General features: G+C 34.3%; 1 protein-coding gene across 1 annotated transcript; it reads right to left on the reverse strand.

Annotated features, from left to right (window-relative positions):
• Positions 1-752: 752 nt before the first annotated feature.
• LOC116507237 (ephrin type-A receptor 7) lies at positions 753-43,812 on the reverse strand. The gene is made up of 13 exons (XM_032215248.1): positions 43,782-43,812; positions 42,452-42,576; positions 38,420-38,588; positions 35,483-35,591; positions 34,102-34,157; positions 27,475-27,600; positions 24,157-24,342; positions 23,520-23,581; positions 21,559-21,768; positions 19,762-19,911; positions 9,487-9,680; positions 4,265-4,420; positions 753-3,360 (listed from the first exon to the last, which is right to left on the reverse strand). Exons 1-13 carry the CDS (start codon positions 43,810-43,812, stop codon positions 3,246-3,248), a joined length of 1,689 nt encoding a protein of 562 aa, XP_032071139.1. The 3' UTR covers positions 753-3,245.
• Positions 43,813-72,089: the final 28,277 nt, after the last annotated feature.

The raw sequence follows: 72,089 nt of genomic DNA on the forward strand, positions 1-72,089 counted from the left end.
CGATCCACGGGCAGAGCAATAAACCAATTAGAATAGTTCCTCTTGTGGAAATGCTACTCATGATAGGCCAAGCTGTTAACACCAGTATAATTTGTCTTTTGGGGATTTATAGAGAGAATGGAAGGCTACCTTTGAATCCGCACATATGCGCCATTCCTGCTCCGAAGCAAGCATCTGCCATGATGGTTGGCATCCTTTCCAATTGCTCCATGTTTAGCTGTTACTTAAATTCCCCCCTCCCCCTCCTGGTGACATATGAGAATATATTTGCATGTGGTCTGTGGGAATCAACACAGATCATGAATATAAACTTATTTCTGTATGTGCTTCGGGTTTACCTGTATCTAAGTATAGGCTGTTGAAATCAATTATGTAAGTAATATTTTAAATGAACCAATTTAACCAATCTACAAAATGCTCATATCTATACATTAAGAACACAACAGCTATTCTCAGTTTAATAGTAAATTATCAGTTTCCCTAATGAGGAATATACCTAATGAGGAATTATGACATCTAGAGAAAGCTATAAAATGCTGCAGTTGCTATATAGACAGACAATGACAAATAACCCTTATTCACAGTTATATTTCCAAAAATATATTTACAGTCTATTACAAAGATTACAAATGGAAGTGTCTATGTAATGGGGTTATGTTAATTCAAATATTTTTGTTTATCTTTTTTACAGATTTCTTTAACAAAGGGTGAAAGAAGAAAAAAATAGCACAATCAAAATTATTATTCTAACAAAATAAATAAATAAAACAACAAATAAAACATTGTACAGTGCTGTAAAAGGAAAAAGAAAATGGGAGGAAGGGCAAATTATCTATTTGAATTCTTTGTAACTATCTTTGGTCCTAAACGTGGGAAAACACATTATATAGCACTGAAAAACATGTTCCTTTTTGTGATGCTCTGTTAAGTAAAATAGAAAAATATAGTGCATTTTCAATGTATTCAGAGCTCACTGCACATAAATGTGTGTACAAAACAAGACAGTATAAATAAAATGTACAAGTTTTACAAAGGAACATTTACAGGGTTATTTTTTTTCCCATTTTTTTTTCTTTTTGTGGATGCCCACATTATCAAACAAGTCTTTAATTTATATGACTGATCCCTGGGATCTTTCTCCATGAAAACCAATAGAAGCATCCCAGTTCTCTTTGGAAGTACAGCTATTCACTGCTGGGTAGCTTACGATTTTCATATATTTGACAGCATTAGTCACCTGTTTCATATATAGTCCTGCGACACACTTTGTTATTGCTTATGGTAATTATATATTTCACTCAACTCAAGTACACATATATTAAATTAAAACTGGTATTTTTTTTAAAAAAACGGTTCTCTCACTCAACAATCGTCTTTCAGTCATAAGTTCTGAATGTGCCCTAGAGCAGCTCATTAAAACACACACGCGCACACACATACACACAATGAAATGTTGAAGTGCCACTTGCCTTATATTCCTACACCTGTAATAGAAAATCCAAAGGCACCATCTGACAGGAACATGTCCCATGCAAGCCCTGTTATCTGTTGTCCATCTGTCATTCATTTCATTAGAGCTTGCACAAGAGAATTGCAATCCAGAGAATGATGGGTAGACTTGGGGCCCATGAGATCCTAGGACTTTCAAAGCATGGTTACATTTTTGAAATCATTTCAATGTGTATGACTTCCTCGTTCTGAACTGGGCTTGTCTCTAAGTGTGTGAACCAGAGAAAGATATGTATACCTGGGTTCAACCCTGGTGTTTTGATTTCATATGGGTTGTTACTTGGAACCCTGACATCTGGCTTGTACATTATTAGTAGCAACACTGGTAAGGATTATGTGAATTGCTGCAGACTGGGTTCCTGTCATTGCTTGCCACTACAGACGAGATTGTCTATGACAAGGAAAGCAATCTAACAATGAGGTCATCTGCCTACCCACGTTTCAAACAGTATGATTGATAGAAGTATGGACAGAAAATAAGCCCTGGCTGATAAAAACAGAGTGTAATCCACCCACCTGAATGCAATTTTTTCTGGATTTATATGCAATGTAGGAAAGCCTACTCTTCTCTGGATTGCATCCTCACATTTTTACTTCTGCAAGAGGGACTACATTCATCTTAATCTCATATTAGCCATATGCTTATTATTTCTCCTAGATCTTCTAATGTACATTGTTGAAAAAATAAAAAGATACCCAATCCCCTGCAAGAACAAACACCCAATGTGCTCTGATTAAAAGGCTAAGCAACACTATAGTACTTGTACTTGTTCTGTTTATACACCTACTGTACCATCAATCATTCCGTGAAAGGGCTTCAACCCATTTAAAGTTGCAGTTGTACAGCTTCCTTTAACCCAGGCAACCTACTAAAACCATCTTTCAAACCATTTCTTAAAAAGTGCCTAGGCATTTTTAGGGAATATTATTGCTAGGTTCACCATTTTATTCATTTCCTGTTTAAAGAAGAGTGTGTGATTTACTTATACAAAATTATTTTAAAAAATATCAGAACTCTTGGCAATGATTTTTTCTTTCCTGATTTCCTGCCAATTAGCAAACCACATCAAGGTGGTATGGAATAAACAGACAAAAATAGATGCCAAAATTAGAAAAAGAAAAAAAAAAATCCTGGCCAACCCTGCTTCACCCACCCAGTAGCTAGCCTGATACACATTTCCCTGTTACACTTCTTGTGGCTATAGAAACTTGTACAATCTTTCAAAACTCCCCAGTGTAATAATGTGTCATATGCTTAGCACTAAGGAGGTCCAAAGATATAAATGCAACACTAAAAGAAGATCCATATGAAAAAGGAACACAACTGATTTCTTAAAACAAGTTTGAAATGAAAATTTTAAGGAAAATATTGGTTGACTTTTAACAATATCATGATTTTTATCTGACAAATATATTCTTTCTTTTTAAAATCCTTTATATACACTTTAAAAAGTCCATTAGATAAAAAGGAGGTTAGAGAGTTCAAGGTGTTCGTAGGTGTTTCAGGTAGTACTTTGTTTATTGTCACTTCTTTTGTTGCCGCCATTAGTAGATCTGTTTTCCCTTTTTTAAGTAACTTTCTGGTGGCACTTAGGAGTTCAAGTCTGTAGGTGCTTCTGGTGGGCCTTCTGTCACCTGCATGAAGGCTCGTGTCTTCCAGCAGCACTTCATGAAGACTGAAGGCTGGCACTGTTCTCTCAAGTCTGTCCCCTCCCTTGGAAGGGAGAAATGTCTCATCACACTTGGATGCCCGTGCCATGCAAATGTAACATTTGTGCTCTCATAGTCTGAATGCTGCTCATGATTTTCTTTTGATGGCCAACCAATGTGATTCCTAAGCTCATTATGTCACTATGGGGAGGGAGGAAAATTCAACATTAGTAATCTTTCAGTAGAGGGGAACAGAAAAGAAACAGCAATACTGATACAACCAAATGATATTCAGTGAGTTATCGGCATGCCTGGCTTTTTTCGCTGAAAAGCCAGGCATACATGCACAGTGCTTTCTAATGACATAGACTATGGAGAATACAAATAAAATCTTAAAAATTGCTATTATCTTCCATTAATTGGCAAGGGTATATGTTCCAAGGAGATAACATGACCCCTGCAGTAAAGGTCATATATCGCTTAGGATATTAATTATAGCTATTGCTTTTCTTTTTCAAAGGAAGAGAGAGAGAGAGAGAGGAAGCACCATGTTAACATTTTACAACTTTTATTTAGATTTAAAACTCTCCCTGACAATCCGTCATACAGAGTAGCACACTGAGATATTTAATGTCCTCAAGTCACATTGCTCTGAAGCGCAACTTTCTTTACTCCTTGTGTGGTTGTCAATATGAACACTGAAAATGCCTCAATATGAAGCACTTGTTTGGATAAAAAAAACCAAGAAACGATAATAAGAATCTGCTTTATGCTTAGAAGGGGCTACTTTTGGTCAATGCTGTCTTTAACCATATTGAAGTATTTAACTAGCAAAAAGCAAGCTCCCCAAATGACAATAGTTTCTAATACCCTGCAAAGTCAAATTCTCTTTTATAAAGGTTAAACAGATATTAGTAAGGGACCAGAATTTTCTGTGGTACTTCCGCCCCTTTTTAATAGAAGGCTGAGTAAGGTGTTAATTAGGTGACTAAATCTTGGGGATCTTCTTAATACATAAATTTTATATAACCTGGCCAAATATTTCTCCTCTGCCAATTAAAAGAGACAAAGATAAGCAGAAATAGGCAATATACAGTTCACTTACTCAATAGTCATCCTGGCTACTGTCTCAAGGTTATTGTAACCCGCAGCAGAAAAATTATCCTTGTATCGTTCCATCTTGATTGCTTGCAACCATTCTCCTACAGAGCAAAATGTTGTGAAATCAGGAGTGTTCTGGTCCAGGAGAGGGCTGATTGGTCTAGGTTGAATGAAAAATATTGTTTCAGATAAAAAGAAACATAATTCAGTATTTGTTACCAAGTAGAAATATAATCAATCTAAAATGTAATAATAAAAAGCAAAAGGCCAAGAAATGCTTGTTAAGCATGCACAAACCTATATTGCTGTGTAACATTCTAGTAGACTATTAATGCTTTAGAAATGGTCTGGTACTCCAGTGCTTACCTGCTGTTTTCTCCTTTCCTCTCCTTTTTCCTTGTTTTTGTGTAAATTGCCCAGCTATCTTTATCCTTCTCCCTTTTCATCCCCATAAAATTGTTAGCAAATTGTAGCTACATCTGGTCATCAACAGTAATAAAGGATTTTATCTGAATTTACCGCTGAGTTACAATCATAGAAGTCATCTAAAAGTTTTAGATGTTTCAATATTTATAACAAAATAAAATCATCTTTGTTTTAAATAATGAAAAATAGAATACTAAATGTAAAGTAAATATAGTTGCTTCTTATCCCTCAACACCCGAAATGGTAAAAGAGAAAGAGAAAGAGAAGGGGAAGAAGAAGAAGAAGAAGAAGAAGAAGAAGAAGAAGAAGAAGAAGAAGAAGAAGAAGAAGAAGAAGAAGCTTATTTTAAATCGTATACTACAGTATGTGTTCTCCTTGAAGACCACGCTTAATTTTGCACATGTCGATCCATATAAGATGAAACTTTTTATTTAAAATAGATGACTATATCTAATCTAATACAGTGATTGGGAAAATGCATGTTTCTGATATCTATTTAGGTAGAAAGTACAACTATAATTGCTTCACTAGTGGTAGAATCCTTTTCTTGCTGAGACTTTGAAAAAGGATGCAGAAGAGTTATTAAGCAATAATCAATTATCATCAATGAAAATAATATGTTCAATATATGTCTCTTTGTGTATATGTGTGTACTTGTGTGTATTATTGAAGAAAAGTCAAGCTTCAATAGTTCGGAAGCAAGAGAAAGTCATGATGGAGTTCGTACTGCAGGGAATTAAATTTTGTGTGTGAGAGAGAGAGCAATGTTCTATTTGGAACATGGTTCCTAAGAAACCATTATAGCCTTCTCTATCTCATCCTGGAGGACTGTGAAAACATAGAGATAGGAGATTTGTACCTTATGGATATGTTTTTTGATTTATGATCCTTGGACAAGATTTTTGTGGATATCAGTAGCTCTAGACTATCATTCTACAACAGGCCTGCTATTTTTTTTTTTACAGGTGAGAGATTCTCTTCAGATCATTATCTGCCTAATTTACAACTACGCTGTCCTAGCATCTGTTAGCTGATTTACAACCAAGCTAATAAAGCCATTGGAAATATGCTAATTGCTTCCTGCTTGTCTGGCATTCAGTCTAATGCAGGACTGATCAGCACAAGCCCCTCTGGCTCAATAGCATTAGTAATAGGCACCAATATAGCTTCACTGAGAGAAAGAAGTGCTTTTTTTTGACAAGACATGAGCTTGGCCTAGTGCTATGAAATGTCTAATAGAGCTTGGGAATGTGAAGACTGGTGCACAGCTGTTAGAGGAGAAAACCAGGGATGTTACAGGAAAGATTCCTGAGTTACGGGTAGTTAGGGAGAATTGTGAGAAAGGGACTGAAAGTAATACTGCTTTAATTATGCTAGGTATATGTTGAACTGGAGAACAGCCTTGGCAGGCTTTCAATATTCTGTTATACTACCTTACTAGCAATGAAGATATTTCCAGAAATCCAAATAGTTCTGGTTTTTCGCGCTTGCCAGTGTCACAGTCTTGATAGTGAATGTGCCTCGGAGGAATTTTATTTATTTATCTGTTTATTTCAAACTAAGACACTGTCTGACTCCAATTGACTCTGGGCTGACCACATAATTCTAACAGCCTTCTTGGAGGAAAGAAGACTCCTGAGGGTGAGAAAACAATATTTGCAAAAGGTTCCTGTCATATGGTCAGTCCTGCGCGTGATTAAGCAGCAGAATTAGAGAAAAGTGGAAGAACAATATATGTAACGGTCTACTGCACTATGTCTTAATCTTTGGTTGTTCATACAATGTATGGAACCAATGATTCAGAAATATTTTTTCTCTGTTTGGAGTTGGAAAGCTTTGAACCCTTAGTATTAAATTTAAGATTGATAAGAGCAATTCAGCAGAGACATGAGGAAACTGTGTGGGTGGTAGTATAATTGAGGAGTACTCGATCCCTGGGCCACAGCCCACTACCAGACCGCGGGCTGTTTGAAACCGGGCCATCAGAGAGATGGGCAAGTGTATGCACATGAAGCTCCCCTTGTGGGAGTGGAGGGCGCTTGTACGTGCATGCAAAGCTCCACTCACTTGAGTGAAGGATATTTGCGTCGATTTGTGTGAGTGGAGCTTCATGTGCAAGCACAAGCGCCCTCCACTCAAACATCCTCTACCTGAGTGCAAGTGATTGATGCTCACGAGTGGAGTTTCATGTGTGAATACAAACATCTTCCACTCACATGCAAAGCTCCATTTGTGCAAGTGGAGGGTACGTGCATGTGTGCCTGCCACTCAGATGCTCCCTTTTCCCATGCGCCAGGCTGAGAAGGTTGGTGACCATTGGTCTAGTTGATTGCTCTCTTGAAGAAGTAAGGAAGCCACAAGATAATTTGTGATGCTTTTATCAACTGTCTGTCCGTCCGTCCGTCCATCCATCCATCCATCCATCCATCCATCCATCCATCCATCCATCCATCCATCCATCCTTCCACCTTACTCTGGATGGTTTACAGAAGAAGTTAGAGACATTCTAATATGAATGTCTAAGCTGTTAGGCTTGCAAAAAGATGGTTACAATAGCTTCTGAATCTGCACCCTAAAGCTTGCATTCAGAGGGTGGATCACAAATTGAAAGGATGGGTTTACAGGGTTTACAGTGTGACACCAAGGCATATAGACACACAGTTCAAATCCATTTGAAGGGGACATTCCTAAAAAATGGAGCATATGAAATGGAGCCTCTTTAGAGTTGTTTAGCTAAAGGATGGGTGTCTTCAATGGGAAAACAAACTGTTGTCACCAACCACTCTTATGAATTTTGTAGAAAAGCCAAGAGAAGATGAAAAAAAATTGGGGGAGGAGGCGGAGAGATAAATAATTATAAAAGAGAAGATGATCAGTTCAAGATGCTCACTGGTCTTCCAGCAGATGGTCTTCAGAGGATGGCTAATAGCCAAAGATCCCCATGATTTCCAAGCCACCAGAATTACCTTGAGATAAGATGGGCAGTCTATACATTTTATAAATAAAATAAAACTGTTCTAAATATTTTCTGAAGCCAACCAACCTGGTGGCCAGCACAAAATTTCATTGCAGCAGATTTCAAAGTTCAATTGTGTGTTGTGTAAAAATAATAATAATAACTTTTGTCTGCCTGATTCTTCCAGGATTCAATTTCATTGGTTACCTAGATCCTAGAATGTTCTGAAAGCAGAAATGACTTTTCCTTTTCCACTTCTCCTTGTCCACATTATGAATTTATTTTGTACAATGACCATAAAGGCTATAGAATAATGATGCGTAATGCACCTCAAATAAACCTCCCCTCTCATTTGTTTGCTTTCTAGACTAAAAAGGCCCAAATGTTACAATCTTTCCTCATAAGGAAGTCACTGCAGCTCCCTTGATCATCTTAGTTGCTGTCTTCTGAGATTTCTCTAGTTCTATATATCATTTCTGATATACATAAACATGAAATTCACATAATATTTTAGCCACAGTTGCTCCACTGATTTATATAATGGCATTATATGACTGGCATCTGTATTTTTTTTTCTTATCCCCTTAACATACTGTTGGACTTTTTTTTTTTTTACAGTGGGAGCATATAGTGTTGACTTCACTGAACTATGTTCAACTATTACATTGTACTGTAGAGTTATACATAAAGGAAATAACAGAATAGCAAAAAATGCATCAATTAAAAATATCATTCAGCAAGCAAAAATGCCACTAAATTGTATAAAGATTGGCAGTGAAAGTCAATAAAAAAAGATAAAGGTAAAGGTTTCCTTGTCAGTTGTGTCTGACTCATCTCTCTTCCTTGGCCAAGAGAGATGTCAAAAGACAATTTCGGTGGTCATGTAGACCAGCTCCCAGAATGCTGTTATATTTTCTCATCAAAGTGGTACTTATTAATCTTGTGTTTGCATGCTTTCAAACTGCTAGGTGGGCAGAACTAGGGCAATTAATGGGAGCTAACATGTACTATTTCAAAAAATAATTTGGGTGCCACAATTGAGAAGGGCTTTCTGCTTCTACCCGGATATCACAAAAATGGTTCTCTATAGCAAAGCAAGATTAATTGGACAGATTAATTTCACATAAGACAATTTATAAGACATTCTGGCACCTTATAAAATCTCAACCTCTTTTTGCACAGAAAATTATATCCAATAGTGCTTTCTATCAGTTTTGAAAAAAAGAATTAAACACTCATCGAATACGTTTAATATAATTATTTTAAATAAAATTCCATAAATTTTGTTAAAATAATCAAAGTATCACTGTTATCACTGTTCCGTCCAATTATAGTGTTTCTGCAGACATACTCTTCTGTCCTTTTAGCATTTCAAATAGCAGTATTCTGATCTTCTAATTCTGCCCAGAAGGCAAATGGCCACAATTTTACATCAAGTATTTATACTGTTTCAACGGCGGTCTATAAAGATATCTTGACCTAATCCAGTATGAAGTTAATTAAGCAAATCAACAATTATTTGGAATGAGAAAGGCAAATTCTAAAAAAAAAAATAGTTCCAAATGGTTATCTTTTTGGAATCTGTACAGATAAAGCTGTCATTTTCTTTTGGCTTATGATAAGGAACATCAATATATTGTACCATCACTATAACCTAGATTTAATACCTAGTTTGCCCTTGTAAAAGCATCTGGAATATGGAATGATTGAACTTATCCCAATAATAATGGTGGTATAATTTTTTTTGAAACAAAATAAATAAATCATGGGCCAACAACAGTTGAAACAAAGAAAAGCTGTCTAGAATTTTATCCTACAATTTACGAATCTAATTCATAACTTACCTACTACAGGTTCCTAAAGGAGTCTTCAAGCTATTTGGGTTCCGAATCATTTTATCTAGAATGCCCACAATCTGTTCAAACTTTGGCCTTTCTGCACGTTCTTTCTGCCAGCAGTCTAGCATCAGCTGGTGAAGGCCTGCTGGGCAGTCCATGGGCGCTGGCAAACGATACCCTTCTTCAATTGCTTTTATAACCTAATAACAAAACCCGCCATGAGTTTAAATTTTTACAGCTCATGAAGAATACACCAAATTAAACAACATTTTATGAAACGTATCTTTCAAATAGAACTTACTGTTCTAATACAAGAATTTCTGTTGTTGTATAATACTCTAAACTTGTTTTTATTGTCCATGCCTATTAAACAGATTATAATGATAATCATGCATATAGTATACTGAGAACATAGCTGCATTACCTAGTCAAATCAGCAGGAGGGAATAGCAATTAAATTCACCATGGGTGCAACTGAGAAACTGATACATGAGATACTCTTTGAAAGCAATATTTATTTGTCCAAGAGGCTCTTTTTGGCAGGGAAACAAAGCATGATTAAACAGTCTGTGTATACATCTAGGTATCTATAATTAGATGAAAATGAAATGGATGGATGAATGAAAATTAGTGTATAATGGAAAAGAAAAGAAAATGCTTTCCCATGATGACCTTCTCAACAGCACTCCAAACTAGATGTGAATCTAATCAACGATTTGACTATAGGAAGTTTGAGTGAACTGTTTAGTATCAAAACATAGTGTGGGCCAACATAATTTCTCAAGGATCAGTTAAGCCACTATTATTTTTTGCAGCATTGATTTGTTGATGTTGAAGAAAGAAAAAGAAAATAACCAAAACAAAACCAGAGAAGAGGGTCAGAAGAAACTTTTGTTAAGTTCATACAGCACTGATAAGCCAAAGTGTGGTTTTATAAAAAAAATACCAACACAATGGGCAAAACAGCATTCCGTTGATAAGACAAAAACATCTTGTTCTATAAATTTTTGCAGACGTCTTTGGGCAAACCCATTAGTGGTTTCCTCTGGAATTGCAACACAAAGGTGGTGTGACAGGTAACAAATATAAGCCAAGCATAATTTTTAAGAAGAGTTTTAGACACTTCCTGAGCCAATAAGATCAATATTTTAAATGGGAAACTTTATGTAAATAAATTATCAGTAGTAATAAAGAGGGCCTTGTGGCACATTGGCTACATGACATAAACAATAACCAACAATCCACCTTTCTCCTTCACACTTGCTTCTTACTTTCATTTTGGAAATAATAACATTATTATATCAGTTGTGAAACATGTAAACTACCTATCTGTCTGTCTGTCTGTCTGTCTGTCTGTGTATGTATATATGTATGTATGTATGTGTATATGTGTGTATATGTATATATATATATATGTGTGTGTATGTATGTATATATATATGTGTGTGTGTGTATATATAACGTGTACACACACACACACACACACACACACACACACACACACACACACACACACACACACACACACATATATATATATATATATATATATATATATATATATATATATATATATATATGAAGTCACAACCCCTGGTATGCCCCAATTATGGGAGGAAGCTAACTGCTTCCATTCTCTGTCAATCAGCTCGTCACAAGAGTCCATCACGACAGAAACCCAATATTTTTACTGTTCCCTTTGTTATATTTGTGTTATATTTGTGTTTTATTTATTTATCAGCACAAATAAAACACACACACACACACACACACACACACACATATACATACATAAAATGAATGAGTGGCTTCTTATTGTAGAAGCGCACTGTATGGGAACAACAAAGTTTATAATAATAGCTGTATGCTATTCTAATTTGGCCACTTATCAGAAATATATGTAAAAATACACATAGGCAGAATTTAGCACAAATTTAACCAATTTCATTGTGTACATGATGTACAATGACAATAAAGGCTATACTATACTGTCAATGAATTTAAGGTCCATTCTCATTTTGTTTATTGCTTGGCTAAATAAAATAATCCTTTATTGAACCTTACTTGCACTTGGACAAAAGTTTTCAACTTTGTTATAACTGTGCAATATGCATCTGATAACAGATAATTTACATAAAAATGTACTTGAGCTTCCTGAATAATCCTTTAGGACTTTCAATAAATAATGAAGGAGGATGTTTTTATAGAAATTACCATATAACAATTTATGAGCCATTGTTTTCATGTTTCCTGTGTTGCAAGCGAAATAATGCTCATCGTATCATGCCTTTTCAAATTTTCCTTCAAACATCACTGAATGCAATACCTCCAAGTAGGCCAATAAAATGTTCTATGGTATGTTGGTATTGTAATCATTCTAAGGTATCTTGCTGACTTAAACATATACATTTGATTTCCCGAGGTGAAAGAGCTGTATTTATGTAACCCAAATCTATATGCCAGACCATATCACAAACACACTATTTAATCACTGACTTGGCTTTTCAATATCCCATTAAAACAAGGAAATCTTAGGAGAGGCTGTAATAACACAGCTCCCCCTCCAACTAGCATTTTTAGATAGATGGAAATTTAGCTGAAAGTTCATGGAGCGCTAAACCATTAGAAAGAAACTTTAACTCGTACATTGAAAATAACTACCTACTGTTGTGACTTCACTCTCACAATCCTTGCTTTGAACTGAAGTTGCGTGTAACATAAGAGGGATCTGAAATAAATCTTTAGGAATGTCAGCTATGGAATTTTTAGTTTCACTTAGTATATGGGCCATATAACAGCTGTGTTCAGGACTTTGCAAGACATATTTTTATTGCAGCAGAAGTAATGTGAGCACATATGGATTTGGTATATATTACAATAACTATCATTTGGCAGGCAGAATTTAAATGTACTCTCCTTTTTTTCATGATGTATGCAAAACAGCCTTATTGCTGAATGTTGGGAATGTCGTTAAGGAATTAGAATAGCTGAAGCCTCTTTATATAGTTGAAATATCATCAGGGAAAGGAATAGGAAATTGCAATAGGAAAAGAGAACAACCTGTGGGAAACGGAAGACAAGGAAGAACATTTTATCTGGAACAAGAATCTCTCACATTCATCCTTTCCATCATTAAACTTTGTTTCTGCTTCACAATCATAATTAGATTAAGCAGACTTTTGAGGACCAAATTATAGATACCTCCTCCACTTATGAGTGTAATTGAGTATAGAATTATAGTTCTAAATCATGATGATCATTCGGTGGGCCATCTCATTTTTATTATCTTTTTTTGGGTGGTTGTAAAGTGAATGGTGCAGTCATTCATTGAGCAGATTGTTTGCTGTGGGGGGTATTTTTTTTAATGGAAACTGGAAGTAAATTCTGGTTTCTGGGGAAAATGTCATTGATCATGGTCATGTGACCCAGAAATGATGCAAATGACTATAAATTAAGGCTGGTTGCCAAGTGCCCAAAATGCGATCATGTGACAGGCAGTGTACTGGCCATTGGAACTCCGAACCCAGGTTGTAAGTAGCTTTTCTGGCATTTCTTGAAACTTTGAATGGTTATTAAAGGACTGGTTTTAAGTTGAGAACTATTATAGTTAAAAGTAGTGTATAGGAAAAGACATTAAGGATGTCAAGCAAAGTTTCAGGATACTACAAGAGTGGCATGAGCCCTTCATGGTATTGGACCTGGGTACTTGAGAGACCGCCTTCTGCCAATTACCTCCCACAGACCCGTTAGATCGCACAGGGTCGGCCTCCTCCGGGTTCCGTCTACCAGCCAATGCCATCTGGCTACTACCCAGGGGAGGGCCTTCTCTGTTGCAGCTCCGGCCCTTTGGAATGAACTCCCCGCGGAGATTCGGACCCTCACCCCTCTCCAGGCCTTCCGGAAAGCTGTCAAAACCTGGCTGTGCCGGCAGGCCTGGGGTTGATGAGTTCCCCTCCCCTCTCGACTTGTATGGCCGTATGACTCTTGTGTATTTTAATTATATGTATTGTGTTTGTATCCCCTTTCCCCTTTTGAGTTGTTCGCCGCCATGAGTCCCTCCCGGAGAAGGGCGGCATACAAATAAATTAAATCTGAATCTGAATCTGAATGAGGAATGTGAAGAAAAATGAAAAGACAAGAAATGATTGTTGAGAGAAGAAGGAAAAAGAGTAAAACAGAAGACAAAAACAACAAAAAGGAATTCCAAGCATTCCCAGAAAGAAAGTGGTCAACTCCTTCAAAATCATCAGCAAAACTGAACTTCCCAACCAGCATTCCAAAACCCATGCTATGCACTCAGCAATATATTTGTGTCACAGATCTTGTATCTTGGAAATATAATTATCAGTATTCAACTAGGAAGGGCAACTTATGTACAATAGAAACTTGGGTCACAAATGCTTCTGACCATGACCAAATTGGGTGCCGACCAAAAAATACGCTAAAGGTTTCACTCTGGTCATAAAAACATCCTCAGGTGGCGATCAAACACAGCCACAACAATTTTCCATGCAGCGGCAATTTCACCTTCCATGCCAATTTTTTTGTACCCGCATGCGCAATCCATCTTGCTTCTAGTCACAACCAAACTGGGTTGAGACCAAAGTTCTGGAATGGATTATAATCGTGACCGGAGGTTCTACTGTATATGTTTGTTTCATTTATGCACCTTTTCTTTGGTGTAGTCTTGTTTAGCCTTGTTTTGTTTTTTTCCCCTTTTTGGGGGAGTTTGCATTTTAATGTTTTGAATAAAAAAAGGATTTAAAAAATATAGTATAAATCATTATAGTATAATATAATACCTGATAGTATAATATGGAAATAGTTCTTCTGCAAAGGAGTAGATAAAGCATAGAAAATACATCACACTTTCCTAAACTAATGGAAGCATTTTTTCATCAAGTAGGAAATATTTTATTTATATGCTTATTAAAATAATTGCAATCTATTTTTTTCTTTATAATTGGAAAACAGTTTACTTTATTTAGCTATTTACAGAGCAAGCAAATGACACAAGCTCAATGCAAAAACTTCAGCAAAAGAAAATATTGATTCGGAGTTTCCTTAGGTTTTTTTTTAAAAGATAGGTAAGCTTTGCCTTCCAGCTATCTTATCTTCCTGCCAAACATCCTTTATTTTGAATCTAGTACAGAAGGAAGGTGTCAAAAGGAATGAAACTCTACGAAGTGTCTTGGGAATGTCAATACTTCTTTTTCTCTGCCCCAAGGACTTGTTTGCCCATATTTTGACAGTCCATGAAATCTCTGACACTGAGACTGTCAAATATTAACAACTTTCATTCTGCCAAAATGACTCATCATTTAGATTTTATATAAAAGTAATGATGATAAAATTCAACCTTACCCTAACCTTTGATTTCTATCACTCAATTCTTAAGAATTATTAGAGAAACATCATGTTCATATCTCTATCTATACAGAATAGTGTTGATTTACAAATAGTGTATTTCTAGATGAAATGAAACTGTATTTGGCAACTCTGATTTGATTCTCACATCATGTAATTATGTTAAGACTGCAATAATAGCATTGACTTTAATGCAACATTTGATGTCATGTCATATCAGATATTTCAGAAGGCATTTAATTTCGATGTACGAGGTGCAATGACAATAAAGTAAACTACTAGAGATCCATAATGGCTTCACTTTTGCTGACAAAATTTCTCTTTCTATGTAATCAGTCCTTTCCCCTCCCCTGCATTATGTTCTGCTTCCACTCTAATAGAAGAGAAAAAAATAACTCCTGCCTGTAGATAAACAGCAGGTAGGAGAAGAAGTCTATTCAGCAGCAAATTTATGCAATGAATACGAAACTGTTTTCCATCCTCATGGGAAAAAATCAGTCTTGCTTAATATAAATGGACTCAAAGAGAAGCTGGAGGTTTTCTGCAGGTTGTTCATTTTTCAGAAGCTCTATATTACAATCTACATTCAGCTACAACTATGAGTCACAGTGACTTATATATTTGCTCCAGTGAAACAAATTTTAATTAATCGATTAAACAATTATTTTCTCTTCATATTGTTATATACACAGGTGTCCGTACCTAGTCACACTGATGCTGAAATAATGAAAACTATGTATGATGTAATTAAAACTCTTCTTTTTTATATCTATATATTTAATCACCTTTTTCTGCTTGCCAACTTGTAGTCACATACGGCCAATCAATAGTAATACTACATAATGTCATAGTCCAGTGCTCACTAATGAACTGATTATTTGCTTTACAAATATGAAATTAAGTTATTTTAGGATATATATATGTGTGTGTGGGTTTTTTTGTGTGTGTGTGTATGTATTGTGTCACAACCCCTGGTATGCCCAAATGTAAGAGGAAGCATACTGCTTCCTTTCTCTGTCTATCGGCTCATCACAAGAGACCGTTCAGACAGAAAGCCATTATTTTTACTGTTGCCTTTGTTACATTTGTGTTGCATTTGTGCTGATAAATAAATAAAGGGAGACTAGTATAGATCTATTTCAAGCTATTTAGCTCTCATCAGCTAGCCATACCCTTACCCAGGTTCGAATCCCAGTAAGGGTATGGCTAGCTGATGAGAGCTAAATAGCTTGAAATAGATCTATACTAGTCTCCCTTTATTTATTTATCAGCACAAATGCTGATATATATAGATATTTTTTGTAGAATATAGAGTATTGTAATGGACTGCTGATTTGCAGACAGAAATTTCACTTATTCCTGATATATGCTTATTTCTTTACATAGAAAAATAGAATATAATTATTATGTTTCATGATGGGTCCTGAGCCAATGAATAAAAAAGAAAAAAATATAATGCACTGATATCTTACATAAATCAAGAGTTTTCCAAATGTTTTAAGTGCATTTATTATTTCTTACATTTCTCTCTGTTATTTATTCATAATTTTTATTCTACATTTTCTCTAAAAAGCTCAATGCAACATATACAGAATTATCCATCATATGATCCTATATGTGAATTAAGTTACAGTGAAAGAAAATGACTAAATTAATTAAATTTAGTCAAATTCTTGTGAAATTGTTTGTGAAATGGCAACTTGAACCTGGCCTTTTAATATTTCATATAATGACATCTCAGCCACTATTTTCATAAGAAAGGTATGCAGTAAAGTACATTTCAAATTCTTTGGACTAGAGTTTCAATAATCCTTGATGGATATTAAATGAAAATATGGTGATAGCAATCTTGGGTATCTATATATTAATTTCCTGATTTTAGTTTTATAGACTTAATATAAGTTTCAAATATGTAAATAAGATAAAATACAGTACAATTAAATACAGAGTATGAAAACTGCTATGCAAATTGTATAATGCTTTAATTCCATTTTCTGGCTCAAAATTTATATACAACTGACTTAAAATATGGTGAGAAGAAATTATGAATTTTCTTACTTGACTGGTCATCCTACCTATTTATCTAGTTTTAAACTGTTTATTCTTTAGCCGCCCAGAGTCCTCCAGGAGTGGGCGGCATACAAGACCAAATAAACTAAACTAAACTAAATTAAACTAAACTTTATCTTGCCAATTAGCATCTATAATATCCAACTGCTCAAACCAGAATGGAAATACTTTGATGTTTCTTTTAGACTATTCTTTGATGGATTTCTAACAAAATTTTCCCTATATTTAATCTATTCTACTGGTGGAAGTAAACTATTATATTCAAGAAGATTAAAAAAAATCCAGAAAATTATGTATAAAAGTTAACTTTCTATAAATCCATTATGAATCTTATCTGCTGATAAGAGATAAGAATGTCCTTAGTATAAAGTGATTCAGATGAACACACTAAAGAAGCATGTTGGGCTAATAAAAAAAAACAAAACCAAAAAAAATAATATAATCCTCTTATAAATGGAAGAAAAAATATTCTAACATGAAATAAGATAACTTAGTTCACACCTTTTTACTATCTTTAGTCATAGGGTTGAATCTGTCTTTTTTTTTCTTTACAAAATAAGAAAACGAAAACATGTAGTCAACTCCACACCCTAAATCTTAGCCTCAGGCTTGTTTATGCAGGTGTGGATTAGAAGTTGTTTTTATAGGATGCAATATAGATCTTATAAAAGCATTTGTTGGTCCTTTTCTATGGACTCCTTGTGACTAAGAAGATGCTTACTCCTTACACAAAATAGACTTCAATGCAGTAAGAAAGAGTCCTTGCTCTTATCAAAACTTTAAGCATAATGGTGCCTGACTTTACAGTCAAGATCGGGAAAATTTCTGAACTATAAAATAGTTTGGCCTTCTTTATAAATGAATGTGTGAACTGTTGCAGATATTGCATTTTTTTTAAGATAATGGAAAAACAGCTACAATGCATTACAGAACACAAATGTGTGGGATGAAAGATTATTCACTCCTTTCTTCATTTGTTATTTTTAAATAGCTCTATTACTTCATTTATTTGTTTTCTGTATTATTTACTGAATTTGGCTGCTTCTCTATGTTGGGGATCCAAAGTGCTCGTAGAACTATAAAAATATTTACGTATATGACTAAGAAAAGTTTTCACAATTAGCTTCAGGTATCTTACTAATCAACTTCTGTTCATCAAACTGTAATTTGCCTTTGGATTTCATAATTCTTTGAATTTTGTAATATAATTAGTGGCCCAGAAATATTGAAATATAAGTATAGGTGGAGTAAAAAAATAATAACAGAAAGATATCCTCTGAGGACAAAGAATCTTCATAAACCTGTATTTAAAAACAGAGCTTCATAAATATTTTAGTTAAATGTAGAATAGAATATATAAACTTTTGAGTACATAGAATTGTCTAATGACACACAAAAAAGTTTCATTTATTTTCCAGATGTTTTTAATAGAGGAAATAAAGCCTACAAAATTATTTATCTATGATTGAACAACCTTGCTACACCTTTTGTTTTCTAATTCTTTTTGTCGATCTATCTGTCCTTTTTAAAAACTACTTTATGATTAGAGTATTTTTTGCAGTATAAGATGCACTGGAGTATAAGATGCACCAAGGTTTTGAAGAGGCAATTTTTTAAAAAAGTAGGTAGGTAGATAGAGGGATAGAGAGGGAGAGAGAGAGAAATACAGTAGGTAGGTAGGGAGAGAGAGATAGTAGGTAGGTAGGTAGGTAGCGGGATATATAGAGAGAAATACAGTAGGGAGGGAGGGAGAGAGTAGGTAGGTAGATAGAGGGATATATATAGAGAGAAATACAGTAGGTAGGGAGGGAGAGAAAGAGAGTAGGTAGGTAAGTAGGTAGATAGAGGGGGAGAGAGATAGATACAGTAGGTAGGTAGGGAGAGAGAGAGTAGGTAGGTAGATATAGGAATAAAGGGAGAGAGGGAGAGAGGGAGAGAGAGAGAGAGGGAGGGAGAGAGAGAGAAATACAGTAGGTAGGTGCAGAGAGAGAGTAGGTAGGTAGATGTTTCCAGGTGTATTTATCCATGAGCTGGAGAAGGAAATTGCTGCAACCTGCAGCACCTAAGACTTGTTTCTGCTAGCACAGCACTTATCAATGTAATTCTCATCAATCACTCTAATTAAAGAGCTTTCCGAAAGGGGGGAAAAAGTTTTTGCACTCTGCAAACCTCGCAAAAACGGGCCTGTTTTTTTCAAATAATAGGCATCAATAGCCTTGCAGAGTGCTCCTGGGGTGGGGGGACAGGCAAAAAATGGCCCGTTTTTCGCAAAAATGGGTGCATTTTTGTCAAAAAAATTTCATACATAGCCTTTGGAGGCTTATAGAGTGCTTCTGGGGGCTGGGGGGGGGGAAACAACCAATTTTTGCTCATTTCTGCCCTCCCCGACCCCCAGGAGCTCTCTGAAAGCCTCCATAAGGCTATGCACAGCCATTTTGGTGAAGGGGAGGGGCTTCGGGAGGCAAAAAAATTGCTGTATTCGATGTATAAGATGCACCCAGATTTTCACCCTTTTTTTTGAGGAAAAAAGGTGTGTTTTATAGTCAGAAAAATATGGTATGTACCAGAGCCAGTAACTAAGCAATCATAAACAAAATACCGAGGTACTATAATTGTAGTACTGTGTTGGCTATATGATTAGTTAGTTTGCATTAGGCTAACTTTAAGAATAGGAAAAATCAATGCAATTTACAAATTAAGTTATTTATAAAATATATGTGGCCATTACTTTAAAACCTTCTTATGTGCTCATGGGAGTAAAATATCCTGGTCATTTTGCTTATAAGTTTGACATTTCCAACTCTATCATATTATAAGGAGTATAATTACATTTTGGCAACTTACATCTTGATTTGACATGTCCCAATAAGGCCTCTCTCCATAAGACATCACCTCCCACATGACTATTCCGTAACTCCATACATCACTCGCTGATGTAAATTTCCGGTACTGTATGGCTTCTGGGCCTGTCCATCTTACTGGAATTTTGCCACCCTATGGGAAAAGAATGTTTCTGAAAACAAGCTCACAGCAATATAGCAATAGGACTTATATACCGCTTCACAGTGCTTCACAGCCCTCTCTAAGCAGTTTATAGAGTCAGCATACTGCCCCCAACAATCTGGGTCTTCATTTTACTGACCTTGGAAGGCTGGAAGGCTGAGAGAACCTTGAGCTGGTCAGGATTGAATTCCTGGCAATCAGAAGAATTAGCCTGCAGTACTGCACTGTACTATCACAAGTCAGTAATGGTGCATATATACACAAGCATATCTATTGGGTAAGTACATAGTATTTCAAACATTTTAGACACTATTACCATTGTCCCCTAATTAGATCAGAAGTAGATAAACTGAGGAACTATTGGCCCTAATCTCTTTTTATTCCTGATATCCATCCCACCACTCAAGTATTTGATTCTCCATGAGGAATAGCAGCAAAGCTTCCCAATCTCAACTGATGATACAAATTTTTCATCTTATTCCATGTTATTGCTTCTCAAAATTTGCTTCATTGTATAAATGAAAAACAACACAACAACAACAACTTTGGAATTGTGCACAGCAGAGAATGCAGATTTCCAAAAAAATAATAATAATAATAATTAAAAGCAAAACAAAGCAGAAAACGAGCAATTCCTTTTGGCCATTTATGATGGTTTATGAAGAACACTATCCTGCTGCTTTTCCCCCTTTCAATTCTGAGTGTTTCAACTTATGCATTCCATAAACAAGAATCTAAATAATGGCTTGTTGCTTCCCCTATTACATGACTTCCCAAACAGTATTATTATTATTTTTAAAAAAGCTATCTTAAACAATTGTGAGGGATTTGTGTAGAGCAGTGGTTCCCAACATGGGGCCCATGCCTCACAGGTGGGCAATTTGATTTTTAATGGGGACAATTTGAACCTTGCTTAAAATAAGTTAATGGCCTTTTAGGCTTCCTTTGGGTGAGCAGAGTTCACTTTTTGAGTAAAATTAAGAATTATATGTCACGGGGAGGTGGGGGTGGCATCAGGATTTTAGAGATGCTTAGGTGGGGCATGGCCAAAAAAAGGTTGGGAGCAACTGGTGTAGAAGTTTATCACATCATCATTATTGGGAGTTGTACAATAAATTTATCAACTAATTCTTTTGTGAAGAAGATGACTTGTTAATAGCTCAAGTCTAAGATAATGGTCAAGGATAGTTAAATGTAGTTCTGCTCAATGGAAACTAATCTTTGGGAAATAAGAGATGTTTCAGTCAGAAAGCTACTGGTGTGTAGATAAGATGATACAAGCATATTCCAGAGGACAAAATATCTGAATGAATAAACAGTTCCCAAGAAATGAAAAATAATCAGAAAGGAAGAAGGAATACAAAAAACAAACAAACAACAACCCACTGGATGAAGCCACATTTGGGGATCCTTTGTGAATCCTTTTGTGTTTTACTTATAACATGATGTTGTAGTATGAAGTTTTTTATATGAATATTTGTTAAATAAGAAAATTTACAAAACACAACAAATCACAACCTCCCTTCCCAATAAATATCTGGCACATTTTCTTCCAAAGCAAACCCAACCGAATGTATTATTGTATATGAAAATGAGAGTATACTGGGTGGACTTTTTTCTTTTAAGTGCACAACTTACAGTTGTGGTGTAGACAGCTTCAGGATCATCTTCTATAACTCTGGAGAGACCAAAGTCCGACACTTTGCAAACAAGATTGCTATTGACCAGAATATTGCGTGCTGCTAAGTCCCTGTGTACGTATCCCATATCTGCCAAGTATCTCATTCCAGCAGCAATTCCTCTCAACATTCCAACCAGCTGAATTACTGTGAACTGCCCATCGTGTTTCTGAAATGAAGACAGAAACAGAGATGCTGCTTAAAGTACTTGAGAGGAAAGACAGTAAACATGTTCAATCTGTACCTTTAAGAAACTAAATGCAGGATGGCATTCAGACAGGCATACGTAACTTTGTTTGCCTTGGGAGCTGACTATAAGCGATGTTGGAATCCATTTCAGGGGTGTTTTCAGGAGTGAAATGTGTGCTTTTATGTCCTGAAAGTATTTACACAAATTCTTGTATATATTTATGTCCATGTATATCGCTATGTATATTCATTCATTCATTCATTCATTCATTCATTCATTCATTCTCGTAATGCTGTTCCAATGTTTTAAAAATGCAAAACCGCTACAATTCACAAATATGATTCCATACATTGCAAGCACCATTTTTTGAAGGAAAGTGGGCCTGATGTTTATTTAAATCATTTAACTAATTTTTAAATCATTAATTAAATTATTAATTTATTTAAATATTACATTAATAGTTTAAAATAATGAAGAAATAGGATTGTAAAATAATGAAGAAATGTGTAATTCTATAGCAAAGCGGTTCTGGGTATTTTTGGCACCAGGAACTGATTTCATGGAAGACATTTTTTTCACATACTTGGGGGGGGGAGTGATTTTGCTTGCTTGTTTGATGCTCACCTCCAGCTGTGTGACCTGGTTCCTAAGAGCCCATGGACCAGTACCGGGGACCCCTGATATATGATGTTTGAAGCTGCACATTAAGACCTTTAATATTTGGGGGGGGGGGAGAATATAAATTGATACTAAAAATTATACATGCATACATTCATTTGTGTAATCCTGCATAGTTAATAAAAATAAGTCAGGAGAGTATAAAAATAGCCACATGAATCTGTTAAAAAAACAAAATACGTAGGGCAGAAAATACTTTTAAATACTTTTATCCTAAATGAGAAACTTTTAAATTTGCACAAATTATCAAAAACCATATACGCCTTCAATTTTCCACACTGCAGGGAAATAAAAAACAATCCCATACCTGTAAATCAAATATATTTATTCACATAATGATAGCTGAGCAAAATTGCTTTCTCAGGTTTTATTTCATGATGTCGAAATATTTTAATTATAAGTACAAGCTGATCCCAGACACAATAAATCAAGCCTATTAACACAAATAGAACGTTCACACATGCACGCTTATACACGCAAATCAGAAGCACAGATTATTGATAGAAAACCAATTGCCAAAATGATTGACAATGAAATCAACACTGTACTTTAAAAGCCTTGAATAATATTTTGCTATTAATCTTATTCATATTCATTAATATTAATGAATGTTCTTAAGGGCTGAGTTAGAGTTCTATATGTTGCCTGCTACAAACAAGAAACTCATGTAAAACAATGCTAATGCAGGGATCTTAAAAAAGCGCTTCCTTGATTTTTTGAATTATTTCTGCATTAATTTAAAGAGAGTGTCTTTTCTTCAATGGAGAAAAACTGTAACTGTGTTCCCACAACATGGCTCCAGGTCTTAAGTCTGTAATGCTAATCAAAACCACTGTATCTATGCCATGTTGGATCACTTAGATGGCCAAAAATGTTGTTTGATCCTGTCTGGTCTTCTAATTTCTAATCTGATTTTACCAAGACCATTCAGAGATCTCTTAAAATTTAGTGTGTTCTCATTTTACATTGAAAATGCTTTATTATGTTAAATTGGTAGCATATATATATATATTATTTTTGAAGTGCTATATATGTTTCCCTCAGGCACTCACCCTGAGAAATGCATCCAGTGCTCCATTCTCCATGTATTCTATTACAATCATTACTGGTTTTCCTAAAAGAAATAGAAAAAGGGAGGCATATTTAGTTTAAAGAAATTATATCTGAACAGAATGTCCCCATTTTGATAAAACATGTTGTTTCTTTGAAAGATGAATAATGAGGCATGACTGCTCCTAATGTTTCCAAAATAGTTCCTGTGATCTACTAAGTCCTTAAATGTCTCTGTACAAAAAAACGATCATGACTCAAAAAATTAAACCATACAAATCAAAATGTCAGTGTGTTCTTCTGTCTCCTGCTGTGTGAACTGAACTCTGGAAAAACGACACTTCATTTAATAAGAAAAGACACTGAGAATTTTATTTAATGTGAAATGTGACTAGGAAAAAAAATGTTACAAAGTGTTGCCATCTCTTCTATGTGCAAAAATCTTGTAAGTTTTTTTCCCCCCTCAAGCTGTAGGATGCATTTAATATTGCTTTAGTTAAATCACGCATCAAGAGAACAAAAGAGTCCATTATTTTATGTAGTACAATGATATGATTTGAACCACGCACTATGGAAACTTTATAACAATGGGGTAGAATTTGGAAAGTTGTTCCAAAATCAGAACTGATTGCAACTTACCTCTGGTAACAACTCCTTCCAGGTGAACCACATTGGGGTGGTCAAACTGTCCCATGATGCTAGCCTCACAAAGAAAATCCCTTCTTTGTTTTTCAGTATAGCCCACTTTTAAGGTTTTAATGGCCACTGCAACATCTCTTTTGCCTGGAAGCTTTAGACGACCACTGCATACTTCACCAAACTCTCCTGAATGTAAACAAACATTTATTTGCAACAGAATCATTTTAGTTCACAGCAATAAGAAGCAAGGCACAATGTCTCCATTTATTGAAAAATGAAAATCAAATCAGTAAGAGGACAAAAGACAATCCAAGCAAAGTTCAACACCTTAAAAAAAAAATCCTCCAGTCATGCTCTCCTTCTCCAGAGATTCTGGGCAGAAAGCAAAAAGTCATAAAGGAACAACAATTGCAATAGAAAACAAGAAATTAAGAAAAACCTCGCAAGCTTTAAAAATGATCAATCTTAAAATCTTCTTTTAAAGCAAGAATCAATCAAATTTTGTTCCCCCTTAGTTGCAGTGGCAACTTTGGTGCAGGACCTGTTGAGATTCCTTGCCCTATTAATCCAATATTGGTTTGAACCTGTTGCACCTGAGGAAATGGACATGTATGACTCAGCCATGACTATGAGTTTGGCCAAGCTGCTCCTTAGGTTGCACCTCTTGGATAAACAAGGCTGCTGGGATAGTGATGTGTATATTGCATAAATGGGTTTTTGCAGTGGTGAAGGGACTTTTCTCCAGCTCTTAAGGAGATGTTGGCTTATCTTCCCCAGAAGAAGCCATTGCTTTATACCACTGTACTTGCTAATTTTCATCCAGTGTTCAACCTTTCTTTTTTAGGGAAAGTTATTGAGACTGTTTGTGTAACAGTTTTAATGTACTCATGTTCATCAACTAGAAGAGTATCTGGATCCCTTTCAGTCAAAATTCAAGTAATTTCAAGTAAAGTGTATGTAGCAGTCCAAATTAGTAACAATTTAAATATTGGCTTCCTCTTCTAAAAATGGCTCAACCCTGTAACTAGTCAAAGTCTGGGTGTCCATATACTGTTCGTTCCAGCAGGTTCCACAGGTCCAAGGGGATATCCAAATTATTAACCTGCTTCATCATGGAGACTGTAACTCCATCTAGAATTAGCATAAAGGCTAAGACAAAATCAGCAGCATCTTGATCTTGCTAGGATTTAATTTCAGCCTTTTCTCAAATTCAAATAAGCAAGTATTTTGAAACATCGTCCTTAATTAGAAAATCCCACCAAAAGAAAGGCATACAAAAATATTTAGTTCTGTAAGATCAGGCTCTCGGTGTTCAATAGTTCAGCAATCCAAAAATTACAAAAAACTTATGCCATAAACAGAAGAAGCAGTACACCAGAGATTGCCTATTATACATGGGCACTGCTGTCTACCATAAACTTGTCAGCAGAAAATTATAGTGCAGTCATCAAAATCAAACATGCACATCAACCACCGAAAGACTAAGAGCTTTTATTCCATGGACAATTGCACTGGAATAACAGTGTAAAGTGCAGAAATTTCAATGCCACTTGTCACAGAGAAGTTCTCTACTTTTATATTTTATGAGTAATGTGGCTAGTCATTTTTCATTATCAATCTAGGGTATCTGGAGCATTTCCCTCTTAATATTACTCAGTAAATTATGACTCCTGAACTAAGCTATAAAGAAACTAAGTTTAAATACTGAGTTTGCAATGAATATGTGAATATGTTACAATGGAACTTTGTAATTTGCAACCCGAGACAAAATGGAGATGTTTATTTGTGTGTTAGTCTTTTGAGGTAGGCCAGATCAGAAACAGATTCCACAAATCTGACCGAAACTATACTTTACAGATGTAAGTAGGTTACAGTAACAGAATCTTGAATGTCTGGTGGAGTTTTCTCTTCTTTACTTCCTCCCTCTTTTATCCCAGTCAATTAGAGGGAGTCACTTTGAGCTTCTTTCTCAAGATTTCTGTTTCTTGAGCTTAACACATGTTTACTCAACTGGGGTCTCTGTCTAGTTTCTCTGTAACTTTCTACAGTATATGTGCATCTGGCAATTCTGAAAAGCTGGCGTATTTATCTCCAAGGGTGGAAAAAATCAATTCTCCCCAGGAATCCAGTTTTCCCAGCAGTAGTCATTCAATAGAGAACTATCTAGAGTTTGCATAGAGGATCCAGTTCCTATGGTCAATTACTTATTTTGTGAAATGAAAATACTTACGGCTAAGTGTTTATAAGAATAGTGGCAACACAAGAGTAGAAATTCTTATTCAAATGCTATTTATGGAGGTTTTGTGAAGTTCAATTGAAAAATCATACATTAAAATAGATTCTGATTCAGAATATATAGTAGAATATACTTTTAATTGAAGGCCGTTTGATTCCTGTGACTACATTCATACAATCATTGATTTAGGAATAAATAAAAAAAATATAAATGACTGAAGTGACTGGAAATTATTTCTTTGTAAATATTCATGAGATTTATTTGTCCTTCAGATATTCTTTTTAACAAAAGTATTTCCTCCTTTAAAACTGATTATACATTATAGTGCTTGTCACACTCCTGCAATGGTGATCTTTAAAAAAAGGTCTTTAAAGATATACCATAAAACAACAGGAAGTCAAAGAATGTTTCCTCCAGGAGTCTTAGGTATTTGACATCTTTCTTGCACATGGACACTTAATTTCACTACATGAACTAGTGTAATGAAAGTGTCACATCTCTTATTAATGCAAACAAATGGAAACAGGTTTTCAGACCACGGAACACCATTGCCTAAATATATGAGAAAAGGAAGGAAAGCAATGTAATGACAGCACAATTTCACTCATAAGAGCCAAGACAAGAACTTTTTGTAGCAATGAAATTTTAGGAATGGCAACAAAAATATTCCCCGAAGAAAAGCTGGCTCTATAAACCAATTCCTAGTTGGACAAATATGATTTAACTTCATGGAAATATCCTTTATATGCACATAGATTCCATTTGTAATTTAATGAAAGCATTTGGTGAAGTCTATAAGGAATCTGCATTTGAATTCAAATGCATTTTTTCTTTAAATAATGTGTAACTCAAACCAAATTATTTGAATTATAATATGCAATGGTATTCATTTTTTCTTAAATAAAAACAAATGTTTGGGACCACCAGGCTATTTACATATTTGGTTTACACATATGAGCAATCCATTGCCTCTAATTACCCCGATGTAAGCCAAAAGCTAGATAAGTAAATATAATTATTTGCTTGTCATCATGAAATATGAGTTTTGATACAAGAATCGTATATGAAGCCAGTCACCTTACCTGCACCAATCACACGTTCTATTTTAATACAGGAAGCATCTAACTCCTTGGCGAATTGATGGACTGCTCTATTGGGATCTTCGTAGGTTTCAGGATCAATGTAGGTTTTGGTGCCTGGAAATTTAACTGTAATGATGTAAGAAAGCATGACTGTGATGAAGCAAACCATTTATGTTGCATTCAACCCCGAGATTTAATTATGTAAAATATTCCCTAGAACTGAGAAGCTTTTGTTAAACCAAGTGTGCTTCCACATGAGGGGATCCTAGCTGAAACAATCAAACATTGTAAAGACATTCTGATTTATATATAAAATATAAATGCAATATAAATACATTTTATAAATGGGATTACTTTTTCATCTGGATCTCTCATAGGTACACAAGGAGGAAGCAGAGTGATTGCATTAGAAAACATTTGGTATATAAGGTAATCAAGTTATTTTTCCAGAAACACCCAGATTTTCTTTTGTTTATGGCCAGCAAACGGTTTTACAGGTGGTCAAATAGAAGACGGATTAATAAATAAGATATCACTTCCTCCCCGCCCCCCCCTACTCAGTATAGGCAACTATGCCAGGCATCGGTCAAACAGTACTTATATTTTTCTGAGTTAGGAACTGGACACACAAATTATATTTGGTCCTAACAAGCAATAGTCAATCTTTGACTTATGACTGGTCAATTAAGGACTGTTAAAACTTATGACAGGTCTCTTTACAACATGTTTTTGAAGTTATGCCAGTTGTTCCTCGCCCACCGTGTCATGTTATCTCATTTGGGACACTTGGCAACTTGCTCATCCTAACACCCATTTGCAGTCTGCCATGGTCATGATTTGTGACATTTTTTGTTGTTTTCCGGTGTTTACTTTCAGTTTCTGGCAAAAATTGCCACCTATTGGGGAAAACAGATTTGCTTAATGACCATGGCATTTGCTTTATGACCGCTACAAAAATGTTGAAAAATCAGATCTCATGATGCCTTGGCTTATGACCACAATGACTTTTGACTGTAAGTTTTACAATCATAAGTTGAGGACTACCTGTAATTTATACTTTTCAATGATACTAAAGTCCAAACAATGCTAATCATATTTTATTATATGAAAGCTATACCGTATTAGTCACAGTATATACGCATATACGCATTCTGGAATATATGTATGCATTTCTGAGTTCAAAAAGAGTGTCATTATTAAGAATTTGGCCTTTGTTCTGACAATTGTTTAAAACTGTTCCCCAAGGGTGAATATGAAACAGACCTAATCAGCATTATCAAAAGTTTTTTTAATTTGTCATCCCAAAAACTGACAATTTAAATCTGGCTGAAAGAGAAATTAATTTTTATTTTCCAGAAAAAATATTTTGTTGAAATTCAAAAACTACCTTTTTTTTTGGGGGGGGGGGTTAAGGAATGGGGGGGGGGAATGTTCTGCTTTGGTTAAAAAAAATAACAAATGAGAAAGTAACAATAACACCGAAGAAGTCTAAGGATAAGATGTTTAGACATTGGTTTCAACACTTTCCAAAATGCTACTAATTAAATGATCATGCCCAACAGATCTACATATATGTTCTCAGCAACAGATCCCTTTTGTGTGTAGTGAGATTTATTCCCTGGTAAATGAATAACTGTAGCATCTGAATTATTACAGGTGTCAATTGTCATACCTATTTATATAACTACATGGAAATAGCAATAGTTCTTAGTCTTATTTACTGCTTTACAATGCTTTACAGCCCTCCCTAAGCCTTTTACAGAGTCAGCATATTGCCCCCAACAATTTGGGTCCTCATTTTACCCACCTCAGAAGGATCGAAGGCTGAGTTAACCTTGACTCAGCAATATAGATATTATGCAAATATTCTGCAAATGTTAATTTTTCTGCATAGCATTTTTGACTAAGTCAAACAATAATATTAGTACTAATGATAATAACTCAGTTTCTGGAGTTGATAGATAGTCATTCTTATTTACATTCCAAAGGAAAAAAGAACGTCCTGAAAAACAATAGCTTAACTATCTATATTATGTTTTCAGGCAAGCAGATGGAGAATGAACCTTCTCCTTGCACTTATAGTAAGGGTCTGAATTGGAGGTAACCTTGTGAATTTCAAATGGGTCTTTGATGGTACTTTATTCAAGCTGTCATAAAACACTTTGACATGCCAAAGTTCTCTTGGCATATCAACATGAAGTAATGTTGTTCAGATTCAAAGGCACTGCTAAAAGAAAACAGAAAGAGTAAACAAAATGTAAATTGGGAGTTGCTTAACTGAAATTTTCTACTGTATGTTTCTATATCCTTTAAAATGTAATATTTGAGATTATTGAAAGGTAAAAAAATTCAGTAAAAACTGAGAGAAAAGATTGGATATTTTGTCCAATCTTGTGCTTTGAGCTCGTTAAAAGAGTTGCTATTACAGTTTATCATTAGAAATTAGGTCTAATTTCTTCAATATGTCAGCATATTGTCTAGATTGTGCAGGAACAAAAAGATGAAAAAATTGAAATGGCTATTGGTAATCCTTGATTTACAATCACAATTGAGACTGGAATCTCAATTGTTGAGTGAAGTGGTTATTAAGCAAGACACCCATGTGACTGCTTCATTCAATATCTCCAAACCTGGCATTTACTGGTTGTAGTCATTAGGCAAACTCCTGGATTGTTAAATTGATGGAGCAAAAGAGAAATTTCATTTCCACACAGAGATAAAATCCTCTTGGCAGCATTTTCTCTCTCAAATGCTCCACCCCAAATAATAATAATAATAATTCTATTTTCCTATGAGCAGGGAGGCAAAATCTTTGGTGGGCCAGAATCTTTAGGATTTCAGATCCATTCCTGCAGCTCCACAAAGAGGTTCTATTCCCATCATTGAACAGAGGGAAAATCCTTCATGGAGCTGCAGGAATGGATCTGAAATCTAAGAATTTCAGTTCTATCCCTGGAGCTGTACAAAGGATTTATCTTTCTCTCTGTGCATGGAGGGGAACTCCTCTCTGGTGGTTCAGGAAGGGAGCTAAAATCTTCAGGATTCAGTTCCCTTCCTAAAATCTCACAAAGGATTTCAGCACCCCTCTGTTCCCTGTGCTTGCAATATTTCCTGCTGGGTTCCAACTGACTTTCTGGGGAAGCCTGCAGAGAAGACTGCAAATGCAATCACATGACCGTGGGGGACTTAGCTCCTGTTAATGAATGTGAAATGTTTGCCAAGGGCTCGAAATGCAGACATATCACTGCAGGGTGGGGTGAGGGTGATGGTATGACATTTTACAACAGCTGCAAGTACTTTATGTGACATAAAACATCCTTTTGAAGCTGTTGTAACTTTTAGCAATTGGTTGTAAGTTGGGGACCACCTGTAGTGAATACAGCAGGCTATTTAATTTTTCCTTTGAAACAATGGCCACATCAAATTAAAAACTATGCTTTCTGTCTAAAGACACTAAAAAATATAATTAGATGAGGAAAGAGGAAAAAAGAAAGAATTTATGGTAGATTATCTGCTTTTATCGTCCCTTAGTATTGGATAACTGAGCTTCTAGAAAGGAATACAAGGAGTAAAATGTTATTTTCAAAATCAGTTTCTGACAGTTAAGACTAAGCTGTTAACCTATTTATAATTTTCCCGAAACATATCATTTTAAAAATTAGTGCATGCTGAGGAAAGCATTCTTTGACTAGCACTTTCCCTTATAAAACACATATACATGAAAGTCTCCTTCTCCCCTCCACAAAAAAATAACTGCACTTCTTCTCAGATATTACCTGGAAGTGCATTTTTTAAAAGAACTATTTTAAATATGTGATGATTCTCACTGCAACTAAAATGAGACACTATTATTAATCCTCGTACACTCTTAGCATGGTTCCATTTCACCAGTGGGATATCTGCCGTTGCATTATTTTTAAAACAAATGAGAACGTGGTAATTCTAATCCTCTTTACTGTTTTCGGTTTCCTCAGTAAGGCTTGATTTAGACAGGATGTTTTCAACCTGTGCTCTGTGAAGAGTGAAACCCACTGTTTTCCTTCGCTGAGGGAAGGCTTCCATTAGAGATCAAGAAGGAGAATTTCAGTAATTCCACCCTTTTCCCTTGCAGCTGCTGGCTTCTCAGAAATCTACCTCCCATACACAGTCATCAAAGGATAGCCTTCCTTCAGTGGAGGGAAACCAATAAAATGCCATACATTGATTTTAATACTGCCATATGATCTGAACAAATACAGCCTAAAAGAGGAAAAGGGAAATATAAACTCTGACTTAACATGGATCTGAATCTCCAGTTACCACAAACCAAATCCTTCAAAAAAAAATACATTTGAAATGTGTGAGGATCTGTACAAAACACCTTTTTCCTAATTTTTATAAGAAGCAAGGTGGACTTATGTGAACACACATGTGGAAACAATTGGGAACCGTTTCTGAAGCAGTTGCTTAAGCCGAGAAAAGATGCAGCTGCTTTTAGAGTGTGGAAATAGTTGTTTCTTATGTGCTCCTGTACATTATGAAATCCTCCTTTGAAGAAACAGCACACTCTATCCAATGCTGAGCACCAAGGAATTGCTAGAGTAAAATTTCTGTGGTTGGCACTTTTACATTAATTCTTTTGCTATAAGGATACGGAACTGTGTCTTTACACATTTCAGTAGCTTCTCTTTAATATAGGTATATTTTCCATTCATCTTTTGATTGTTCAACAGATTTTCAAAATAAGGGAGCAGAAAATGTAAATAGATATCTTCACTATATATTCATAAAACGAGAAATGGGCAAGTCTGCACCAAATCATGAAACTGCAAGATAAGAACAGCAGGCTGAGGAGCAATTTTTATTCATTGTATGGGCATGAATACCAGATATTTCTATTAGAGTGTGATTAACATTATCATTAGTTATTAAATTTAGGGCTAAATCCAGGTGGCTTGGCACAGTGAACATATAATCTGGACCACAGCTCTTGGATGTATTTAATATTATTTCACCTTATTCTGAAATTCCAGGATTTTAACTAAAAATTTCCATATGATTTAAATAACTATCATCCTGCACATATCTGCATTCACAGCTGTTCTCTTATTGATCTCCAAAGTGTGATGAGTGAATCTGTTATTTCCACTTTTCTCAGATACTTATTTTTCCAACTGTATTCTTCTGCATCACTTCATATGTAGAAAAAATATTTTCATAAACTACTGAATGAACTATTATACATATTTCTCTTGGTATGCATATTTTCTATGTACTTTCTTAGCATCCATATTTGGTAAGCAATTTGTCCTAATATACAATTTTGTCCTATATATTTCTACACCATCTTTCTGTTTATATAAGCATTTGCTGCCGCTCACCATAAAATAGTGTACAAAATATAAAACACAGCAGAAATATTGATACAATGAAAATCGAACTCCAAATTTAAATAAATATTAATTTAATTTGATACTATCAAATATTTGCTTGGCTTCTGGGTAGCAAATTGACAAAATTTAGAAAACTTTGTAATCTGATGGATACATATTCAGAGTGTCATTATTCCTATGGAAATGTTAAGGATTACAGAATTAATGAAATAAATATAATACACATATTATTAGTACACAAGATTACATTCACATCGACAATTACTAATATTGTCTTTAAACAATTCAAATATTCAATTAATGTCTATATGCACTAAAGTTAGTTGATACAGTTCACGGATAAGTTAAAACGTGATTGGGCTATTTTCAACATAAAATACTTTCGCATTTCATGCTGGCTATTTAGTGAAAACAAATTTTGAAAGAAACATTATTATTTTCATCATATAGGTTCATCATTATTAGTTTTTCAATTTGGGTACAACTGAAATATATAAATGTCATAGTCAAAAATTTGCTGGGCCAACAATTATTAATTACATCAATCATCTTTGCTCCAGAAGAATAATTAAGGAACTATTGCATGTTCATCCAAAGTTTGTGAACTGGAAAGAAGCATATAGATAGTCTCGCTTACTGACTGCCTTGATTAACAAACGGTCGTAGTTACAATGGCATAAAAAAAAAGCCGCTTTGTGATCAATCCTTGCATTTATGAAAATCACAATCAGCAGTCACTGATTGCCATTCAGGCGTTTTGCAACTGGTATGAATTCATGGCCATCGTAGTGTCCTGCAGTCACACATGATCACCATTTGTGTGCTTTGCAACTGGCTTGCAATAAGCAGAGTGAACAAAGGAAGGCAAAGTAAAATTGTAAGTAGTAGTCACATATGTTGCTTAACAAGCATGATGTTTTACTTGACAATTAAAAGGAGAAGTGAGGTCATAAAGCCCTTGGCAGTCATGATTTTTTTGCTTAGAAATTGGGGTGCTTAGAAATGGAATTACAGATCCCTATTACAGTTGCTAAGTGAGGACTACCTGTATATCAAAACCCAGTAATAAAACTTATGATGTTTCCTTGGAACAAGTAATTTTTTTTAAACTTTACATTTGTGGTTTACACAAATTAAAAATGTTTGTTCTCAGCAAAAAATGTCTTTTAACACTGTCACTGTTCTATTAGTGCCAGGACCAATCTACTGTAATTGGCCTGGAATCTCCTGGATGAAATAACAGCAAAGCACTTACAATGAAAGTAAAGTTCTTCATCTCCTTCTTGGTCAGCTTTGCTATAGCCACAGTGTCTAGGGGGAGAAAACAATTTTTAATTAAAACTCTGTCACATTTTAATGAAGTAATAATACAAACGTAATAGGAAATATAATTCTAGGATTTTTTTTACATGCTTAAAGTATGTGTACTGTTACAGCTGATTGTTTATGAATCAATAAGTATTCAGTGATCACTAATGAATGATTGATATCCTGCAGTATGTTAGTATTTTTGCTCAAAGAACTCTCAGAAGAGACAAATGATGGGATTCATTAAAAAATGGAGTGCAGATTATTATACATAGTGTTTTAGGTTCATAAGCAGTTAGAAAAAGTAGTATAATCAATTTTTATTTTGAATATGTTATAAAGGTATAATGTTATTGGATATATGAAAGTAGATAAAAATTTAACTAAGTTTTATAATTAGTAAGTAGTAATTTAGTAATTTATAGATGGTTATGTTAAAAAATAATTGACAAGGGCAATACATATATGTTGATTTGATGAGAAGAAAATAGATATAATAGTAAAGCATTTTTTGTTAACCATTATTAATTATAACAACTAACAATGGAATGATAAGGATAAGGGGATGCAGTTAATGATACATACATGTACTATCATAATAAAAGGAACGTGGACACAAATTGTAAACAGTGATTTGAGGGGAGAAAAGGGCTCAGATATTTTGTCAACTAATTTTTGTTTAGAATGTGTTATAAAGGTTTAAGGCTATTGGATGACTTTGTAATAATTAATGAAATGCCATTAGGTGGCTGTGTTTTTTTTAAACTATGGATTATTCTAGCCAAAAGGACATTAAAACAATTTCCGCTAAATGAGAACTATAATATGTTGAAAGTAAGACTCATTAAGAACTTTGATATTCGATATGAATGTAAGTAATGATTCTGGAAGAGATGCACGAAAGCTAATTGTAACCAATTGACACACTTTCTACAAGATGTAATGTAAGATGATCATTTTTGTGTGCTGTTTAGTAAAAATAAAAAAAAATGTTTATTAAAAAAAAGAAAAAGTAGTGACTCTTCCTGGAATTTGTCTTTTCAGATAGCCAAAATTGTTTTAAATACACATATCAACATATATTTTGGTAGCACATTCATAAAGAAATCTAGTAATATGAATATGAATTGAATCAGATACTTCTGGCAAAATGACATTGTGATCTAAACTTTTTGTTCCTTTCAATCCCTAAAAGCTGTTTACACTCACTGGCAAGCAAGAATCTGTACAGGTATCTATATAAACCATCTGTTTACCAATCATTAATGTGCATTCGAGTTTTTCCAATTCCTGGCTATTTTAAGCATCTTAATATTTTAAAGTAATACCTTCGCCCAATGATGAAGCCAAAAACCATGAAAACCAGGATAATTGTGCCTGCCACAGCTACCACAGCTATTATGATTACAGGATTCTGTTCGCTGGAAACAGCAGTGGCTGCATTAGGGAAAGAAACAGGTAAGGATGAGAAGTAACATTAAGAAAATTAAGATCTGTCTATCTACCTATCTATCTATCTCATCATTCTTATAAATTTCATTTTTTTTAAATCTATTGAACAGAATGTGTATTCAGTATTTGTGAGCAGCAAACAAGTCTGCTTCTTCAGTCAGAGAAAGGTATTTTGCCTGACAGGCAAAAACATTCAACACATATAGATTTCTCATTACTTTAGCTTTATGTCAGGAAATGGGATCTGTTGCATTTCTGCCAGCCAACACAATTGCTTAAATAAATCTGCAAATTTTGGTTGAAAAAATATAGCAATTCTGGAATATAATTTAAAAAAAGTAAATCTGCAGAAGTTAATAGACTAAATATGCAAATCTATGCTCCCTTTTAGAAACAGTGGTACCACCTGGATCAAAAACCTTTTTCATAGGTTTTTTTGTCCATAGTTCCTAGAAACCCAAAATTAAGCACCATTCAATAAAAATAAAATTAAAGATATTCTGGTTCCCTTACGCTTGATGTGTGCATTCTTTCTCTATCTATTCCCACAACTGTTGTTTTCCCCTCAATTTAGCAAGGAGTAACAGATATTGAAAACATTTTGTTACTTTTTCTTCATAATAGTTAAAACAAAATTGCTCTGTGTAAAATGAAGTTTCAGTTGCATCATTAGCTTTATTTTTCAGTGGATCTCTGCACAGTCCTGCACGGGACTTCCTAAAATGTCTCTAGAGAATGAAGGGATATGAATGTTCTTTTGTTCTGCAGCTCCAATTTTGGAAAGATGCTAGAAGAGCAGCTGTCAGGTGAGAAACAGAAATCCCCAAATAATGGAAAAACCAGGTCCTCCTTAAAGGTTAAGGCATGTGGGAATGATAATGGAATAAAGTAACAAAAGGACTATTTTTTTCCACCCCATTTTTGGTTAAAACCTTTGGTTATGCATTTATTTTATTTTTTTTGGAAGAAATATTCTGCTTGCTACCTTTTTTTCCATCAAGAAAGAGCTAAGTCCTTTGTTTCTTAAGATATTTCTTCCTGTCCTCCTCACAACAGATAAACCATGTCCAAAAGTTCAGATACTCATGAATAATATCTGATACTCAAATATATTTCTCTCATATACAGTCCCCAATATATTTGCTATAAATCTTTGGATCATTTTATACATTCTCCTCCCTATAATCTCTACTCTCAATTTCTTAACGTGGGCAGACTACTGTTTCTCACATGCTGGAGATGGCTGCCGTACACATTTTCCCTCTTTCAAATGAATGCTTCATTACAAAACCAAACTCTTCCAAGACTAAGGGGACAGGATAAGACAAGGGATAGGGAGAGGGGGAAGAGGGAGAGGAACATGAGGCCTATATCAAAGTACAGGTAGTTTTTGACTTACAATTCATTTAGTGACTGAGGTTACAATGGCACTGAAAAAGATGACTTATGATCAGATTTCACACACTTATGATGGTCATGTGATCAAAATTCAGATGCTTGGCAACTGGCATGTATTTGTAACGATTTTGAGACCTTCTGACAAGCAAAGACAATGGGGATTCTCTTAGCAACAATGTTAACTAACTTATCAACTTCAGCGATTCACTTAACAACTGTGGCAAGAAAGATGGCAAAAGGGGAACAAAACTCATTTAACAACTGTCTTGCTTAGCAACAGAAATTTTGAGTTTATTTGAACAAAACTCATTTAACAACTGTCTTGCTTAGCAACAGAAATTTTGAGTTTATTTGTGGTGATAAATGGAGGACTACCTGTAATAAGAACAAGGCTATAGTAATTGCAGCTATAAATGAATTTGGAAGAGAATTCACTAATATATAAGATTTGTATCAGGTCTCAGAAATCATCTTGTTAAGTGGACTTTACATCTAGACAAAGCCACAGCCTAAGTGTAAAGTCCCAAAACAGACCTAGTTCTGGGTGGTATATAGATAAGTATCTTGTTTTTGTTGTGAACATTGCGCAATAGTTAAAGAATTCTAAAGGAATAATGTGTAGCAGATGTTTGCAATTACTCTTGTATATAATGTCTATCTCTGTATATAGTTTTCTATAAATGATAACTTTTGCTATTCCCTACTTCCATTCTTGCTAGCATCCACAGTGAATTAAATAAATTTAACGGTATTTTTGAAATATAAATATTTAAAGAGAAGTATTGAAGATAGAAAGTGTGTAGGCTTTTCATAATCCTCAGAAGAGCAACTTAGAAACTAGAGAAAAATATAGTTGTTCTGGTCAGTTTCTATTCCCTTTGGAAAATGAGATACCATGGAGTTATATAAATAAGACATGAGAATAATTCCTAAATATATACAGTGTCGATAGAAAAGATGTTATGCTAAGAGCCAGCAATAAAGATTCTATCGAGAAACTATTATTGATATCAGAAGCATTCAAGAAGAAATAATCATGTGATCTGAATGTGAACAAAAAATACCATCCATTCATTTGGAATGTTAAAGTAAAAAGTCTCAAGACATTGAATCATTTTGTGTTGTACAACTGTACATGTTACTTTATGATTTTTTTAAAACCCTTAAATTTCTATTGAAGAATTCATAGCAAAAAGCAACAGCCCTAATATATAAAGTCTATATATATACAGATAATGGCAGTTAAAAAAAATAAGTCTTATTTGTAAGTTAGAGGAAATCTTAAGACCTTAATTGAGAAGTGAGAAATGAGACTATAATTGAGAAAGGCAGAAATGTTTCCATTCCACTAATTTGCTATAAGTTTTGGGTTTCCTTGGTGATATTAATTGTCAAAAACTGTAAGTAACTGTTACCTGTGGCTTCTTCTAGTGTAGCAACATCTAATCTAGGGCTATAATTTCCATAGCCAGCAGCAGTAAAAGCACGAATCTGGAAAACATATACAGTTCCTGGTTTCAGATTATTAACCGAAGCAGAAGTGGCTCTGGTTTTCACTGTTGAATAAGTTCTCTCCCTTTGGTCCTGCAAACATAAATACACAATTGAGTGGTATTTAACTTTCAGATTTTCATTTTGCTTTGTATCAATAATTGACAACTGGCTCCTGGCACCCTATTTCAATTTATTAGAAGGGATTTTTTCCCCCCTTCCTGCATAAAGAATTTAGCAGAGACACTGCTGCGGCATAACAAAATGTCATTTCACTTGAGGAGATTTTAAAATAACACAAAATGTAAATGGGAAGCACATGGTGCTGTTCATAAAAGTGAAGAGAGAAAATCATTGCCTGTTTGACTGTGGACTTTTGCTTGTTCATCAATCAGTTTCAAATATTGTGATGTATCAGTTCAGGAATCAGCACGTTCCTCCCTACTCTTACGAAATAAGATGTTCTTTTTCAGCTACCTAGAAAAATCATAACAATTATTTATTTCAGCTCTGCAGACTCTACAAAGCTCATTCTACCTGACTTCATTTATGGGTGGAAGAAGACCTCTGATAGCAACAGCTTAGCATTAACTGAAGCAGAAGCATGTTCATTTTATTTTTAATAGAATTGACAACGATCCAGAAAAGTCTATGTGTATTTAAATGTATGTGTATCTGTTTTCTTCTATTAAAAACGTTTTTTGGTGGTAGATGCATTCTTATTATTTCCCATACCTCTCATGAGGAAGGGATAAGTAAAATTTTCTACAGGGGAACAACCTTATGCGAGATTTATACACAATGAATTCCACATGAGGTTTTTTTCCTGTGAATTGTACCTAATTATTAAATTATTAATTATTAAATTAATAGTAATAATTTACTAAATTATTAAAGTTAGATCATATTTTTTGAATAGAAATTGGCAGTAAATAAGTCATTGATAGTAAATCTATGATAATTGGTTTACTAAACCCAAGAAAGGTAGGTCTTAATGATATATTATTTGTGCAGTTATTTTTAGTTTAAATTGTCAATCATGTTACAATGTAGGATCTTATATTCTTTGAGGGAATCTACACCAACATTTTTGTTACAGTTCTGTAGTATAGAGTATAGCGCTATAGTACAGTTCTGAGGGAATCTACTGTACATCAGAAAATTGTCACAGTTCTGTAGTATAAAAAATATCTGAAGAAAATGCTTGAACATTTAATGATGGTCAAATTAAAACGATCCTTGGTACTTAAAACTGTGTTTTCTACTTAAATATCAACTAAATATCAATTTACTTTTCCTAAAATATTAAATTGCAAATGTTTCAAAAATTTGATATAGGTTCATTTTTATTATTTAATATTTAAAAATAAGACAGAAATACATCTAAAGCACAATAACTCTCATTTTAGCATATTCTGTGGCTGAGTTCACACAAAAGGCTAAGTAGTGTGTTAAAAATTCATATTCACCTAGCCTAGAAAGTAAGATAGATGCTTTGGTCAAGAGGAAACAGAGTTAGGAGTTCTAGAAGTCAAAAACTATATCATATGAATTATGAAAATGGAGTCTAAACAGGAAGCTGTTACCAACATATACTGTATTTTTTGGACTATAAGATGTCTTCCCCCCTCAAAAAAAAAAGTGGGTGGAAATGTCTGTATGTCTTACATAGCAAATGTTGCAGGAGCCCCGCCTACCCTCCGGCCCCCACACTTTGGTTTCTGCCTCCCAGCAATTCCGGTAGGCCAATCAAACCCCCAATCAGCTGCTTGCACTAAATCAGGCTGTGCTGAAGCTGACCATGCTGTTTGCTGCAAGGAGACAAATTGCTGGGAGGAAGAAACTGATTTCCCCCTCCCTTGTTTTCCTCCCCAAAAGCTAGGTGTGTCTTATACTTCGGAGTGTCTTATACTCCGAAAAATACGGTAATTGTATTTGGATAAAAGGTCATGATCAATCCTAATTAATGCTTTAAATAACTTGGGACTTTAAAGCCACATGGCACTTATAAACAGTGTTACAGTATTATTATTTTCCCCTCAAACCTACATTGTATCTTCTGACTCCACCCAAAACTGAGGTGCTCCTGTGGGCTAAATGGTTTGGTATCTATGTCAAGGTTGAATTCTGTTGGGAGAGGGGTTTCAGTGTTATCTCAGTCAATCTTTTCAGTGGTGTTATAGTTAAGTTGTCTAATAGGTATGCTATTAATGGGGCTCTGTCTTTCTCAGAAACATTTGTGTTAAGATGATTTTTGAATTTTCTACCACAGGCCATGTTAGTATCATATCCTTAGAATTACATAGGTCAGGATTACCTAATTTGGGAACTGCTTGTATTGGTCATTCAATCCAGTTTTAAGTTATCAGCAAATTCTCTTCACATTCTTCATCATGAAAAATGTGGACTACTTCTAGTCTTAGGATTGAATCTCATCCAATGGTATTCATGTTTGAGAAGATTCCACTGATAGCCATAATTGCCTGATTCACTGAGAATGTAAGCAGTAGCCATCATGCAGTGTTTCGGAATTGAAAATTAAAGAAATTTAATGAATTTTACTCTCTCCAAATTATTTCTAAAATACAGAAAAATGGAATGAGATAAAAACTAAGGAAGGGGAAAAAATAGTAATTAAATGAAGCAGTTGCTAAGTGAAATTGTAAATATGCTTATGACATTACTTCATCTTTCCTTAGCTTTACAGACCTGGAAAGGTTGTAACTGCAAGGATTGGCTACAAAACTATTTTAATTACCATTGTAACTTGGAACAGACACTAAAAGCAGCAGTCACTAGATGAGGACTCTGTGAATTTTACCATGTGAATGTAATGTATATTTAGAAGAATACAAGCTTGCCCTTCCAATGGTTGAGCTTCCTGTGATCACCTGCTTTAAATGTTTGACTTTCTTCGCTCGCTTCCCACAAGTCAAAGTCAATGGGAAAAGGGAAGTTTGAAAGTTACTCAGGTAAGTCTCCCCCTACCTGCGCACTGTCCCCAGATCCTCTGTATTTCTGCCACCCAGCTTCCTGCAGCCCTTTGCTATGCCTCACTAGGATTACACTGCTCTTCCACAGCCATTTATATATTTTCCCTGAGCTTTGCTGCTTGTGACAAGCCATTCTAGGCACTCACACATCCTTGTTTGCCCTTCTTGAGCCTCACTGTGTTGGCAATACAGTTCCCATAACACTTGGATACCCTCCTCAAGCCTCACTGTGCTTGCCCTGTACCTCCCCAGTCACTTAGGCACACTCTCTGGCCTGGCAGCAATGACTCTAAACCCTGTTACAGTTGCGCTGCATCTCCCAACCTCTTTTGCAACTTCGTTGTCAGCAGCAACCATCCATCCAAACCCTGCTGCACCTCTCTGTCTACCAGTGCATGCCCTCCCACTCAGCAGCAGTCACTTATCTGTTTGTCAGCTCGCTTGCAAAGCCACCTAGCACTTCCTTCTGACTTCTCCAATGAGTTCAGTTGTTGGAAGCCAGCAGGACATTGTAAGGAGGCACTTACGTACAAACCTACAATGTTTGTTTAACAACTGCAACAGAAATTGTAGAGATTACCATTGCTCAGCAATGTGGCCATGTGACATCACAGTTTATGACTGCATTGTTTAGCGATGGAAATATTGGTTCCAGTTGCCTTTGTAACTTGAGGACTACCTGTAGTGTATCCTAACTAATTGCTTTGGGCATTATCAATAAGGTTGCCCTCAATAATTCATCAATCGAAGCTCTTGTTCTTTAAAATGATGTCTTAATTTTACTACCTTCTCTTTGTGCATTAGAGAAGACAGAATCAAATGGGTAAGATTATCTTCAGTAGTAATACAGAATGGCAACCAAAATTAAGGTTGCAGGCTGGCTATATAAAATGTTAGTCCGCTACAGAAAGTTATTGCAATGACACGAACAGAAGAATGGCCCACATTCAAAGTAATGCTTACTTTCTCATAATACTTGATTTCATATTCTGTGATGACTCCATTGGGATGCTCAGGTTCCTGCCAGGAAAGCTCCACACTCCTTTGCAGCACTTTTTCTTTCATTACACCACTAACTTGCGAGGGAGCTGTTTGAAGAAAATACTTCAATAAACAACAGGCAAATGTGCTGGATCTCTCCAATCAAATGTCACTACTGATCAATCCCATGCCGTGCTGCTATCATTAAAATAAGAGAAAGCATCTTCCTTAGTTCAACATTTAAAAGGCAGTGAATATTCAAGCAAGGCCTTATTATTGTTCATAAACCAGAACAGAAACCCAAATTAAAATATAAACCACAACAGGCAGCACTCTTCAAATTGGTCCCAACTAGCAAGGGATGGTATCAGAATGACAAAAATTAATTCTAATTAACCAGAAAAACATGATTCTAGAATATTTCTGATGGCAAACCAACAGCCAAATATTATATATATTTCAATGCCTCTTATAAAATACAGGTACAAGGATACAAATATGGAGTCCTATTTCAAATCCTCACAATAGGTTCTAGTTCAAGCTCATGATGTTCTTGCACTTATAAATGTGTCCGAAAGCAAAATGTGTGCAATGCTGAATAATAGAAAGCTGCCATAGCTGCAAAGGCATTACCATTTTTCTTTGGGGAATCATGTTTCTCTGAGCAATTGTTTTAAAATGAGTAAGTCTACGGAGCTGTCAATAAAGAGTAACAGATATGTAACTTTGGACTATGAAATTCACCACTTTACTGCACTCTCAGCACTTCTCTGTGGTGATAGCGGTTTTAACAGAAAAGATTCTGAATTGTCAGGAAGAAAATGTCTGTAAGATTTCATTCCCTAAATATCAATATAGCATTTTTATGTTTCACTTTTCTTAGAGCTGAGTATCATCCCTGCCTGGTTATGGAAGACACAACGATAACAGCACCATTATATCCAATTCTTCAAGAATGTTTATTCCAATATATACTTATTTATGCATGCTGTTCTAAAATACATATTTTTCTTAAACAAATCTCTTTTATAGTGCAGTATTGGATATTTTTTCTTAACATACAGTTATGCATTTCTTTCTATATTTTCTTCTAACATACACTTGTTTAGGTATACTTTCCAGAGTTGCAAATGCATCACATAATTTTAAAAAATTATGGAGGGAGGAACAGGGCAGGTGCACTCTCAGTGGCAAAATTAGGAAAAAGAGTCCTGAAGTGAAGCATCTTGAAAGCCAAACTACATCCCACGGACCACAGCAAGTATATTTACAGACCCCTCACATTCTGTACATAAATTGTTTCAACTCCTACCCTCAAAACGACTCGATAGAGCACTGTACATCACAACAACTAGACACAAGAACATTTTTCAGGGAATGCCATCACTCTGCTAAACAAATAATTCCTTTAACACTGACAATTTATTTACTAAGTCTGCATTATTATTACTATTAATCTTCTCATCGTTCCTATCACCCATTTTCTCACACTTATGACTGTATGACTACAACGTTTTTGCTTGTATCCTTACGATTTATATTGGTTGTTTCGTAGTATGATTTGATTGCTTATTTGTACCTATGACTAATATTAAGTCTTGTACCTTATGATTTGTGATGAATGTATCTTTTCTTTTATGTACACTGAGAGCATATGCACCAAAGACAAATTTCTTGTGAGTCCAAGCATACCTGGCCAATAAAGCATACTATTGTATTCCATAATTCAAACTTTAAGGTAAGCCGCCAGAATTTTCCTGAGGTGAGATTAGGGGGGTGGGGGTAAATTTTAAAAAAACAAACAAATTTGTTACAGTGTATTAAAACTGTTATCAAAATTAAGGAAGCAGATATAAATCTCAAGTCATCCCATCTGAAAAAAGGTAGTGATAATACCAAAAATGAAGCCAGTTTAGTGTTGTTTTTAAGGTACCAGGCTAGAAACCAGGAGACTATGAGCTGAATCTCCCTGTAGGCACAAACAGCAACCTGCGGATCTAAAGCCACATGCAAACTTAAGAATACTTCCATATATGTGCCACAAGTTGAAAACTGGAAGAAAGTAATAATCATATTTACTGTAGTTAAAACCAAAATATTATGATCTGATGGTTACTTAGTTAATTAATTTTAGATTAAAAAAAGCAAGGAGCTTTTTTGCACAGGACAAGGCAGAGCAATGGCTCAAACTGGATGATTTCAAACAGTTGTTCACATTCAACAATAATTGCACAATCATATGTTGCAGTAAGCATGAAGTGTCATGACTATCACATGCCAGAGATTATCAGATGAAGAATGGAAACAGGATGAGACACAAATAGATATCACACTCTGTGGCCAGGCCTATCATCATAGTAGAGTAGAATGAATCAGGTCCACCACTCCTGATTCAATCAAATCATGAAGGAACCATGGCTGTCCAATCCACTTCACTGACTTAAAGAACAAAATGAGGCCTACTAAGCAGACTTGTGTGGCCTGCTGGCATTCTTTTAAAAAGCAATAAGTTTGCCACAGCTACTTCAAAAGCCATGCTGCTGGAAGCCTCAAAACGTCACTACTATCACCAGTTCCACTACTCTATCTCTCTACTAGTAATGAGACAGCTAACAGGTGTTTATTTGGGATCTGCAATAATTTCCATTTAGTAATGTGGCCCTTTCTCTTTTACTGGTTGTGCAGGACTGCCATATTTGAAAGTAGGCTAATGCTAAGCTTTCTCTGGTTATCAAAGCTGACAAGTGAATGTTGGGAGCATTCAGTATTCAGCTTCTACCAGGTAACTTTCATACTCTGGAATAACTTCTGTTGGAAATTGTATGCCTTATCTCTCTGAATTACAACTCTGAAGAAGCACTATATGCATCAATCATTTTTAGTACTGAGTTCTAAACCATTAAGGGGATTTCTCTTGTTCCCCTCAAAAACAAATAAATATGGAATAATGCAATCCATCTGGCAAAGCGAGCTGTAACTTGAGTGCAACTGCTAAATTGCAGGAGAAACTGTAGCAACAATGCTGTAGATTAGAGTAGGATAATTATTCTGGTTGATATTTGCCAGATAAAAATTCTCAATTTATACACAGAAGTATGAATACGAGGATAGACAAGAAAACTGTCCTATCCTACCAATATAAAGAAAAGGAGAAACTAGTATACAGTTTGCCCTGTTCATATAATATTGAAATTCGAACTGAAATCATAATCAATATGTCCCATGAAATCTAATGAAATTACAGTCCTCTTTTAGAACATTCTCTCCTTGTTCCTGCCACAAATAAGATTAGCTGCATCTTTGTTAATACATCAGAAGTACAGTTTCTCAAAATCGGGCAATGCCATCAGGCTTGAGGGGTGGGGAAGGGGAATCCCAAGGCGACCAGTGAAATCTTGAGGTGGCTCCATTGTTACCGTAATTATTCTCTCTTACACTTTGCTTTTTATTTTTACATTTTAATGAATACCTGTTGTTATATATTTTATCATTTTAAGTACCATAATTGTTGCATGTTATTCCTAGAGTCACTTTTTGCAAGATGGCTGGCCATATAAATTGGATAAATAAATAATAAATAGATAATAATTTAGTTTTGAAAAAACCAGACCCTTCTTTTAAGAAAGCAGGCTTAATCTTGCATATACATTTGTCAAAGATAAAGAAATCACGAAGGGTTTGCAATTGAGCCAGCTACTATGGACTTGCAGTAACTACATTTATGGTCACGTCCAACTATGTTATTCTGTTATTTAACTAGGGAGAAAAAACTTTCAAACCGTGCCATAATTGCCAAAACATTTCAAAAGGAGAACCAGCAGCAAAATAATATTATGCTTTCTCTCGCGTTTATATTCTCTAAGCAAATTTACTTTAAAAAATGGGTATAAATACAAATGCACAATGGTTATACACTCACACATACTGATGTGTTCACACAAAATTCCACTCCCAGCCAAGGCAGTTCACTTGATAAATATTAGTTAGACTTTACAAATGTGGAATAATAACTTTTACTTTGATAGAAATGCGAAATTATAAAATGCATGAGTTTTCTTTAAGATTAAAAGAGGGGAAAAGGAAAAGGAGAAGGAAAAGAAGAGAACTAGAAAGAGAAGGAATACATTTACATATACATTATTTAAGCTAAACTGCAATACACTAAATAATCTATTTTCCTTCCTTTTTTCCTCCCTCCCCTCCCCTCCCTTTGCCAGAATAATTATTTTATCACCAAACATACATTATATTACATTATATGTCGCACATGAAAACAATGATTTACTTTAGATATATGTGTTAAATCGCAATAAAACAAATAAATCCTAAAACTAGTGTAAATATTTAAAAAATGCACACACAATCAAATGCAAAACATAAAGGAATGGGTTCCTTTACTTCACAGCTAATCTGCTAATTTCATCTTCACGGTGGAATAAAGTCACCAGAATTCTTAAGATCTGAAAATCTGTTTGAATCTGTGGATGCAACACAAATGATTCATCATGCTCTTGTGGTTTCCCAGTGTTATAAAAAATGCAGATGTGTTACTTACATCAAGTCCAATATGAAGGACACTTCTAAATCTTACACTGTTCATTTACGTGTAACAGTTAGATTATAGTGTTTAAACTATTTATAAAAAAATCATGACAGAAGTGGGGGAAAAGTTCTAAAATCAAATCGTTTAATTTGACTGGATAGAAATGTATATTTTTCAATGATTAATAACAAGTGTTTTTGTTAACTTATCATATGATGGAGAGACTATGCTGAAAGACTGATACATTCATTAGTGGCCTGAGTTAGTTCATTTTGCTTATCAGTGATGGGTTTCAACAATTTTTGGAACCTCTTCTGTAGGTGCGGCCTGCTTTGTGGGCTTGCCAGCCATGTGACTGAGTTCTAAATGGCACTGTAGATTTGTGGAACCTCTTCTATAACTGGCAGGAACCCACCCCTGATGCTTATGAACTACAAAGGGATGATCTTGACCTTGCTTCAGCATCCTATAAGATATATAAAGAGAAGCAACCAGCATGAAATGCAGGTGGGTGGGAGCTACCAGACTGTAGCTTTCAATCATTTATTTCTGCTGATACAAAACTCTTAAATTATCTACTGTTCCTTGGAGACAGTTGGTGACAATGGTTGCCTCATTTCATTTTTAAATCAGAGTTAAATTAGTAAAGTTTTTTTTTAAAAAAAAAACCCAATGCAATTTATTTATTTATCTCCTCTGATTAAGTGGCATATTTTCACATAAAAAGCATTAAAATGTCTATTCAAATAGTACTCAGTGTTGAATTTTTAAAACAATCCTGTTTATCTCATTGTCCTGATCATGTTGAGTTTTTATTTAAAACTCCTCAGGTAGAAACAAGAATAAATTGCATACATTAGGTCACTGTGAGCCAGTTGGGAGGCCATAACAATGTAATTAAAAAAATAAATTATTATAAATTGACTGAGAAAATATTACAAATAAGGAAATAACCTAAATGCAAACTTGAACCCATATTTCAAGTGTTGTCTATTCCAAAAGATATTTTAATATATCTGTTTTGCGTATTGTTCTGTTTTGTTTAATATTTGGTTGAAATATTACTTCCAATTCTGTCGCTTCCTTTTTCCCAACTTTCAACATAGGTATCAGTCAGCAGTAAAGCAACCTTAAATTGATAGATGATACTATTGACTATAATGTCATTCATACTCCTGCACTGGAATAATAAATAAATTCAGACATGCAAGGCACAAAATGTATAATTTCTTATGTGCAAGAAATGGAAAAAATAAGGCAGGAAAAAACCCTTTGCAGTGCAGTGTTTGAATCCAATTTAAATCTCATATAGGAGATTCCACAAAATTTAAAATCTAATGTGTAGGAGTCAAAGTTTCTAAATATAACTTCTCATATATAAATATTTTCCCCCAGAGAGTTTATTCATTTACTTTCTTTCTTTTTTCTTTTATCATCCATCATCAATGACAAGTGTCAATTATGACCACAAGATTTATGGGAGGGAAAGTTAAAGCCCAATTTACAAATCATTTCCTGTGGAAGCAGACAAGTGTAATGACAGAGAAGGCTTTTTGTAATTGAATTTGTTGTTCCTATCTCCTCAGTCACAAAAAGATGTCATCTTCAAGGATTTTAGTCATGGAATATGGGCCAGTATTTTATATTATTACTGGTAATACCATCCTGATTTAAATATAGCTATTTTCATGATCAATCATAGTAGCAAAAAATAAGAGTAAAATCAGTGTTTATAGGTTCATGTGATAATGATTGTATTTATTACAGAGCAATTTCTGGAAACAGTTTTGATATATTTCAGCCTTTCTAACAAAATATTTTTGTTTTACTTCTGGGAGGCTTGGCCTAAAATGAACTAGAACTGAGGAAAAGTAAAAAATATCACAAGACAAATATGCAGCCAAATATTGTGCAAATCATGTCAATAGTCTATTTCTAGGTACCAAGAGAAAACAATCATTACAGAGTTGTTGAAACTGAAATTGCTATGTTCAAGGTTATAATTTTGTTTCAGGAATTATAATATCATTAAAATATCTGTTTCCAAATACTTGTGAAATTTAATCAATGCTTTGCAAACATACCTGTCACAAATCTTGTAGGCCAGAAGCATACACCTAAATATGCTGAGAAAAAGCACCTAAATCAGTGAAACAGTATATCAAGTTTGTTTTAAAAATTGAGGCTTATCTATTCATTATGTCGATGAATCAAAATTTTGTGCCACTTTCATGTGGAACTATTAATGTTTCCCCAAACTTATGGCCGATGTTTATTCTAAATGGATTGTCTGATACCTCTTCTCTAATATGAAATGATAGATTGATTAGATAGATAGCTAGATGATAATATCTTATAATATATAATAAATTAATAAAATACAGTACTGTGCTGTACATCTTTCACAGCATTTAATTTGCTAACTATGTGGAGAAAAGGCAAATCACCTCACATATAGCCAAATAATAAAATAAGCACAACTAGAAATGAGGAGTATTTAGATCTAAGTGGAGAAAGGTTTGAATTGAGAAGGCATTATAGAGACAGCACTTTCTTTCTTAGCTCAACTGCATATTTTCTTGAGTCCTCAGAGCCACCATGTGAATCCAGGAAAAGGAAGTTTCTATAAATAATTACAGCTTGATTTGTCCAATCTGGATCCAAAGTATCTTTTCCCACTTTGAATCCAAATACCATATTCCTTTATTGGTTATATCTACTTTATTGGTATATCTACTTTCATTTCAATTTAACATAGCACAGGACAAAGATCCAATACTTTTTTGATATGCCATGTACAGTGGGACCTTGGGTGCTGACAGTAATCAGTTCCAGGACTTCGGACGGCACCCAATGTGGTCGTGACTAGATGCAAGACAAACTGTGCATGCATGCACAGACAAAAAATGGTGTGGAAGGGGAAATCGTGGCTGTGTTTATTTGCTACCCGAGGATGTGTTCGTAATGTCAGTGAAACATTTAGCAGATTTTTCGGTCAGCACCCAAATTGTTCGGGTCCCGATCGGGACACGAGGTTCCACTGTATAGTTGAATATATCATTATCTGCAGATTAATTCTGCTGACTAGCTGCAATTTGGCAGTGCAAATCTTACCAAGCTCAAGGTTGACTGAGCCTTCCATCCTTCCGAGATGGGTAAAATGTTGGGGACAATATGCTGATTCTGTAAACTGCTTAGAGAGGGCTGTAAAACACTGTAAAGTGGTATACAAGTCTAAGTGCTATTACTATCTATAAAGAAAACCTCCATATCAGTTTTAATACATTGTTTATCAACTTAAAGTTGAACAAATAGTCTAAAAATAAATTTTAAATCAAGGGCTTAATCTTGTTATCTCTTTTGTAGTACAGTATTATCAAAATGAAATTGACAGGCTAATCTCATGCAACCACTCTATAAAGGAAGGAACAAAAATGGCTTATACAAGAAAAAATGAGAAACACAACCATCACGATAATTAAACTGAAATTATCTATCAGGATAAATTACATTTAAATTCTTATGTATGGAGCAATATAATTTTGAAAGCCAAATGTTTATGAAACATAATATAATGGCCATGACCACCATCCTCTATTTATCCTAGAGACAGATGTTCAATAATGGTACGGTGACAGAATTGGATACAAGTTAGTATTTTCCCTGTACTGGAGGGAACAGCTACATTTTTCCTCAACCTAAAGGAATGGATTTTCTCATACTAGCGTAAAAGAAAACATTTAGGAATAAGATAGCAGGTATCATTAATTCCAATCACTCTCCTTCTTCTACTTTAAATCAAGTTCAACAGACTGTTCAAATGAAACTTCTTTCAAAATAAGCATGCATGTGTTTGAACGTTAACTATATCTGGTGGTTCATTGAATAACGACCAAAGAGATGTAGTCTACTTGGAAACCACTCAGACAGCTATGTAGATTAATACAGCAGCAGTGCATAAATCTTATTGCTTAAGTGCTTGCATAACAACTTAAATTGCAGGCATTATTAAGAAATAAAACAGACTTGCAGTTTATTTTATTTTTCTTTAATTGTGCAAGGAACAAAAACAATCTTTTTTTGCTTTTTGTTTGTTTAGTTGCATAAAGTACATAGATGGTGAAGCAAAGATGGTAGTTTCCAGACTTGAGAGAACTGCTATATCAACAGAAATGATGCACCTCCCACAGCTTTTAAGAGATTCATAAATGTAGGAGGAAAATGTTTGAAATTTAAATCCTGGAACATAGGCCTATATAAGAAAATTCTATGTACTGCATTGTGCAAAGCGTCTGTTTGTATATAGCTTCACTGTTGTCTGAAATAGAGGCTAATTAAGCTGAGTCATGTCTAAGAATCTTCTGCCAATAAAGCCCACATTTGGCAAAAGAATAGTTTTAAGTATCTGTACAGTTTCATGGCTGAGTTGTTGATTCTGATTTGCCATGTAACATCAGATAAGAGTACTGATTTCAGTAGCATATTGAAATAGAATTGACCCAATGGAAGATGCTGCTTCCATTTCCATATGTATATCTATCTAGTTTTAGTTTTCACTAATGCATGGCTTATGAAGCATTTCCATATCATAAAAAATAATTATAGCAATCATAAAGCTGTCCTTATTGCTACAGGTACAAACCAATTTTTAAAATCTATTAATGTATCATCCCAAAAAGTTGGTCTACTTTATAATTTGAAATTTTGTCTGCAACTTTTAGAGATTGCCCAGAACATAAAACATGTAATTAATAACCAATTGAAAACACTTTTGAATTATTATCCATGTATATGTGTCCAGACACATTTTTATATGCACAATAATCCAACCAGTCAATAAACCTAAATAATTTATTCTTTTGACATTCTCTGTGCATGAAATGGACTTTGCCATTGAGAAAACATAATTAAATATTTATAATCCAAGAAGGAGTAGGCAAAAAAGAAAAAGAATGCAACTGTACTAGTTCAGCAAGCATTTCTGATTCCTTAGCGACTAAGTTCACACAACGCATTAAGTCACAATTGTATTAAATCATGGCTTATGACAGAAATACCAACTGGATTAGAAACAGAAAACTTTATGTACAAGCTTGCAAAACTAGAACTCTATATATAGTTGCCAGTTTTTTCATTATGCTCAACTGATATTGCTACTCTTGTTAATGATTTAAGCTAATGTTTATGCTTATACAATAACTACCAGATGAATTCATTTTCCTTACCAGGAAATGTAAAGAGAACAAGTAACATGAAAAATTGATCAACTCTATTGAAGAGGACAAATACCTCACAGACATTGCACAAATAGTCTTACCTAGTCCCAGAGTTCTCAAACTGTGTATGATGCTTTGGGTGATCATGAAAAATTTAAAATACATGGTCATATTGGTTTCCCCCCCCCCCCCTTAAAACCAAAAGAAAACTGATCAGTCTGAGCAGCAGTGTCAAAAGTTAATTTGATCTTTGCTCTCCAATGGATACCCTGTTTCCCTGAAAATAAGCCCTCCCCAGATAATAAAACTTTCCCAGAAATATTGCAACACAGCAGCAGCCATGAGGTGACCATGCTCACTGCCTCCTCCATCTCAAAAATAATAAGGCCTCCCTGAAAATAAAGCCAAGCTCTAATTCTGGGGGTCAAAAGAAAATATGACCCTGTCTTATTTTGGGGAAAACATGGTAGCTACAGAATTACAAAGGTATAAGAAGCCTTGAGAGTGACATATAGATTAAAACTGTATCATTAAAGTTTGAATAGTTATTTCTTGTTCAATGCTAATCTTAATAAAATTACTAGCTTTATTCATGGGCTATCACACAAATTCATTTATCATTTTAGTAAGTTAGGGTACCACAAATGTGAGACCCTCTAATATATATAAATGACTATTATATATATATATATATATATATATATATATATATATATATATATATATATATATATATAGTCATTTATTCAACTAAGATTGCAATATCAAGCTCTACAATAAGTGTATTAATTGCTATCGTTAAAGCAATTATATAAAGATAATACCTACAATTTTTCAGTTCCATATAATATCCCATTGTTGAAAAGTATTTAAAATGCCTTCAAATTACATATATGGATGTTTGATCTACAATTTTAAAAATGTGATGGCCCATACCGTGCTAAATTAAATGACAAAATTTTCCTTGGGCATTTCATATATTGAAGAGACCTTATATACACTACAATATAAATTATTATAATGTTTCAATTTAGTTGATCTTATTTGAATTTGAACAAGGAAAACACAGTAAATAACATCAGATCTTCTGAAATAACTGCAAATGACATGTTGCTTAGTTTAGGGTATGATATAGAGATGGCATATTGTGTTTGCTACATACAATGTTTAGATGAGGAATGAGAAATCTGCAGTGAATGCTATGTTGGCCTCCATTCCTTTGATCTGACAAAAAAATCTATATGCTACTAAAACTATCCCCATTACCTTTATTTGGGCAAAATAGTACATTATAGGCTAACAATTTTTTAACCAAGGTACTTCAACTGGGCTAATTTATAGAATGGATCTAAAATCCAGGACCCATGATTTGTGAAGGAATGAAATTTGGGAAACATTGTGACTTATTTCAGGACTACTGGATGGCTGCTACACATTCAACATTTGGTGACAGTTTTACAATTTTTCCCTCCTTCCTCCCTCCTGCAATGAGCAGCAAGGACTCATTACAGAAGCAACAACTTCAAGGTGCATCAAGAAAGAACTTGATCTTTTTATTATTTTATGTGCCCTTTCTCTGATACACAAACATGCACGAGTATCTTTAACCTATCTTTGTTTAGGAACTTCAAAAACATGCATAAAGAAACATCTTTCCATATTTCCTCACAATCCTCTGAGGTAGGCTGGGCTGAAAGTTACCAAGTGGCTGCCGTGGCTGCAGATGGAGTAGAAACTGGATCCATCTGGTGTCAGACAAATACCTTACCACTATTATAATCTTTGCCCATCCTGTTTCATCATTTACGTTAGTGCTTCATATTTTGAAATTGAGTGTAGACTAGTCTTTCTTTCAGTCACCTGAGACAAGATAGATTAGTCCCATTTGAGCCCTCAGGTCACATGACCTTATCTTATTATCTCTGACAGCTTCATACAACTTAGTGGAGAAGCCAGCAGATTCCAAACTCTTCTGAAGTGAGAATGGCAACATAAAACATTGTGATAAAAAAATAAATTAAAATTTCATCGGCATAATTGTGCCATATGGAAAAGAGGGAGGATGTTTGGTAAAAAATGACATATCAAATTTCATTGGGATGCAGAAAGGAGGAAGAATGATAAAACGGAGAATGAAATATCTCCAGAATTACAAGGAAAGGTAGAGATGATGCAACAAAAGATGATGGAGCAAAGAGAAGATCAACCCGAAAATTCGTGGCAATCACTAATTACTTTGAGAGTTCCTCAAGACCGCAATCCCCGGCTTCAATAATGAGACTTCAACACAGAGGAAGGCAAAATGTATTACTTGCACAATGTAATACTTCTACTGATGTTGGTGCCATGGCCAAATTCTGCCCTCACTCTCATGAATTATTTTGCTTCCAATTTCTACTGAATGAAAAGAAAGGTTGGGGTAGACAGTTTGAAACCTCTACTGAATGATCTCTTCAATCTATATAGCAATTGTAGACCTACTACAAATCAATTCAGAAAGAACATCACACAATATAACTGCTGCTTCCAAATGACATCCTTCGGTACCAAAGCAGTCTTTCCAAGATGGAATGGATGGAATGTTTCTGTGATTGTTCACGGGCAAACTCATAATCACATCAAACATTTAATGTCAGACTCCAACCAGCATGCCAACTACATTCAAATTTACCTCATGGATCCTTAAGAAGCAGGAATTGCTTCACAATTGTCAGGTGCAAGGAACAAGAACGAAGCAGTGAGCTGATAAGAAAAGCATGTTGTATTGCTACTTGCCTATTTACAAGATTTTTACCAGACTAACTGCATTCTTTTGAGAACAACCAGAGAAGCATACCAGGAATTTGGGAGGAAGAAGGGCAGGAATTATATCTCCCTCCCTTCTGCATCAGAGATTCCAGGTTAGCCAGTCCCTTAACTTCTCCTCCATTTTACCAAATTCTTCCACAACAATGATGGAATTCAACATGAGATTGTTAAACTGTTGGAGAAACTACTAAGACAAAAAATTCATACATTGCATCTCTTCAACTTTGAAAAGAACACATTTGAGACATGCTAGAAGCTTCCATTGTCATTGATCCTGACTGTTCAGATAAACATTTGAACACGAGAAAAGATGTCATGCACTTCTTGTCCAGTTTTCTACTTTTGTTAAAAGTGAAAGCAAGAAAATATTCTAAGCCCCCCAATAAGCCTGACCTAACTGCTAATCTTTCCCCCTAAACACAATTAAATTGGGGGGGGGGGGTGTTAGATAGGTAAATATATAAATCCCATGTAGTCTGTTCTGGTGACCTTTATCATGTTCCCTGTTCTTTACATCTGTCAAAAGCTATGTATTTAAAAAATGCTGCAATGCTGTGGCTCAGAAGATGGCCTACTCAGGTCATCCTATGGATATGTACTTACAACAGATCAGCATGCAAAGTATATTGTGCAGTACACACCCAGTACTGTTAATTTCTGAATTAATTTATATAAGCTCTATAGTATTCAGTTATGAATAAAATGGCTTTGGCTTGAATCCCATATTTATTAATCTAATATCTACTACAGTACAGTTTAATACTAAGAAATTAACAACAGTCAGTTCCCAAGCACTCCCCAATCCAATATTTATTTCTTTTGTAAACAATTCTTTATAAAACTCCATAACGACAGTTTTGGGACAGTGATGCTCACCCATGTGTTTAAACATTTTATTCTGTTTTTAATTAGCTACATACAATACCTTAAAAAGGAAAAGAAATTTAATCAGTAATTTCCTACTTTTTTGAGAGGAAGTTAAAAAATCTTGCAAGTTCTTTCTTTAAAACATTCTGATTAGCCTTAAACAATGCAAAACTAAGAAACAATTCTTAGCAATAAGATTCTTAGCCACTCCTAAACTCTGTTAGTAGATTGCATTAAAGGCATTAATGATAACATAACAACTGATTCTGTCAGCTGTCAGAGGAATAACTGAGACATGGGCTGAATGCTAAAAGTAAACACGACACATCATCCAGAATTCCTTTAGTCTGTGGACTATCAAAAACCTGACATCTAAGTAAAGAATAAATGGGATTCATTTAGAATATTTCCGGTTCTTAGTAGCAATTTGTTAATGAATAATACAATAAAAAAACCCTTTTTTATCTACCTATTGCTTTCTATCCCTAATGTGCATCTTATTCTTTGTTATGATGCACTGGAAGATGGCTTTCAAAAAATTGGAGAAAAAAGATGATAACCAGAAAAAGTGAAGCCATGCACTATAGATAATTGGGAAGAAATAAAATAAAGCAAAAATAAGAGTCAATTTACATTTATTCAATTGAATTTCAGCTTACAAACTCCTGAAAAGTAGGGACATGATCCTTACATTCACAAACTAAGAGACATAATATTCAAATGTAGATCTTTCAGAACAACCTTGTAATAGAATGCATTGACTAGAATATGTGTATGAAGAAACATCTGGTAAATCAAGTTCTGGATAGAATATAATTTGATTCCGGAGAAACATCAATTTATATAACTATCACCATTGTCACATAATCACTCTAATTGTTGAACTTTTTGAGCATAACACTACAGAAGTTATGCCTCAGAGTTTCTACATATGATGGCAATGCCATATAGGAAAGACAATATTCAATTTTCATTCTAAAATTATATTTTGAATTTTATTATAATGATCTGTAGTTATGATTTGCAGCCTTAAGTAATTATGTTATGTATTATTTGTTAGATTAATATATTGGCATTCCCTTTCTCCATGTCTGGGCATTCCCATTTTAGCATTTTCCCTAAAAACTTGTAGAAACAATTAGTTGCTTATACTGTATCTAAACACATAACTAAATACACACAAACATTCATACAACTCATACTGTATAATATTAAGTTGCTAAATACCATAGTTTATCCAATGTATTTTATTATAAAAAGTGTTTGATCTGTATGAATATCTTAGATTTTAATTTGATAAATCTTACCCTAATTCTGTGTGTGCAAAGATTTGCTCAGATTTATTTACATTAAAAAAAATCCTTGGGAGACATAATCCATTTTAATTTGCTTTTCTGTAGGGAACATTGATATTACATGTTCTTATATAATAAAGAAATAATATGACAAATATGTAATAGAAATACTCCACATTAAAAAAAATGCTTCATATGAGATCTTTTCTCCTTTTCAATGAAACAAGTTTGCTTTCCACATTAGGAATGCATACTTTCATGTAGTATGTCCTGAATACCATAAATAATTTAATTCACAAAGATATGTAATTCATAGTTCATTTTTATGGTAACAATATAATCAATATGATTATTGCAATATAATTTAATTTTAACCTGCACTAAATTATATATTTAATATTAACTTTTTTAATAGTGTAGGAATATAATTACTATAATTATATTATAAGAATTATAAGAATTAATGTAATTCTTATCCATAAAGAATATATTCAAGAGTAAAAAAAAAAAAAAAACAAATAGAAGTCCTTCTTTATTTTATTTTTTTCAAGTAATGCAGTTTTAAAAGCTGCAATCTATTTAACAATACTTTTGCACCATAACCTTGTAAATCTTACATATAGCAAAACAGAGCAAACCACTCTTCTAATGAATCCATTAATCACAAAGCTGAAAGGGGCCTCAAAAGGGTTACAATTCCTTAAGAAGGAAAGAGCTCATCACTGCCAAAGTCTCACTTGTTATCCGTGCTGTGGCAGCAATTCTATTTTCGATTAAAGTTGCACCATTCTTTCTAATCCAACCACTAAATCTCCTTTCCTCTTTTCAGAGTCTTAGTAAATGGGGATATAACATGATGATGGAGCATTCTAGGATAAACAATCAATCCTTTTAATGTCATCCCTGAAAAATGTCTGATCTAAATCCAGTTGCCCTGTAGTAGGAGTCTTTCTTGAAAGCTGATGAAGAATCTGTGCGGAACTTACCTTTCTTTTAAAAGAAATGAATGATGCTGAACAAACTGCCTTTTCCCCATTCCTGCGATTTGTATAGGATCATTGGTTCATTTTTCTGACTGCATCATTACTCATCTACATTAGTCTTAGTACACACCTCAGAAAAGTGCACTAAAAAAAGATTCATATTTGGGGGGAAAAGCTTCTTGCAATTCAAATAAAGAAACATAACATAGTGGCAACTCTGTTATCTTCCAATGACATTAAAAATCTGTCTGTGCCAATGAAATCATACTCATTACAATTAAGCCAGACTTTGACTTGAGTGTGTATGTGTGTGTGTGTGTGTAATTAAGAGGTATGTTACAATGCTCATCACATCATTCCTTCCTTCCTTCCTTCCTTCCTTCCTTCCTTCCTTCCTTCCTTCATTCATTCATTCATTCATTCATTCATTTTAATGTCTTTGATTTTTAAGGATACTTATTCACCATGCAACTATGGGCTGCTTGTAGGATTAAAACATATAGAAACCTGCATATAAAAATAATATAGTAGTTATTGATTTCTTTTTTAAACAGGTTATACAAATCTTTACATTAACCTTTTATTGTATGATGGAAATAGGCAATGAAAAATTTAGAAAGTTTTTGTATGTTTATTGACAAAAAAACTATAATAATATATGACATTAAGATTTTATGTGTAATTTATTATTAACAAAGATGCAGAGTAGTATGGAAAGTAAAATAAATACAAAAAATGTATTGGTGTTTCAATATATTGTTCCTTTTTAAATCTGCTATAACCACATTTATTCTGTTCAATTACATCAAATTTCTGCTCTACTATAATAATGAGACTCTTCCTTTTGAACTTTTAGCACAAGGGCAGACTGAAGTAGTAGCATCCAACACTCCAATGATAAACCAGTAAGCTCATCTATGCAAGCATGAGCCCTCAATAATTGAATTTTATCTCATATTAAGTGCATCCTGGTATGATTATAGAATTCAGGAAATCATATATCAAATTATTCAAACTCTTTTAATTGTGATTAAGCTGTAATCAATGATAGAGCTTTCTGTTTCCCCCCCCCAAGTTTTCAAATTGATTCTCGTTGACTGTTTTTCTTTCCCTTCTGAATCTATCACTCTCAGTTTCAATATTTCATTATCATAGCAGAATATATTATAGCTGAATTCATGTTTGAAAACCACAGACATTATACATACTTGAAATGTTACATTTTAGTACCTGCTCTGTGAATTTCACTGAATATTATCTAGCCTTGTTTAAAAAAATAATTGAAAAGAAATACATAAACTATCTGCATAAATAAATAAATAAATGTTTAATCAGTAAATTGCATCAAAGTCTTGTGTATATGCTTTATTTCAAAAATAATTTTGATATTTTTAGCGGACTTTACTCTTGAGACATTTATGAATAGTAGGAATAAGGAATACAGGAATCAACTTGTATTATTATCTAAAATGAATGCACCAAATAAAACAGCTATCTGAATACTTGTTTTTGAATGTTTGTGTTGTAAAAACAAACATATGTTCTTTTCTTCAGCATATTTTACATATAATTAAATATATTCCTAAAGGCCAAAAGAAAGGAGATACAATTATTTGAACTAATTACTTGGTTGGAATTAGGATAAATAGTTCATTTAAAAAATGAAATTGATTAAATTAAAACAAAAAAAGTTGACTTTTTTGATACACAACATCATTTAACTAGAAACCAGATTAGAAACAAAAGAACAAAACCAAATCCAGGATGAGAATTTTTTTTTTTGGGGGGGGGGGGAGATTAATGTAGATTGAAATTAAAAGATAGGCTTGGAGACCTACAATATTTATTTAATACAAAAGCTGAGATTGTTGTTCTTCCTCATATAAATTTATTCACATTAATAATTCATCATATTAGCAACTAAATTTAGAAACAATTTCACTTATTCTTCTTGGTTTTAAACAATTGGGATGGGGGAATTAAACTCCTATCTATTTGTTGAATATAACTAAGGGATGTAGCACTCAATCCTTATCTATATTTTATCTATGCCAGGATTAAATTAATAAAGCACAATCTATTAAAAATTTAAACTTAACTGATTTTAATTAGAAATGTTTCATAACTTGCTTAATTTTTCATTTGAATAGCTTTGAAATGTGAGATCCTGCCTAAAGTATGCCCATGATATTTTAACAGCATGCATTTGTATTCATCATTTGTTTTTGAGCAGCTTTTTTATTTAATCCTTTAGCTTCATTTGGGAATTGTTCAAAGATCTGGTGTCCCTGTTTGTCACACTTATTCCCTTCTTTAAAAACTTAGAACTCCAGTGATATATTTTCATAGCCATCCTATTTTTCATTTAAAATATTCTATTTCATCCTGTTTGGGGTTTCAGTTTTCAATAGCCCTACTCTTGTCTAACAAAGCCTCAGAAGTGTCGGCCTATTATTTAAGCCAGATATCCTGTGCAGCTGAGATAGTGAAATGTGTTCCTATCCAGTATATATTGGCTCATTTTGTTTAAATACCTTGTTCTTTTGCCAATCTGACATGAATGCTTTCGATTTTGTTCAATTCTTTTTACCAATAACCCTCCAATTCAATAATAGCTAATGCCGTGTGCCCTAAGGATGCAAAAGGAATAACAAAGGCATAAAATTAATTATCACAGACTTCTCCCATATGTATTAATATATAATAAGAGAAGATTCAGAAAAGACTCAAATGCTTAACTTATATGTTTTGTTCAAGTATTCAGAGTATAGAAAATATATTTAATCTAAAAATAACCGTCATATGTTGCTTTTGTGTGATATTCAGGCATTCATTTGGGAATGCCAATACTACTATAAATATCACAATTCACAAATTTTGTATCATTTTCTTCAACACAGACATTGCTGTCATTTTGGAATCCCAAAATGGACTGAAAACAGAAACAGGAGTTGAAGTAGCTTTGTCAAAAAAATAATTACAGACACATGGTAGAATTCTTGTGATGAAGCTACAGAGAAATGCCTTTGTTACAAAGAAAACTATCTACCTGTTACCTATCTTAAAATATGTACAGCACTTAATTCATAATTGAGACTGCAGTTGCAATAAATTTATTCCCCAAGCTGTACACTCTCTGAAGTGAAGAGGTCTTCTTGTGTTCATTCTGTATATCTTGTTCCAACTTTAAAAAAAAAAAAAAAAATCTCAAATTTAGAGACTGCCTATTTCAATCACAGAAATCATTGTGTAGTATATATGAATAAGAGCCATGGTGGTGCAGTTGTTAGAATGCAGTACTGCAGGCTAACTCAATGCTCACTCCAAGAGTTCAAGGTTGACTCAGCCTTCCATCATTCCGAGGTCAGTAAAATGAGGACCCAGATTGTTGGGGGTAACTTTGTAAACCACTTAGAGAGGGATCTAAAGCACTGTAAAGTGGTATATAAATCCAAGTGCTATAGCGCTCTACACACACTCACACACTGTATATAAGTAATGATTTTCTTCTTCATTCTCTAATATATTTATAGGCAACTGTGTGTGCATGCATGATGTCATGCATGTACAATCTTCCTTAAAATTGGGCCAGTACAACTTATTAATGGTACTATAGAAATACTGTGGCAAAATGGGATTTCCTCCAGTCCTACAAGCTGGAACAGAAAACCAGAGAACATACAAAAATAAGGAAAAGGAGAATTATGCAGAAAAGTATTTAGCTATGTTCATTCCAAGCCTCCAATGTACACAATTATCTATCTGTAAACTAATCTGTCCCTCAGTAGCTTTTCTCCACATATTGTGAGAATTCATGTTGAGACAAGATAGTTTAATACTATCAGTTGACGTACAGGTTCTTATGAGCACTTCTGACATAAAGTAAAATAAAACTTTAGAATTAGAATTTAGAATTCTTTTATTGCCCAAGTGTGATTGGACGCACAAGGAATTTGTTCGGTGCATAAGCTCTCAGTGTACATAAAAATACATTCATAAAGAATCATACTACACTTAGTGATAGTTGTAGGATACTAAATAAGCAGTCAAATCATACTAGGAAATAAAATAATATAAATCCTAAAGATACAAGTAGTAAGGTTATAGTCATAAGTAGGAGGAGATAGGTAGTAGAAGAATAATAGTAACACAGTCTTAGTAAATAATTTGACAGTGTTGTGGAAATTAATTGTTTAGCAGAGTAATGACATGCAGGATAATTTTATTTATTAATTTCATTTCATTTCATTTATTTGTCGTCCATCTCGCCAGAAGGGCACTGTGAGTAACTCCTCTAATATTCTTCATGTAGAAACACTATATACACAAACTTCCAGTGCAATTTTTATACAAGAATATTGTCTTGGTCAAAGCAATGCCAATTGTAGAGAAAGCTGAGATATGAAAAGGAACAAAAAAAATAAGTGTGATGCAATTTCTGATTTAAAATTATAGAATAATAAATATATTAATTTTAAGGTATCATGGGATTTGTTTGAAATTCTTTCTCTTGTAAGAACCTGCTGAGGATGAAGGACCAATACTTTTGTGGTTCCTGTAATTCCACAGATAACTTAGCAACTGACAGAATAAACAAATCTGTGTTAGCATCCAGTCTGCACAAATCATTTCACTAGATCTCTTCCAGATGTTTTTCTGTATGTTGCCAATCTATTTTTATTGGACAAGTCAATCTTTTGATTGCCTTGGTACTTTCAGCAATTATTGTGTCCTTGGAAATATAGCTGTGTGTGTATGTTTCTGTCTACTGTCCTTTACTGAAACTTATTGAGTAGGAAATTTCTGAACATGTTCTTTTGGTTAGTGTATTTCCTTCCTATTTTTCTGTAGAAGATTTGTAGCTAATAATTTATATCTCAAAAGAAGCTATCTAGAGGCATTATCCCTATCATTTAAAGTACATTGTTCCTTTACATACATACAATTGTCATATCACTGACAAAATCCACACATTATAATCATTATATCATCATGCTAGCCCATGATTAATATCTAGCACAAGATCATGATGCTGCTATATTACAGGCTAACCTTGTCTTTCCATTATGTTCCTTTTTATGTCTTTTTCTCATCTTGTTCTGGACAAATATGTGTTATTGTGGACTTTATGTCAGCACAGTGTCAGGCATTACCACACTCACAATGTGCCTATTATTAATTTTGAAATACATATAAATTATTTTGGCAAATGAAACTTAGATTTTAGTTTAATTTTTATTCATCTAATTATCTCTTAACATTGTTATTAGCCCATTTTAATGCCATATATCAGACTATTTCAGGTATTAATTTATAAAAGCAAAATGTGATTTATTTGTGGGGGTATGGCTGCAGGTTTTACAGTAGTTTACCTAAATATTCTATTTTTGCTAATTCAAAGTAGCAGTTTAAGAAAATAAGAGGCTGAGACATTTTTACATTTTCTTCATTTTTTTTCTTTCATTTCTTTAATTTACATAACTCTCATTAATGGAAGAAGTTTTTGAAACAAGACCTAGAAGAATTAAGAACACATTTCAGTCTTAATGGGATCAACCTATTTCCAATCTTTCTAGCATAAGTTTATAAGGATAGAATAACTTTCCTTGTAATATTTTAAATGAATAGTTTCACATAATAAATATTCAAGAAGGGAATCAGCATTGTATGATAATTGCTGAGGGGAAAAATGACAATTTTTGCAGATGAAAGATCAATATTAACATTCATGAGTGCATCACAATGAAGAGAAAGATTTAATCTATTGTGGAAACAATGGAATAATTGAACCAATCAGACACAGTACTATTAAATAACTAAAATCAGTGCATCTTACTATAGGTATACCTCTTCAATAGCACATATTAATTCCTTCTGGATATATGAACCCTGCAAAGGATGATATAGAGTCTATATTATAGACTGATAGATAGTTAAAAGACATCACAAAAAATGTCTAAACCAGCAAAGAAGAAGTTGAAATGGCTGAAATACTTATGGAAATCAGAAAGACTGGTACTGAACTATTATTAAGGGTCACAAACAGGAATGCTAAAAGTCTCCAATCCACAAATAGCAATTTAGTGCTTCATTTTAAAAGGCAAATAGGAATAAGTGAAATGTTATGGAACCTTATAAAATAATAACATAGGATTATCATGATAAATATGAGAAAGAGAGAGGATAAACTATGGAAATTGTTCCTGGTTATATTAAAGAGGAATAGTGAATGTAATGATAACTGTTATCAAGATTGTAATGCATGATGTAATTCTTGCTGATTTCAATGTAAGGAGATCACTGAATTGATGATGATAATTACATGCACAAAATCTCTATCATCTCTTAGCAACTATAAAGGTACATTTTGATTCACCTAACCTGATGAATCAGCAATTCCAGTGGTACACCTTCTGTCACTGTTACTGAGTGCATCCACCTTACTCTTCCCTTCCTTCCAACTTTTTTAGCATTAGTTCCTTTTTCAGAGGGCTTTGTGTGATATCACTGCATTATCAAGTCTAATTTGTATGTAAACAAAATTTTACCAAGAAAATGCAACACAATGTAATTGACATAGAAAAAAAACTTGCATAAAATGATCATTTAAAATATTGAGGAGGAACAGACCACAATAGGAGGATGTGGATCCACATTGGTGGACTGAATATGGCTCTGCGTTTGTGGTGCCACCAACTGTAACAAAAAGAAGAGCTAGTGAATGGATCAAGGAGAGGAAATGATCAGCTACAACTTTGGTCTGTACACAATATTCTTACAAAGAGAGAGTAAAACAGCTCTAAAAGAGCAGGAGAGGAAGGAGGGAATAGCTGTCTAAGCCATGGTACAACATCTTCAATAAAACACTGCATTTATCTACTTCCTCTCCGAACTTTAGAAAGTTACTTGTTATCTATTTTCTAGATGCTAAGACCCTTTTAAATAGCAAGTTTTATCATGCCAGGAAAATCTCCTTCCATCTTGGATGAAATAAGTTCTATGTAACTGTAAGCTTTGAAACAATAACTTTTAAGTTTTGGAAAACCACAAAAGGGGGATTAGAATGTTGATGTTCTGACCCAGCCTAAGCAAATAATGATAAGCTGATTACTCATGAGTAAAAACAAACCCCTTTTCAAACGGGGTAGGAATTGTCTTTTATTCACATGGATAAACAAAAACTAAACTTAATTAGTCCCAAGAGACCGGGTTCTGGCCAAGAAATCTGAATTGCATGCTGTATCTTAAAAATGAACAGTTGACTGTGACAACAGGGCACTCATAAACCCCTCTATTTCTCAGCCAGGTAGGCATCCACATCTGCTTTTCCTTGAGAGCCGGCTTATTGTTTTCCTTTGCTCTCCTCTCTTTTCCTCTCTGTGCATATGCACATCTGGGATGGGCCCCACCTGTTCCTCCCCCTCACTCAGCTCAGGTATTTTTTGTTTTGAATGTAGTATGTATTTTCTTTTGTACATAAATTGTGACTATGGGTCCCCAGCAGGCAATGGGATCACAGCAGAAAAATAAAAACAATTTTTAAAAATTCTGCAGAAAATTTAGAAATGTATCACCACCTGTAGTTTTCATTTCCATTTCAAAAAAAAAAAATCAATGGTTGTTACGTAATGAAAATCTCACATATGGAATTATGACAGTAGAATCTTTAAACATCGTAGGGTTGCATTCCACACTAAACATATGATGAAACCAATCTCTCCTCACTTTTCATCCCAACTAGCAATAAAGGAAATGAATGTGAAACTGTATCAGTGGTGGATTGCAGGCAGTACGCCCTGGTATGGGCGTACCAGAGCCTGCCCAGAGCAAGGGGTACCATTTCAGTATGGTGCTCCAGAGGGCCCACCAACTCACCCAAGCTTCTTACCTGTCCTTTAAGCCTTTGGTGCTTTTGCGCACACACACAGCACGTACGGCGCCTGTGTGATGCTCCGCCGAGCAGCTGGAGCATTGCAGAGGCTTGCGGAAGCATCACAGGCAAGTACAATGTGTGCATCCATGTGGGTAATCCTGGGGCCATTCCAACTGTACCGGTTGGAATGGAATCTGGAACCCACCACTGAACTGAATGCATTAGTTCATTTTCTATGAGTAGGCAAATTTGCCAAGTTTTCATTTTTCCCTTACTCAGTAATTTTAATGTATATTTGGTTTGCACATAATTTTGCATTTCTTTTTAATTTGTTTTTCTTAACAAATGCATTTTTGTACCCATTTTTCACTAATAAAAACACTGCTATAAACAACTTTGTCTAATATAAATAATTTCAGAATTATAAATATGTAAGATTTAGAATAACTTGCATACTGGCACTAATGAAACCCTCAGACTCTCATCCCGCATTCTACTACTAACTACTGATATATTTATGATTTCAACACAGCCCATGAAACTGCATATGGTTGCAATTTTAAAACATATTCTTGAAATAGTGCACAATGCATTTTACTGTGAATGCAGGAAGAAATTTATATAGTACAATGATTAAACATAGTCTTTAAATGTAAATGCCAAAGGAAATAACAACAAATCAACAACAATTAAGTGTCCATCAAAGTTTGAGCTTTAATCCTAATTTCATAGAAATCTTTAACATTCTTTTTAAAAATTTGTGCCTTTTTTCATAAAGGAATATAATTTGTTACTTCTCTCAGCTGTAAAACAGCCCAAATCTGTATCATAATTTAAGTGGGAGATCAACATATCCAGTATTGAATGAAGACCATTTATCCACAATTCTTCTGGCAAAAACAGCCAGAACTAGGATAGATGATAAGAAGGAGTTGCAATGGCCACCATCAGCTCTCTGGTGTAACAACAAATTGAAGACATAATAATGGATGGCACATTATCAAAACTTTCTATATATACTATTGAAATAGAATCATAGATGAAATCTTGGAAGTTATCATGCTCAACACAGAATCTGCTAAAGCAATTCAGTGTTACTCTGTTTGAAGTTTTCCATTGAAGAAATACATACTGTTTCATGAACCACCTTATTCCACTGGTTGACAGCTCTTACCACCAAGAAATTCTTACTTATATTTAAACTTTGGTTTCAATCAACTGTTTATGCCTCTGCCTTCTGATGCAATGGCCTACTTCCTCTTTATGATAACCATATCTGAATACTGTTATACCATCTTCCTTTAGTCTTTTCTTCTATAAGTTAAGCATTCAGCATTTATTTGAATGTTCCTCATAGAACTAATTTCATTGTATACATGATGTACAATGGCAATGAAGGCTGTACCAGTGATGGCGAACCTTTTTTCCCTTGGGTGCCAAAAGTGTGTGTGTATGTGTGCATGATAGTGCACATATGCGCATCAACACCCATAATCCAATGCCATAAGGCCCCACCCCCACACATGCACACATGCCCCTCGTGCTCCCACCACCTGCACATGTTTGTGTGGCCCCCATTTTGGTACTATCATGCTTCCCTGAAGCTTCCTGGAACCAAAAATGGCTTGCAGGGGTTGGACATCCCTCCACTCTGATGCATGCACACATGACCCACCCACCCAGCACATGCACCCGCAACCCCAGCTCTGTGCGTGCATGTGCTTCTCCCAGCAGAGGCCCAAAAATCAGCTGGCTGGCGGGAGGCATGGACATGCCCAATGGAACTGACATGGGTGATGGTTCGTGTGCCCGCAGAGATGGCACGCCATAGGTTCTCCATCATGGGGCTATACTATTTAGGATAGGGTTTCCAATTTCTTTACCAGCTAGCCCATATTTTATCATTTTATTAATGACGATATCTTGAGAAACTTTGTTAAATGCTTTGCTAAGATCAAAGTATGATATTCCTGGATGATACTAACTAGTACATGTTGAAAAGGGAGATAACATCAGTTTTTATTGCTACCGCCTGCTGGCTGTTAATTACTACATTCTGAGCCAAGTACTCAAAATACCCTATTTAATAATCTCGTCAAGGACTTTGCCAATATAGATGTCAGGCTGATAGATAAGCAATTTTCTGGATCTTCCTCCTCCTTCCTTTTTTGAAAATAAGGAGATTTCTTTTCCCAATTCATCTGGTATTGAAACTTGAATTTATGTAAATTAGCTAAATGGTAACAATGCCATTAGGGGCATAGAACAGGGCACCAATGTTTCTGTCCCATCCTGATAGCTACTACAACCATTTCTACTAATGTCTATGCCTGAAGTGAAAATCTATTAGCATTCTTATGCCAAGTATAATTATATGTATTTCTCCTCCAGAAATCATATATCCATAAAAGGTAACTGCTAAATATTATCATTTTAACTCTCATTTTAAATGCTTTAATTTTATTTAAATATAAAAGAAGGCTGCCCTCAGCATCCTTTACTCTCTACATATATACTGATCCTACAAAAGAATAATTTCTTCCAATGCCACCTACCATAAAAAGTTTGCTTGCCAATGACACTGTTTCATGCCATCTACTGATCTGATATCCTCTTTATTGGCTATTTATGAGACATTACATCAGAACGTATTCCCATTAACATTACTATATAGATAGGAACAGCATAGCCTCCAATTTCATTGTTATGGCTAAGACAGATGAACTATTATTATGCAAATTTGATATACTCCTTCAGGGACTTTATCAAGATTTATAAGACTGGAGAGGACTGAACCTAATAAAGGTTAGGCATTTGGATCATTATTTTCCCAAGTTCTAATTTTCAATCCAGCCCATATAGTTCTGCTAATTCATTGCTAGAATTTTGATATCATTATCTGAAGTAACATATGTTGGAACTACTTTCTTAAACCTCTCTGAAAAAAGACTGCTAAATGTTCCAAATATGAAGTTTGTCTAGAGGGAATATTACAGTATGTTAAACCATGCAGCCAAACCTATATTCAATAATAGAAAAATATGCATAAATAACAGAGTAAGATCTTTTATGAATTTGTGACTATTTCAAAAATATATTTTTTTATGTTTATCTGCAGTGTTTGGAACAAAGCTTCAGCTTGGAGCTCCAAGTTATAATTACCGGTAGCTTTCAATTTTGCACAGCATTTTTTTTTCCTTCAGGAAAAGTTGCAAAAATCATTTAGGACAAGGTATTAACTGGATGTCTATGTTAAACTCATAAACTGAAGGAGTAAATTGCATCATTTTTTTAAAAAAAAATCTTAATGACCAATGTATAAATGAAATATTCTCTCTCTCTCTCACTCTCTCCCCCCCCTCTGTCAAACTCAAGGCCTGAGAGTTGGGTCCGCCCCATGGGGTGCTTAGATGCTAGTTAAAATGCCCCCATATGCCTGATTTTGGATGGCAGGAGGCTGCCCAGGCCAAAACAGGACACAGGAGCTGTGTGTGTGGCCCGTGCCCCCTTTTGGCTGGTAGAGTGTTGCATGAGGCTCTCCAGGCCAAAAATGGGATGCAGGGGTAGCTCTGTGTGCCCCTCCCACACCCTGTTTTGGCCAGCAAGGTGCTGCAGAAGGCGTCCGTCCCGTCTGCCATCCATTCCATCTCCTCTCTTGGCCAGCCCATGGAAAACAATTACAATGCTGATCCAGCTCTCAAAGAAAACACCTCTGATCTATATTAATCAATGTGTCAGCCCTCACAGGTAAACAAGACAGAAAACACAACTAGATGAGCTAATTCTATTTTATTATAACATTACACTCACAAAATCTTGTAAGTAGAAGATACAAATCTTCCACTTTTAACTGCCTGATCAATTAGAATATGTCCTTCCTAAGAGTCTTTCTCTAATCATTACACCACTGGGGGCTCTCCCAGCACACTTTTATCTGATCATTTCTAAGGCTTTTCCTTCTTTTCTCAAAGTCATTTTCACATATCACTGCATGTGATTTTTTTTTTTAATTTACAAATATGAATGCTATATTTGTAAACTTTATACATTTGGGTGAACACTTTTTTGCTTCCCATTTTAATTTGTAATTTGGAAAACAAAGATTGGAATCTTTTAATTGCAAGAATCTTTTAGTGGTCTGAATAAAAAAAAGCAAGTACAAAACTCAAAACATGAAGTTGGAGGCATCTGTACAAAGTAACTTTTTTATATTGTGTGACGAACGTCACTATGTTAAAATACTTAAGGCTAATCATGATGGAGTAATGTGTTATCTGATAACATGAAGTTTTACTTTGGGTTCTCATCCAACCAAGTACAATCTCAAAAGCTTTCAGTATTAGGTGATTTAAGAATTGGGCTTTCAAAAGTGCTCTATCACCTGCTCTGAGAAGTGCAAACAACTATAATAAACCCAGCAAAAGACCTGTCAAAGGAATGCCATTTATTAATAGTGAACTTTAGGAAGAAAAATGTGACTTCCATCCTGATCCAAACTAAATCAAAACTAATCTTCTTTTAAGAAAAAAGAACATCACAAAGCTTACAAAGAATAGACTACAGTAAGGATTAATCAAGGCTAATCCACACAACATTATAAGAATGTGATCCGCTCCAAACTCATCAATGTCATCAGTTTGAACATAGCTTTAAAACTCAGATTTCCTTTCACGTTTCACATTTGACAGGACATTTTCCCTCCTTTCCTCCTGGAATTACAGTGAATAAAGCAGCTTTATTTTAATAGATATATAAGAACAAGTTTAAATGGATGAATAAGGGGGAAAAAAGAGATAGCTTTTCCTATACCAGTTTTAAAACATTTTCTGCAGAAAACGTAAAACTTAATTTTTACTGTAATTCTAACTGCTTTAGAAATGAAAAAAAGAGAAATTACAAAAGTTCATTTTACTTCAAATGTGGAAATAGAGAATATTTTTAATCACATAAAGAATTACAAGAATTTCCAAGCATGAAAATTGTTGTGAAACAACCCTGATCTCTACCGAGTCAATACCTTTGACAATTTCTTGCTTCCTATATGTACCTGCAGAAAAAGGGTGCTGTTAATTTTCTATATTAAGGTTTAGCACCGCTGAAATCTGTCAAAAAAGATATATCAGAATACAAAATGCTTCCTTTCAAATACTGTAACTTTTCAGCCACATATACTTCCTGACTAGCTCTGTCTTCTGAATATTTTCAGAAGTACAAAAGGAAATTTCACTTTCAAGAAGGAGGAGGACTTACTTAAGCCATCAGACAAAAGACTTTTAGTGGTATATATTATCCTTAAATAATATTCTTAGATATGTTTCTGAACAGTATGAAAGAAGATAAATCTATAAATCCAAATACTCTAAAGTATAATGCCTGACTATTTCATAAGGACCTAGATTCTTTATTTGTTCATTCTTTTAAAAATACTCTTTAAAGTCCATCATTAACATTTTAGAGTTTAACTCAAGTTTTGTTACCTGCTTTAAAATGTATTAATAATTAAAATAGGAATGAAACACACTGCATTTATAGTTCACAGATATGAGCTTGAGAATTAATTAGGTAGCATTTTACACAAATACCAGAAAAATATATATTTTGGATTAGTTGATTAATTAAAGATTGACTTCCTGAAGGATTAATTACCAGTGGATTTTTATGGTTGGCATCAAGTTTTGGTAGAAACAAATACAGTATTTAAATATTGATTTCATGTCAGAAATATACTGACTACATTTGTGATATGGGTAATTTCAGAAAACAAATATAATTAGAAACACTGTCAAAAAAAAAAAACCTTTTCAGGGTTCATTAGAGCCTGATTATTTCTCAAAGAGCAGCTTTTACTTATTTTAATATAATTTGCTTTATTCATGGTAGCCCGCTGTAAGATCAATGGATGACATAGTAGTTAGAGATCTTAATAAATAAACAAGGAATTCGTTTTATGCATGGATGGTAAAACTGCAACAGAAACGGTAAAGCATGTTTCCCAAGTCCCCATGAGTACTTTGCTAATTGGAGAGGGTAAATCA

Source organism: Thamnophis elegans, chromosome 4 (genome assembly GCF_009769535.1).
Source record: "Thamnophis elegans isolate rThaEle1 chromosome 4, rThaEle1.pri, whole genome shotgun sequence".
Classification (NCBI taxonomy): Eukaryota; Metazoa; Chordata; class Lepidosauria; order Squamata; family Colubridae; genus Thamnophis; species Thamnophis elegans.

Coding starts and splice junctions, on each gene's coding strand:
- LOC116507237 (XM_032215248.1), bottom strand. CDS start 43,812: ATGTACAGTGCTCTATCGAGTCGTTTTGAGG. Junction 42,577..43,781: donor TCTATCGAGTCGTTTTGAGG/GTAGGAGTTGAA, acceptor TTCTTCAAACAG/CTCCCTCGCAAGTTAGTGGT. Junction 35,592..38,419: donor TACACTAGAAGAAGCCACAG/GTAACAGTTACT, acceptor TCCCTAATGCAG/CCACTGCTGTTTCCAGCGAA.